Source organism: Phascolarctos cinereus, unplaced genomic scaffold, assembly GCF_003287225.1.
Source record: "Phascolarctos cinereus isolate Bilbo 61053 unplaced genomic scaffold, phaCin_HiC Scaffold_2;HRSCAF=192, whole genome shotgun sequence".
Taxonomy (NCBI): Eukaryota; Metazoa; Chordata; class Mammalia; order Diprotodontia; family Phascolarctidae; genus Phascolarctos; species Phascolarctos cinereus.
The window spans coordinates 259,787,780-259,859,868 of record NW_027555625.1 but is presented as its reverse complement, the minus strand read 5'-3'; positions in this window follow the sequence as shown (position 1 = coordinate 259,859,868).

Below are 72,089 nucleotides of genomic sequence, written 5' to 3'. Positions count from 1 at the left end.
GTTTCAGAAAATGGAAAGGTTATGTTTTGCATGACTTCACATGTATTATGGGTATCATATTGCTTGCCTTCTCAATGGGTGGGGGAGGAGTTGAAGGGAGGGAGAGAATTTAGAATTTGGTTTTTTTTTTTTGGTGAGGCAACTGGGGTTAAGTGACTTGCCCAAAGTCACACAGCTAGTAAGTGTTATGTGTCTGAGGCTGGATTTGAACTCAGGTCCTCCTGACTCCAGGGCCGGTGCTCTATCCACTGAGCCACCTAACTGCCCCAGAATTCATTTTTTTAAAAGAATGTTTGAAAAATGTAATAAAGTAGAGAAGTTTGGCAAACCAACCAGTCACCTAAACCTGAGCATGATTAAAAGATCCCAGGTTGCACCTCACTAGCTAGTGGGTGACCAGAAGGGCTTGTGGGTGACCAGAAGGGCTGTGTTTGCTGGTCGCTCTCACTCTACCATTCATAAAGTTTTGAGAGCACCAGGACTTGGGCATAGGATGAATATTTAAAGAGTGTTCTGGGTGCTGAGATAAGGGAGCAGAAAATGAAAGGGAAAGGGTTAATATCTCTTCCATGCTATTCTCCTCCTCTCAAAACCCTTACAGTACTTAGGAAAGGAAGCTGTCCTAGACCCAACTCTCTGCAGGACAGACCACAACAGACTTGAAAGCAAGCCCTGGTCCTTTGAAAGGAAAGCTACAAAAGGAGGGAGAAGATGAAACGCAGTTCATTAAATAAAGATACATATTTTTTCCTGTCAATCTAGTTTTTAAACAAGCCTCCCAAATAATACTGCACAATTAATTGCTAAGGATTTCATAGGGAACATAAATGATGAAGGTGCACAAACAGAAATGAATTATGAACGAAAATGGATTCTGAATGGAGCAAAGGAGTGAAGCTTCCCAGGTGCAGGCCATGTGGGGTGCTGGTTTGATCATTCAGGTGGGTGTTGAAAGAGAAAGTCCATTTTCAACCCAGAGGTAAGACTACAAATTGTGCCTCCCCCAAGGCATAGCACAGAAATTAATTCACATCTTTGTTTCTATGTTTTCTTTCTGCAAAGAGTATTGAAAGGTTCCATGCCTTCCTTTGCCACAAAAGGCCATATTGTTAACATCAATAGTTTCCAGGTCTACAAATCATAGAACAGTATGATTTCCAAAGATTCAAAATTGCATGTCATTGGATGTCTTCAATAGGTGGACCATTTGTCAAGGAAGTTGAATAAGTTCAGGTACAGGTTGGACTAGAGGATGTCTGAAATTCTGTAAACTGGTTTTAGAAACTGGAAAGGTTATGTTTTGCATGACTTCACATATATTGGAGGTATCATATTGCTTGTCTTCTCAGTGGCTGGGGGAGGAGCTGAAGGGAGGGATGAGTCAACGGAGAATTGCATGGTATTAGTGAAGTTGCCCAAAGACAGAAATTGGTGAATGTTAGAGGGAGTAGCGCAGGAAGACAGGCATGCTAATGCACTGTCAGTAGAGCTGTTAATTGGTACAAGTATTCTAGAAGACAATTTGGAATTATGATTTTTTTTTAAAAAGTGACAACTCTGTATACTCTTTGATCCAGTGATACCATTGCTAAATGTGGTATTGCATATGTCAAAATATTTACAGCAATACTTTTTGTACTAGCAAAGAACTACGAGGAAAAAGACTATTAGTCAATTAGGGAATGTCTGAGCAATTGTGATCTAAGAATGTAATGTGATATTAATGTACTGTAAGCAAGATTAATAGAAAGAATCATGAGAAACTTACAAAGACTTTTAAGAACTGATGAAGTGTGAAGTAAGTAAAATCAAGAAAAATATATGATGGCCATGATAATGTAAAAACTTCAATCGTACTGCTACTTCTCAATCTCCTTTACTGAATCTTTATCCATGTCATACTCACACCCATTAACATTAGGTGTCTCCTAAGACTTTGTCCTGGGTACTCTTCTCTTTTCTCTCTAGTCCATGGGTGGGGAATCTGTGACCTTGAGGCCACATGTAGCCCTCTAGGTCCTCAAGTGTGGCTCTTTGACTGAATCTAAACTTCACAGAACAAATACCCTTAATAAAAGGATTTGTTCTGTAAAACTTGGACTCAGTCAAAAGGCCTCACTTGAGGACCTAGAGGGCCACATGTGGCCTTGAGACAACAAGTTCCCCACCCCTGCTCTAGACCATCTCACTTGGTGATTCATCATCTTCTATGGCTTCACTGATCAACTGCATGCAGATGATTACTGAATCTCCATATTCAGCCATAGTTTCCCTTCTGAGCTCCAGTTTCATATTACCAACTACCTATTTGGTATTTTGTTCTGGATATCCCTTATACATCTCAAGTTCAACATGTCCAAAATCAAAATCATGGTCTCTCCTACAAACTCACCCCTTTCTGAACTCCCCTACTACTTGCTCCTGAAGGCACCATTATCCTTCCAGCCACTAAGGTTCACAATCTTAGCATCAACCTCAACTTTCTACTCTTATTGTGTATATCTAATCAGTTGCCAAGTAATGTCATTTCTCCCTCCACAATAATTCTAATATAAAATTCCCTTGTCTCTACTCACAGGCGCCATTTAAGTTCAAGACCCCATCATTTCTTTCCTGGATTATTGCATTAGCCTTCTGATTGAGCACCCTGACTTAATTTCTCACTCTTCTCCACTCTAATCCATCCATCACACAGATGCCAATGTGATTTTAATAAAGCTGGTATGACTATGTTGACCCCACCCATCTTCCACTTAATAAACTCCGGTTGTTCCCTATTATCTCTAGGGTCAAATCTAAAGACAATTAAAGTTCTTCACAGCTTAGCCCCTTCCTGTATTTCTAGTCTTCTTATACATCATTCTCCTCCATACTGTCTATAGTAGAACCATACTGACCTACTTACTGTTCCTTGCCTTTGACTCTTTCACTTCCATGCATTTGTAAAGTCTGTGCCTCATGCCTATAATGTTCTCACTTCTTACCTCTACCTCTTAGAATCTCTTATTTTCCTTCGAGACTCAGTTCAAATACCAGCTTCTGCAAGAGACATTTCTAAGGAGGCAGATAGGTGGCGTCATGAATAGAACACTGGCCCTATAGTACATTCACTAGCTGTGTGACTTTGGGCAAGTCACTTAACCCCATTGCTTAGCAAAAAACCAAACAAACAAGAGACATTTCTAAGTTTCTCCCACTGCCAGTCCCTGCCCACTGCATTCCCTGTAATTTAAAAAGGAAGCAAAAAAAGGCTTCCTGGACTCTTTGGTTTTGGAGAACCTGTACTCCCTTCCTGGGTATGCTAATGGTTCCTGTTTACTGAATCACTCATGAGGTTGCTTCTTTTAAGTGGGACCCAGAACAGTCTATAGTCCTGGAAGATCTAAAGAGGGTATTCTAGCATTCTCTCCTCCAGGTCCTTTGACTCTATGGGATCCATGTGTTTTTGGAGACCATTGTCCATAAGCACCAATCTAAGTGGAACTTTTGACATGCATGTAGGGGTGGTCAGACCAAACAAGTTTTTAAAGGCTTCTGGAGCTGATAGCTTTGCAAATCTTACTAAATCACTCTTGAAAAGCAATTGCTCACCATCATTGGACCCTAGCTACTACTGACCAGATAATACAAGGTTATACAATCACCCTTCACTCAGAGGTATGAGTTGGGCAATGTTAGATCTCTAATAAGATTGGTAGGCACAGGAGGCAGTAGCACTGACTGGAAATGGTATGCTCAAAAACCTTACTCACTGTCCTTCATAGTCTCAGGTACTACTGCCCTTCTCAAGCATATTGGGACTCTGCCAGAAACTGAAGCCTAAGCCCTGAAACTCTGCTTCCTACATTAACTCAAAAAGTCTCTTCCTTATGAGAATTTCATTCTTGAGACTGCATTTTACCAATCTTGCCAAAAACTCTACCTGCCTTAAGAAAAGCATTTACAACTAGATTTCAGTGGCCATTGATCTAACAATAAGGAATATCTTAAGAAATACAGGTCCTGGTTGGTACTCCCAGTGGACTGAGCAATGAGAATCTTCTGGAAATGTAGGCTAGAAAAGATCTTCATCTACACTCATTTTTAGGTGGTGGTTATGGGTCTCACTGAGCTGTCTGGTTTCTAGAGAAAACAGGATTGAAAAATCAGAGGTTCTCCCCTTTGACATCAGAGTAAATGGAGGAATTTTTTCAGTGAACTCTTAGCTACTTTATTATAGATGACCCTACCTTGTTATAAATAATTACTGACCATGCCAGAGGTGTTCCCTTCTGTACTACTGTGCCAATATTCCTGGTGCTACTCCTGCTCATTGTTATCTCTTTACATAGGGAGACTTGTTGTGATCTTTGGTATTGCACACTATAAGGACCAGATTGTTGAGATTAGGGACTTAGTCCTTCTGAAGCAGGGAAGTAAAAGGATTTCTTGTTTTTATTCTCTTCCATACTTGGTCACTCCTTCAGGAGGCCATTTTCCCCCCCTTATTTATATGGATTTTCTATCTTTTTCTCTTCTTTCCCTCCAATTATGCTTATGCCAGGCTCTTGTATCCCTGAGATTAGGGTTGTCCAGTCATTCCCCTAGAGCCATTTAACTGATAGAAGGTCCTCTAGAACACTAGTGTCAAACTCAAATAGAAACAGGGGCCCCTTAGCTGTACATAAGAATCTCTGAGGGCCACATATTAACTTAGAAAACCATATATTAACATTATGTTCTATTGTATTTTTATTTATTTTGTTAAATATTTTCCAGTAACATTTTAATTTGGTTTAGGCCTCACTTACCAGTGTTGAGTGATGCAACTTACAGACCATATGTTTGATACCTCTGCTCTTGAAGACATTTAGGACCTTGCCCCCAAGGGGTGCAGTGTAATAGGACTGTAGGGTTCCCCCTCCAATCATATAATGTATTATAGTTCTTTCCCTTAAACAGCAAGGAAGGCCTGTATAGCTCAGAGGTCTTAGGGTCAAGTCACATCACATTGTAGATGAAGTAGCTTCCAGAATAAAATTTCCTGGCCACCAAAAGGCATAAAAATCTACCTTTTTTGAGCTGGGGTCCTTCAGACTTGGTAGATGTCCCAAAGCTTTGTACATCACCACATCCTACCCTGGGGGAATTGCTAGGCCACCTTTTTAACTTTTTTTTTTCATTGATTCCCTTTTTATGCTTGACTTTTTGTTCTTCCAGAAGCATATGGAGGTAAGGAGGATAGCATCTACTTGAGCTAAGTACTGTATCTTTGTTGACTATCCTTTCTACAGTATGGCTACATACATCTCCTTTTGTTGTCTGTTATATGTACACCAATTGTCACATTTCATTTCAATTTTGTACCCAAACCATGAAGAAACCAGCCAGAGTCAGGGGTGACCCACAACACACTCTAAGAACACCTCCTCTCTATACTAGATGTATCTTGTATGTCCCTATTCATGTTGTGTCTCTCAGAATATGAGTTCCTTTAGGTCAGAGACTGTTTTTGCTTTTTCTGTGTATCTCCACTGTACAATGCATGTACAGTGCCTGGCACATAGTAACTGCTTAATAAATAGTGCTTATTTGATTGCATTGCTTGATTACATGAATTTCTTACAGGGGAGGATCATGTTTACTAGAAGGATCATTAGGAAGTAATAATGATATAAAAAATGAAAAGAACAGCAATAAAACATTTTTAGAAGAAAAATGCATGGTAAGCATAAGTAGGCTATAGCATCTTACATGCTGCTTGCTGTAGCATCTTATCCATCTGTCATTGGTAACCATAACAATTTATACAGAAGTGATATGAAAGACATATGCCAAGATAAGTAGTCTGTATTTCCTCCCCTTAAATTGTTGCCTGACTGTTCAATCCATGAAGAGTTCCCTACCTTCTTCATCCTATATTGTCTCTGCCATTCATTTGGTTCCCAAATGCATGTTATCTTACTCTGATTAGCCATGTGTGTGTGTGTGTGGTTTCTCCACTTAGATCATAAGCTAATCAAGAGAAGACAATGTGCTATGCATTTGTTTATCTTCCACAGGTCTTGGAATAGTGGCACTTAAGTGAGTAGGCATTCATTTACATGGAAGAAAAGTGTGATGGAAAGAGTGTTGAATTTGAAATCAGAGGGCCCAGATTCAAAATTCTGTCTCTGCTGATTGCTACCTGTGTAATCTTAGACAAGTCACACCATTTTTTCTGAGCCTCAGTTTCCTCATTTTTAAAATAAAGGTATTGACCCAGATGACTTCTTCTGTCTCTTTTGGTTCTAAATTTATGATTTGCATATGACTAGAAACAAAGGTGGGCCATTCAATCAGTGGAAGTCCTAACAGATAAGAGGTCTGGTTGTTTCACTGGCATCCATCAGATATTAAAAGATCAAAAAGTGCTCCTGCATATCAGGCAGATCCTCTTTGAAGAATTTATGAAAAGACTGGAAAAGAATCATGTAGCATGAGAAATACTGATGGCTTACGATTCAACCTGGTAGCACTGGTAGAAGATGAACCCACATGAGTGAGATCACAGATTCATCTAAGTGTGAAAGAGGTCATCTTTCTAAGCTTTGCAATCACAAATTGCCATGTATGGCCATCCCCAAGGAGATGGTCTGGAAGCTATCAATTGCTCTGTTATGTTCCCTTCACCAAAAATCTTTCCATAGGAGTTATATACAAGATGGACATAGTTTGGGGCTTTAGTTTTTTTATTTTATAATTTTGAATTTAAATACCAAAAAATAAATGAGCATTTCTATATACAAAGTAGAACATAAAAACAGAATTATATATTATAAATCTCTCTTACATATAACTCGTTTTAAGATATGTATTTGTGTGTGTGTATATGTGTATATATAAATGTATACATAAGTTCAAATTACTTAAAAATCTGCCCCTTGTCTGTTTCCTTCTATACTTTCTCCTATTTTCTGCACTTAGAAAAATGTTTCAATGGCCTCTTTTTTTGACATCATTATTGCTACCCCAGCATCTCTCTCAAATCCCTCCACCCCAATTAAAAACAGAAGGAAAAAGATAAACCTTGTAAGAAATTAGCGTAATCAAACAAAATAAATCCACACGGTGGCCAAGTCTAAAAATGCATGTTTCTGTGCCTTGAGTCTATTATGTCTCTCTGTTGGCAGGTTTGTAATATGCATCATCATAGGTCCTCTGGAGACATGTTTGCTCACTGCTTTGATCAGAGTTCTTAAGTCTTTCAAAGGTGCCTTTATTTTCAGCCTTATTGCTTTTATAAAAATTGTTCTCCTGGTTTTGCTTACTTCACTTTGCCTTAGTTCATACACATCTTTGCAAGGTTCTCTGAAATCATCTCTTTCATCATTTCTTTTGGCACAGTGGTATTTCATTACTTCCATACATCATAATTATTCAGTCATTCTTTAACTGATAAGCTCCTTCATATTTTCCTACTCTTGCTAGGAGTCTGAGCAAAGGTGTGTGGAGTAGGTATGGTGTAGAGGACAAAACATTGAACTTGACCTTAGGAGGAACTAGGGTGGAGTTCTAGCTCTATCACTGATGGGATGGGTGACCTTAGCCCAGTTCCTTCCCTGGCTTCAGTTTCTAGACCTACAGAATAAGAGGATTGGACTAAATTTTCTCAAGTGACTCTTCTGTCTCCAAAAATTTATGACGGTGTTGACAAGGAAAGAGAATATAAGATGGCCCTAGTCACAGAACCTTTTATTTTTTTCCTGTCATAGGAGTAAAAATTACAAACAGATGTCTAGGTTATTTTCACTCACTTTTCTTTTCTTTTTTTTCTCCTCTATCAAGGACACTATCTTGACTGTGAATAATGGTCACCCAGACCCTAGCCATTGCCTACACCTCCCTGAGTGCGAGTTGGCTGAGTTTCTCTATCCTGACAACCAGATAGTTCAACCTGTGCATTTCAGCAAGACTAATTATGCCTCTCAGCAGACTGAGTGACTGTAGCTTGCACTATCCTAAGTCCACTCAAGGCCCACAATAATAGCTTCTCAAATACCCTGCCTTTGAGGAAAAGCTCTCTAACAAAGTGCTCAGGTGCCTCTTGCATCAGGCACTCAGGAAAAGATGTATTCATTGGAAAGCATTTTATAAGGGGGAGGTCGAACTTTTTGCCACCACACAGATTACTGTTCTGTAAATGCTCTAGTTCCAGACTGAGTTTCTCCATTTAAAAGAATGAGGGACGTGTTGTCCTCACCCCAAGTCTTAAAAGCATAATCATGGAGTTGGTCGAGCTGTATCTTCTCTTTAGTTTCTCTTATTTTTGATTGGCTCGGACTACACACTATTGCACAGATGTGTATAAGAATACATCCCTCTCTTATCTAAAATCTAGCATGGGCTAAGGATAAATAACATTTATACAGTATTTTAAAATTCATATTCATTACCTCACTCAAGCCTCACCCTGAGAGATAGGTATTAAAGCACCCAAACTAAGGATGAGTGACTTGCTCATGGTCATCCAGTTGTATTAGAGGGAAGAATTGAACCCAGGTCTTCCTGATTCTAAATCTAGGACTTTGTCCCTGTGACATGCTGCCTTACATTACAGTTTTTATCCAAGTATTTCACTTTCTCAAGTAGGATCTGAGAAATATCTGAAAAATGAGGGTAATTGTCCTTTCACATCATCATATTCTCATGTATGGAAATAGAGGGAGGGGAATCTGGAAGACAGATGATATTGTCTTAGAAGTAGTTCTCATAGAGTTAGAATAGTATATAGAGTTGAATAGCTGGATTAACAAGATTAAGCGAATTAAAAATAAAAAATCTATCCCCACACTCCACTTCTCCTTAAGATGCACATAGGGAAACACGATTAAAGTCTGGGCAGCTGTAAAGATTAGTATTCTAACCTGCGAAGTCTATAGTTTTAATTAGTAATTAGGTCTTTTCTGCTAAATAGGCAAGGGCACAATGACCTTTTAAAAAATACAAGCTGACAACAATGTGTCTGGTTGCTGACACAGATAATGGCTCAGGTCACAGCTGCTGGAGAATGCCACAAAGATAGCCAGCTGTGGATAAGGTCTCCAACATTTGGTCAGGGTCTTCATCCTTTTGATGGACAAATAGACTTCTGCCCTTTCCCAATTGCCATAGTCCAATGGGTTTCCCTTAATCAGTCATTTGAGGAATAGAGGGGCTTAGGGTCATTCTGGGAAAGTAGTATTTCCAGATAAATCCCCTTGAGGAGAGGCCTAAAATCCCCCAAATGCCTCTGCATCATTTACTGGAGTACAGCAAACAGTGGTGTCATAATCAAAAGCCCACAGAGGAAGAGATAGATCAAACTTTAGTGCCTTCCTGACCTTTTGTTTTGAGAGAAGAGAAGAAATGAAGAGCAAAACAATGGGACCCCTTTGTCTAATTCAAATGATATGTGCTTTTCTCCTTGAAAACCTTCCTGTAGGACTTATTTCCCATTGCATCAACTCTAAACACATTAGTCTGACATTCAAGGCCATTTGTAATCTGGCTCTGCCAATCAAACTGCATTGCCCATTACTCATAGAAAGTCAGATTCAGGAAAGAGAATGCCAGATTGAAGATGGAACCTCAATGGACAGACAATCCCATTCCATTTCTCACATAGAGGACTTGGGATTCCCTCACAATTCAGATGAGGAAAATGAGAGAGGTCATGATCCAAGCAGACAAGATCACACACAGTTCTGGGCTGACAAAGCAGGTCTCCTGATTCATGGCCCAGGGTTTGTTTGGGGGTTTCTATTTGTGTCTCCCTAATATTCTCTCCACTGCAGTTTCTTCCCTAGCCTATAAATACACTGTCCTAATTCCTAATTCTGCTTATGGTGTTATTCTTTTAACCAAAATGTCTTTTTTTTCCTCCTTTTTCTACTTCCTTCAATGCTGAACGTTTTTTGAGGCCCAGCTCAAGTCTGACTCCCTCCTTGAAACTTTCCCTGGTCAATCTAGGTCTTAATTCTCTTCTGTCTTGTATTGCTACAGGTATATGAGTCCTTTACCCTCAGCTGAAGAGTGTGCCCATGTGTAGTTTGGAGCCAACTGTTAAATTTTCAGTGTGAAAATTTACACTTCTGAAAAGCAGCAAACTACAAACCAGGGCTCAATGTACTGTTTTGTTGATTTAGAAAGTGATGGAGAAAATGTTAATAATGAAGATTAAACTTTAAAAGGATGTCAGATGAACAACCTCTTCCCTATCCACACTTGACAGCCAGTAGTTAAATGTTTATCTCCTTGCCCCTGAGTGAGATCCTTCTAAATCAGAAGCATCACATGTTTAAGTCTCAGCTTTGATTTTTACATTTAGGCATTTAACCTTTGTGTGCATGTTTTCTCACTTGGACAAAGTATAAATAATACAAAAAACAAACTATAAAATAATTAATACAGAATATAGTCCAATCATATGAATAGGAAGTGGCAAGAATTTTAATGGGAAAAACATGGGGCTTGAAGTTAGGAAACTAAAAATCTAGTTGCCACACATTTGCTGTATTCCTTGGGAAAGTGACTTAAAAGAAAGACAGAGTCTCTCTGAGCCTTAGTTTCCTAGTCTGTAAAATGTAGGCTTTTGAACACCTGATCCCTGAAGTATCTTTTAGAGCCATAATTATATCAACCTATATAAAATGTGAAAAACATATATATATATATAAACTCATGAAAAAACTGAATGTCAAGAATCTGATTATTTAGAGGAAGCAGAAAAAAAATCCTGGGATAGTTTAGCTCTAAGCCCAAAAATACATAAAAGACGTGCTTTTTTTGCTAATCTTTTTTGATGGCAGAAAAAAAGAGAGTGAAGTTCTTTCAAATCTTTTTTTGTAACAGTAGCTGGTATAGATAGTGCTGAACACAAAGCGATGGGCAATATTTAAATATTGGCATTCAACATGGTCAAAGAATGAAGAGGGAAGTCAAGATTCTGTGATTACTATAATCAGCCCAAGGAACAGGCATTACTTTGGTTTGATAAGGATAACTGGCATCATAGGACGTAATTCTCTCTTTCTCTCTCATATTCTACGATGTAGCCAAACTAACCTTCTCAAAGAAGAGAGGAGAACAAGCATTTATTAAGTGCCTACTATGTGCCAGGCACTGTGCTAAGCATGTTATAAACATTATCTCATTTGATCCTCACAACTACTCTGGGAGACAGGTATTATTATTATCCCCATTTTGCAGATGAAGAAACTGAGGCACAGAGAGGTTAAGTGACTTGCCCAGACTCACACAGCTAGAATCTGAGGCTGGATTTGAACTCAGGTCTTCCTGACCCCAGGTACATCACTCTATCCATTGTGCCATCTCGCTGCCCCTTAGCTTCTTACTTTCCGTGTAACCATACGAAAGAATATTCTGAATCACTAATAATAAGGGAAATGAAAATCAAAACAACTCTGAGGTACACCCAGCAAATTGGCAAAGATGAATTAAAAAACTAGATGGGTGTGACCAGGATCTGGGGCCCTGGGGAGGGCCCAGATAAAATGTCGACTTAATGTATGTTTCACGAAGTTCATGATATACATTCATGTATACATATACTCTATTAGTACACACATATGATTTATGAGTAAATGGCAGACAACCTGGCAGAGCGGATGGAGAGTCAGCCTTAGAGCCAGGATGATCTGTGTTCAAGTTTTGCCTCTGAGACATACTGACTGTGTGACCTTACTCAAATCTTTCAATATCTCAATGCTCTTCTAGGCAACTGTTTAAGACTCTTCCTTTCAGAGAAGGTGCCATCTTGCACTGGTAAAGGAAGTTTCCTCACCTGAGAGCTCTCCATATCAATGCAATCACCGGTCCCATCTCTATCTCTCTATATATTGAGACTGCAGGTGAGAAATATTTTGCTAATAGAGATACACAATCAAAAACATTTGGAGGCTACAGCCCAGCTAAACTGAAAGTTCTTTATTAGTCTTTGATACAAGGAATGGCTGTCCAGGTAAGGGAAGCCATTATAAAAAAGATTTTGGTAAAAATTTTTAGCATGAGAAAGTATCTCCATATGCTTCAAGTTGCATTTGCGGGAGTTCCTCATGTCTGCCCTTAATTTAATAATCCTTCTTACTTGTGTACGTGTAAAATGCCTGTGGAAAAATTAAATCTGTCATTAATTAAGAGCCTGACCCTAGACCATAGTGAATGAGCTTAGATGTAGAAATGAAAGGAACCTCCAGTGTTCCAGAGTTCAACTCTCTCATTTTACAGATAAGGACACAGAGACCTCAAAAGGCGAAGTGATTTTCCAAGGTTGCACAGTGTCTAAGTGGCAGAGCTAGAATTACCTCTCCCTGCTCTCAATCCCTACACCCACCCAGGCCAGGTTACAGTAAAGAGACCTTGAGGATCGAAGGTAAAAAAGGAGAAGGGGATGACAGAGGATGAGGTGGATAGATAGCGTCATGGAAACAATGAACATGAGCTTGGACAGACTTTGGAACATAACGGAATATAGAGAGGGCTCGAACGCTATGGTCCATGGGGTCACAAAGAGTTGGACGTGACTGAACAACATCACAGAAAACATCTTTATTTAGGCCTGGATACAACCTTGTATTGTAGAACAGCAAGGATTTCTTACAGGTTAAAGCAGAGAAAGGGACGGTTCTTTTGTAAAATTCTGCATAAAATATTCTGTATAATTACATTCTGTGTAAAATACACAAATATTTATGGGAATCTGGCCGTTTTGTCTGAAGAGACCCTTGACATCTTTTATTGCTAGCTTTTCTGAGTTTGAGCTATTGAAATTTCAAGATGGAGTAGCCATAGTATGTCAAGCTGAATGAGATATTCAATCATCTAGTTTGACTCTTTCATTTAATTTAATTATTAAATGTTTGATTAAAAACTTAAACTCTGAATAGCATGACAACTGGTCTTACTTGGTAACCATTGACATTTAAGTTAATTTTAATGCACAGAGTGATTTTATTCAGTCCCTCCCCCTAGAAACTTTTCAAGGTTCCAAAGATCTGGATTAGATTTAGAACCAGAAGAACTAGAGTTCTAATTCAGATCTTTCATCCCTAAATCTAAGGCTTTTTCATGGCACCACATTGACTCTCTCATATGAGATTTGTTCATAGAAAGAAGCCATCTTATTGTTGCCTTGGGTTCTTTCGATTGCCTGGCAATTATGGAAAACCAATGGCATATGTATTCTGTGCTTATGTATTCCTGCTATTCACTCATTCATTGTGGATTCTTTCCCCAAGGGTCCTTATCAAATCCCAGGTATGTGGATCAGATCTTTGCCTGGAGGCAGGGGATGGATGAAATCACCTCCAGAGAACTCTTCCAGCCCAATGGTTTTATAATGAAGTAGCAGTTTTACTTTCTCATCTAGCTTCATAAAGTTTAATTGGGCTTTTTAAAGGCCACAAAGACAAATAAATGCCCTTGAATAAACTCTTCTTGTAGCCTTCGCTGAATGCCAATGTGCTCATTAGCATTCCCTTAGACTAAGAGAAAGTTCTGCCAATGGTACGCACACACACACACACACACACACACACACACACACACACACACATACGACCTAGCTTATGACATGATCTTTTTTTTTTACAGTCTATCATGGAGCACATCTCATACTCAAGAAAACTGTATCCTCAAGGTGAATAATTGGCCTTTCAAAATCCAATATTTGTGTCAAAATGAAATATGCTGAAGTTTCAGAAGTGGCAAAATACATGGACTAAAAATGGGACTTGGATCAGCCTAATGAGAGAGATTCAACAGTGTGTGAAACACAAAATATGGATATACAAACGTGGCAATGGTGGCACCTGGTAACACATCGCAGCAGGTTATAAATACTAATAGCACAAGGGTGCCAGCAATCAGAATGGAAGAGAATTCAGATCTCTCCCCGGGTTCACTAAATAAAGGCAGGAGAAACACCAAGCATGCCATACATCTCCAGTTGACAGGTAATTGCTTGTTAAGGAGTGTGAGTGTCTTTTTACAGAATGAACTGCCGATAGGGATCAGTAAGAGAAGGTTAGGATCAGCATTAGGGTTGCTCAGAGGGTGGCCAGGCACTGGCAAGGTGGCTTGTGGCATGACTGAATGGGGGATGGGGAAGGTACTTAGAAGCTTAATCTTGGAATAGCTACGCTTCGAGATGAGCAAAAACTGAGCAAGGATCTGCCACATCCTAAGAAAAGTCTTCTCTGACACCTTGAATCATGGGAATTTGTCAGACCTGCCTTGAGAAGACTGTCCAGGCAAACAGGAATTTGTCCTCCCTTTTTCCCTGCCCCACTTGGGAATAATTTCTGTCTCTCTCTGTCTTTTTGTCTCTGTCTCTCTGTCTGTCTTTCTCTCTGTGTCTCTCTGCCTCTGTCTTTCTGTGTCTCTCTGTTTTTCTCCCTCCCCCAGTCATTCTATTTCACCTCTCCTCTGTATTCATCTATTCTATTCTTATATTCTCATCATATTCTAATTCAAATTATAGTTAATTATTTTATATGTTTTAACTCTTACTAGATTGTAGTGGAAAGAATTTAGGCTGTGAGAATTAGGAGGTTAGGTCTCGAATCCCACCTCTCATACTCACTAGCTACCTGACCATGAGTAAGTTGTTATTTCCCTAAGCCTCAATTGTTTCATTTGTAAAATGGGTATAATAAAATATATACTATGCACCTCACAGGGTTTTCCTGAAGGAGGTGCTTTGTAAACATGAAAGTGCTATGTAAATGTGAATTAACAGCACTATGCGAGGCAGACACTAGGGATATATAGTATATGTTTATTAATTGCTTGATCAACTGAATGGGATCCGAATGAACATGGTCTGGTATAGTAGAAAGAAAACTGAACTTGGAGTCACAGAAGTGGAGTCTGAATGTCAGCTCTGTCACTTACTATCTATGTGACTTTGGATAAGTCACTGGACTTCTCTTGGCCTCAGTCTCAGTCTCCTTGTCTATAGAATAAGGGGGCTGGATTAGTTGACCTGTAAAGGTCCTTTTCATCTCTAAAGTTATGATACTATGACTATTGAAGAAAGCAGGTATGAAGGAAAAAAAGGTCTAACCTGAAGGAGTGTCCTCCAATATTACTGGCCTAAAGAAGATACATATCCTTAAATGGGATTTGGTAGACAAGATCACTCAGCAGAGGTGATTCCCAAGAGTCATAACTAGGACAGAGGTCATCAGAGCTTCACTGGGTGCTGAAATTTAGAGAGGATGCTTAAGAGCACTTTAGGTCTTGAGTAGAATACAAACAACCAAGCTTATTGTCTGATTCATAAGAATAATTGGTTAACATCTCAGTGAAGGGAGGAGGGAGATCATTTGAAACTCAAAGTTTTTAAAAATTAATGTTACAAATTGCTTTACATGAAAATGGGGAAAAAATATTATTTTTAAAAAATGATAATTGGTTAAGACAGGAGGCCACCAGATGGAGGCTTCCTCTATTTCCAGGTGAGCTTCTCCTTGACCTAGCCCTACCTTGAGGGGTGGCCTCCCCAACAGCAGCCTCACAATATCCTGGAGTCTTCACTATCCCCCACTGAATTGAGGGTGTGATTCATGCTACTTGTTCCAGATGGATTATTACAGCTTGGGTTATTTCTAAGCATGCTGTGAAGGTTTAACAGGGCACTTATCCTCTAAAAGCTGCCCTTCTCCTTTCCAATTTCCCCACAACTCACCTGTCTTAGGTTTACAGCATACTTTTTCTTCATAAAGTGAATGCCTTTCATTCTGGGGAGTTTTCATATGTATGGAAATTAGCATTTCCATACTTTGACAGATTTCTCTCTCTCTCTCTCTTCTCTCTCTCTCTCTCTCTCTCTCTCTCTCTCTCTCTCTCTCTCTCTCTCTCTCTCTCTCTCTCTCTCTCTCTCTCAATGTGGACATCCTTTCCACCAGTGCAACAACCCTCCCATTCTATCTTATCTGTGTGATTTTTTCGGCCATGTCTGTCCATAAATCCTCCACTGAACATCCCAAAGAGTGAAGTCCTTGATGTTCCTGCCAGGGGAGTGAGGGGCACTGGCAGAGAGAAGAAATTAGTTTGGATCATAACTTTAGAGCCATAGGGGACCTCAGAGATCATCTAGTCCAATGACCTCATTTTACAGATGAAAAAACAGAGGCTTATGAAGGTCAGGTGACTTGCCCAAGGTCACTTAAGTAGTAAACATCCGAACCCATGTCCCCTGACTCCAGAGTAAGTGCTCTTTCTATGACAGAATAATTGGAATGAGAAAATTTGAATGTGAATTGGTAGTTACATGGATACCAGACTTTTCCCCTTGCCCCTACCAAAAAAAAAAAATGGTTAAAAAAAAGAACAGTTCCCAAGGAAATGGCAGCTTGGTCTACTGAAAAGATCCTAGGGTTGGGAATTGGGATGGTTGTTTAATCATTCCAGCTCTCCTACTAAGCCACCGTATGGCCTTGAACAGGTCACTGGTCCCTCTTTAGGTCTCAGTTTCCTCATTCAAAGACAATAATCCCTGCCCTACCTACCTCATGGAATACTTATGGATCAATTGAAGTAATAACACATAAGATCACAAAATTTAGAGCTTGGAAGAATCTAAAGACAGTATAGTTCAAAATCATTCTTGTTTGTTTAACATTTTTATTGATATATTTTTTATTTTTTAAAAAATAAAACCTTACTTCTGCTTCCAGGAACCAAGATGGCGGAGTAAAAAGGTAGTCGCTCTCACCCTCTGCTATCAGCCTTTGAAAATCCAGAAAATATCACCCCAGAAAAAAACAAAACAAAACAAAACCCTGGAAGAGCTGAACTAGAAGAAAGATGGGGACAGCAGTGCAGCAGCCCAGCAAACGGGTCTCCCAGTGCCTCAGAAAAAATAAGTGAAGCAGCACTACAAAGGGCCCCAGGCGGATAAGCACCCTGCAGCATTCATCTGAAAGGAGCTGAAGAAAGCAACCTAAAGTCTTCCTAAAGACCGAGCCTTGCTGATTCCAGCCCAACACCAGGTAAGAGCTGTCAGAACCTTCATCTGTCAACTAGGAAGAGATTCTGAAGCCCAGGTGGTAGAGCAGGCAAACACCAATACCTGGACCTCCGAGTGCCTGGGTTGGGGGGGAAACTGGAAGAAACCAGCTCAGAAAACCACCAGGTGCTTTGGCACTCCACCACAAAGGAATCTCCCAGTTCATTAGCAAAAATGAGGGAGACAGCACTGCAAGGGGCCCCACGCAGATAAACACCCTGCAGCACCCATTTAAAAGGACCTGAAGAAAGCTAAAGGAAAGGAAAAGCAGGCAACCTAGAATTGCCTGAAAGTTCCAGCCTTGCTGATTCCAGCCCAACATGGAGTAAGCTGCCAGAACTCTACAGCCTCCAATTGCCAACATAAGAGGCCCCAACACACAAAGCCAGTGACCAAGACCTAGGCTCCCAACACAAGAAGCTTGGGTCAGTGTCCTCTGTTCCCCAGCAGGAGAGCTCAATATCTTTAAAGGCCAGGAAATAAAGAAACACCATGAGTAAAAAGAAACCTACTATGGATTCATATTATGAGAAGAATGCAAATCAAGACAGAAATTCTGAAGAGGACAACATCGTCAACCAACCCATGTCTGCAACATTGAAAGGGAATATGAACTGGTCTGAAGCCCAAAAAGCCTTAGAAGAGCTCAAGAAGGATTTCAAAAGTCTAATGAGAGAGGTAGAAGAGTACTTAAAAAACACAATTGGCCAATTGGAAAAAAATACACTGAAGAAAACAAATCCCTAAAAAACACAATTGGCAAACTGGAAAAAAAGTACACTGAAGAAAACAAATCCCTTAAAAATACAATTGGCCAATTGGAGAAGGAAGTACAAAAACTAACAGAAGAAAACAATCTGTTAAAAACTAGAATTGGACTAATGGAAACTAATGACTCTGTAAGAGAGCAAGAATCAGTCAAACAGAAACAAAAAAAATGAAAAAATAGATGAAAACGTAAAATACCTCATCGTTAAAACAACCGACCTGGAAAATCAATCCAGGAGAGACAATTTAAAAATTATTGGGCTACCTGAAAATCATGATGAAAAAAAATAGCTTGGACAGTATCTTTTAGGAAATCATAAAGGAAAACTGCCCTGAAGTCCTAGAACCAGAAGGTAAAATAACCATAGAAAGAATACACCGCTCACTACTTGAAAGAGATCCCAAATTGAAAATGCTGAGGAATATAATAGCAAAATTCCAAAATTACCAGATGAAAGAGAAGATGCTGCAAGCAGCCAGAAAGAAACAATTTAAATGCCATGGAACCACAGCAAGGATTACACAGGACCTTGCAGCTTCTACATTAAAAGACTGCAGGGTGTGGAACATGATATTCGGTAGGGCAAAGGAGCTTGGATTACAGCCAAGGATCAACTACCCTGCAAAAATGAGTATGATTTTTCAAGGGAAGAAATGGATATTCAACGAAATAGGGGACTTCTAAGCCTTCATGATGAAAAGACCAGAGCTCATCAAAAAATTTCATCTTCAAGTACAAGATTCAAGAAAGACATGATAAGGTAAATGGGACAGAAAGATACAATATGTTGTTAATAAGGGTGGACTGTTTACATTCCTACAAGGGAAGGTGACACTTGCATCTCTTGAGAACTGTATTGTTATTACACCATGTTAAAGGAGTATACATAAAGGGGGTGGATATTAGTTGACTTTGATGTAATGATAAAAAAAAACTAATCAAGTGGGTTAAATGGATCCAAGTAAGTGGATTAGTCTGATCTTAGAAAATGTACTGAGAAAGGAGGAGGCAGACAAGGGTAAATTACATTACAGGAAAAGACAGAAAATCCTATTACAGAAGAGGGAAAGAAGGGAGGGGGTGAGCATTGTTTGAACCTTACTCTCATCAGATTTGGCTCAAGAAGGGAATAACATAATCAGTTAGGTATAGAAATCCAACTTACCCTATAGGCAGTAGGAGGGAAAAGGTGAAAGAAAAGTGATGGGGGAATAGAAGGGAGGGAAGAAGCAGTAAGGCTAAAGGGGAAGAAAAGGGAAAGGGAGGGAGGGACTGAGGGAGGCAGTAGTCAAAAGCAAAACACTAGTGAGAATTTGTACTTACAACTTCACTAACGTGAAAATATGTTTAATAGGAATGTAAATGTATAGCATATATCAAATTGTGGGCTATCTTGGGGTGGGTGGTGGGGAGGAAGGGGGAGAAAAATTTTAAACTCAAAAGCATATGGAAGTAATTGTTGATAAATCAAAATAAATTAATAAAATAAATTTAAAAAAATAAAACCTTTATTTTCAAATATATAATCATCCCCTGCCCCTTCATACATCTTATATACTTAAGGAAACAAGGCAAGAGAAGTGAAATGATGAGCCTGAGGTGACGCTGGCAAATAGCAGCAGAAGGATTGGATCCAGCTCCTCTGTCTTTAAAAAGTACCATGGAACAAGACTAGCTTTGGAGTCTCTGGGTTCAAATCCCCTGCCTCTCTCTGTCTTTTACTACCAGTATCACTTACCCTCTCTGGGTTTCAGTTTCATCCTTTATAAAATAAGAGGGTTCAACTAGGTGGTCTCTAATGTCCTTTCCACTGCAAACCTATGATTGTATCATTCTCTGCCTCCAAAATCAGTGATGTTCCCACCATGCCACACTGATCCTCATGTCACAGGGGTAGGTTGCAATCCTATTCTCAGCTCTACCCATAGCAAACTTGCAATGTCAATGGTCTTACTCAGCCTACAGTGATTAGGGCCCATACTCTGTAATACAGCCTTTGAACTAATGTTGTTTTGGGCTGTGGTTGATAATTGCTTTATGTGTTGGAATCTTGATTGCCCAGTGGGGTTACACATGCTCAAGTCTCACCCCTTCCAGGAAGCTTTGATTGGGGACTCTGGCTGCGACAGATTTCTGAATCCATCACAAGTTATTGTCTGCCTACTTCACACAATCTAGCACTGTATTCTCCCAGGATAGCTTGGATGGCTTTCCAATTTTTCCATATGACTGAGCCCTGATTCTCCAAATAGATGGTGTCCTCTCTAAGGATGGGGGTTGGGTCCTTTCCCTTCTGTCCCATAGGACTCACCCCAGCATTAGTCACAGCATAGATATTCAATAAATATCCAGTAACTTAAATAAAGGAAGAAGAGAAGAAAGAAGAAGAGGGAAGCAAAAAAGGACTTCAGGGAGGTATATCAAAATGAATCAACAAGCATTGATTATATGCACGGTATGTGTCAGGGACTGTGAATGCAAAAAGAAAAAAAAAGAAACATTTCTTGCCCTCAAAAAGCATTTATTAAGCTCCTACTATAAGCCAGGCACTCTGCTTAGCACTTTACAAATATTACCTTATTGGAGCTTCACAATTACCTAGGAGGTAGGTGCTATTATTATCCCCGTTTTACAATTGAGGAAACTGAGATAGTGAGTGATGCCAAGGTTCACATAGCTAGTAAGTATCTGAACTCAGGTCTTCCTCAGTCGAGGCCCAAAGCTCTATTCTCTGTGCCAACTAGCTGCCTCTGATGTAGGTGGGGCCAGATTGTGAAGACATCAGAAAACAGGCTGAGGAAGACCGGCTTTATTCTCTATGGGCCATGGACAGCCAATGGAAGTTTTCAGAGGAGAGGGAGAAGGAGAAAGGTGGCAGTGGGGATAGGTAGGCAGTGAAATTCATGGTTCAAGTAGGCTATCTGTGGTTGTTGGTATTTACAAGAGGTTAGAAGACAAAAGAGTCCTGGTGACCCTCATACCCACTACGTCTCATAGTTTTCAAAGAATTATTTTTATCTGATTTATTTTCCCTCTCTCCCCTGCCCCCACTTAATTTTAGAAAACTGTTTGACTCCTCTTCCTTTTCTTAACACATCTGTACTCTGCTGGAAAGTCCCATGCTCAAGGCTGCCAAAAATAAAGTCATCATTTCTCTATTCCCTCCATGTTCCCACCCCTACCCAGATCTCCTCCTAAAATAAAAGAGACAATTCTCTTTCACAGCTTTTGAAAAGCACATTTGAGGACAGAAGTGAGACCTGGTAAAGGCAGCTCCTGTCAACTTTTAGAAAAAGAAGAAAACATAAAGGTCCCCATGTCACCTGCTCCATCCCCCTCAGGCTTCCTCCCCCCTCCTTCCCTTCACTTACCCCTCCTACATTCAATTTAGCTTTTATTCACTTTCTCCTGGCAAAACAGCAACTTCAGCAAAATCTCTTTTTTCCCATTATTTTATCATTTGATTAATCAAGGAAGGAAAGCCCTCAGAGGGGAGAGACAAATCTATTTTTCTATTGCTTCTTTCCCAGCTGGTGTTTTCATTTTCAACGGTGCAAAATTCGGGTCCATGTGGTCTTTGAAGAGATGTACTCGAGACAATCTTTTATGATAACACCCTCTCTGGTGGGTAGTTCTCAAAGGTATTTTATAAAGAACCATTGTTTTCTACTTAATGAACAGAAACCCTCTGATTAAATCCCAAAGAAATATTATAGGAAAACATTGTGTAGACCCATATTTATTCATCATGTCATTCTCAAATGGACCTGTTGTGTAAGGTAAATTATTTTCTTAACTATGGGTGAGACCAACCCTTTTTTGGGCCTGAAAATCATTGTGTAAACCTTCTATTCTCCCCTTCTTCACAGTTAATAAAGATTTTCACAATTGGCATTTTTAAAATATACATTTGCTGATGTTATACAAGATCAAATAGGAGCTGGTTCAGCCTAATGACTTGGAAAGTGTGCCACATACTTAAACATTTCAACTTGTTAATTGTAACAAATCTGATGCTCTACTTACTGTAATGAAATAAAATTAAGAAAAAATCCCACTTAGCCCTCCAGCAGCTACAGTGAGTGAGGAAGGAAAGTCTTCTGGAGTGTCTGGAGAAGACTCAGGCCAGCCACACACTTGATCATTTTTCTAATTGTTTTGTATATTTCTCTTTCTCTAGAAAGGAGAGCAAGGAGGAGGTCCTCTTTCTCTCAGCTTTATGGAGGAAGAGGTTCTACACGAGAAGGCACAATAATTTTGTGGAGGAAAAATGCCAGTAGTGGCTTCTCTACTAACCACTTTTATAGGGTCCTTGGAACTACATGGTCATAGCAAAGGCATCAGTACTGATCTGGCCGCAATATACAGAGGCATAGACCTTAGAAGAGAGAACTTCCAGGGAGCCAGCCTTGCAAACTCTACAGTTAAAGGGATAGCAGGTGCCATAGCACCACCTCCACTTTCCCAGGATCTTTGGGGCTGGATTTACAGAATTCCCCAACCCTATCCCCTCTTGCTGTAAATTTAAAGCCATTTGTTTAATTACATCCTTTGGGGAAGTGAAGAAGAACTATCCAACAATTACCTTTCTCAAACAAATGTTCACATGGGTAAGGATGTGTATTAAATTTCCCTTTTTCCTGCTCTCCACTCCACTCCCCTGTCCCTCTTAACAAGCTTTGTTCAGAAGCCTCACTGTCTTCCTTTCCCCTCTCCACCAGATAACTCAGAACACTGTGGTAAGAAAGCCAAAGTCATAGTGAGTTCTATTATCCTCTGAGTCAACTAGCTTCCAACCCAGCTATAGCCAGCTACTGCATTCTCCTGCCAGCTCCACTCCAGAAATCCTTATGACCCAGGATAAAAGGGCATGGGAAAGCTCTTCAAACACATGACCAAGTAAGTGTCAGAAAGTAGAAGGGATCCTGTTCATACACTATAGACACTATAATCAAACATTTCTTCTGCTGATCTTTGATATTTTCTGCAGGGTTCCATGCTTAATTTTTTTTTTTTTAAGTTGCCTTCCTAGATCCACAGATTCACTGATGTAGAGTAAGTATGGTATGGAAATTCTCTCCTCCAATGTAGATCAGCAACTTGCTTATAACTTAGCATCTTAAGAGAATTGTGTGAGGCACTCCCTCAACAAACCTCCCTCTGACCACTCATATTCTGCTCGTACTCACTTCTCAATGGACACATTACTCCTAACCCTTGCACAGCCAAAGGTAGGTAGGTGGAGCAGTCAAGAGAGTCCTGGACCTGGAATCAGGAAGACCTCAGTTAAAGTCTAGCCTGATGCTTACTAGTTGTGTAACCCTGGACAACTCTACCTCTGTCTCAGTTTTCTCAACCCTAAAATAGGGGTCATAAAAGCACCTACCTCACAAATCCAAACATGGATTTGTTGTGAGGATCAGATGAGATAATATTTTTAAATATTTTAAGCACATTGTAGGTGCTTAATAAATGCTTTTCTCTTCCCTTATACATTCCTTTTTTTTTCAGTAATTCTGAACCCCTACCAAGGTACAAACTATTTTCTTTTTATCTGATCATATTTTATCATTCCATATTTATGTATGCCTTATGATCCCTTATCTTGTTCTTTACCTTCATGGTGATCTCCATCCCCTCTACTTTTCATTTCTTCCTTATTTTATCCCTTCCATTGTCCCTGCTGTGGCTCTATCCTATCCCAACCTTATCTTGAGCCATTAGTAAGCCATTTCAACTCCACACTATCTTCTCTGCCTGAATCCCTTTGTCCCTTGTCAGACCTTGCTAAACACCAACCCTGGATTACTCTTACCATCTGTCTCCTTCACTCCTATTCATATGCTGCTGAACTAGAGGAACCAGAGCTAGAGAAAAATCATAAAATTGTGCTTATTTGGTCCAATAGATATTCGTATTATTTAATCTCAACCAGGACCTCACTACTACAAGGCAATTGTTCTATTTCTCCCTAATTGATTCACTATCCAACTGTCCACATGACTGTTTTTAACCTTCTCACTCCCTCCAACAGCCCTCTTTTCTGCATTTTATTTTATTTTTTAAAATTAATTTATTTTGATTTATCAACAATCACTTTCATATGCTTTTGAGTTTAAAATTTTTCTCCCCCTTCCTTCCTACCTCCCTCCCCAAGACGGCACACAATCTGATGTAGGCTATACATATACATTCCTATTAACATATTTTCACATTAGTGATATTGTAAGTAAGAATTAGAACCAATAGGAGCAAACAGTATGCTTCGATCTGCATTCAAACTCCATATTTTTTTCTTTGCATATGGATAGCATTTTCCATCATGAGGCCTTTGGAGATGTCTTAGATCCTTGCATTTCTGGAAAGAGTTAAGTTTATTAATATCAGTCATTGCACAACGTCACAGCCCTCTTTTCTGAAGACCTCTTCCCCTTTCACTTCAACAAAAAAATCAGGTAATTCACGGAGAGCTACTTCTCCCTTGCTCTTTTCATGTCACTCAGATATCTTTCCACTCTATTTCCTCCTTAGCCCCTTTCTTGCTTGAAGAAGTGGCCCTTCTTCTTGCCAAGGACACCCTATCTGTAGGTATTCTTGATCCCATTCCTTCCCATCTTTTCCATCAATTTGCTTTTGCTATCATTTCCACTTGCCCTTATCTGTCTCTACCTCTCTACTTGTTCCTTCCCTGCTGCCTAAAAATAGGTTCATGTCTTTCCTATCCTAAAAAACATCCTTATTTGATCCCTCCAAACCTGCTGGCCATCTCCTGTTTCTTTCCTACCCTTTTCTTTTCTCTCCCTGCAGTATTTGACACAGTTAATTACCTTGTTCTCCTGGGTACTCTATCCTCTTTTTTTGTGACGCTGCTGTCTCTCTGTTCTCATCTGCCTTTTCTGACCTTTTCAACCTTCTTTGCTGATCCTCCATCTATTTCTTGTCTACTATCCATGGGTATCCTCCAAGGCTCTGTCCTCAGCCTTCTACTTTTTTTTTCCAGCTGCACCATCTCACTTGGCTACCTCAGCAATTCCCATGGATTCAATTACCATGGCTAAGTAGATGATTTTCAGATTAATATGTATCTAACCTTAGTATCTCTCCCATTCCACAGCCCCATATCACCAACTGCCTTTTGGACATGTTGAACTGGACACCCCAATAGGCATCTCAAACTCAACATGCCCAAAACAAAAATAATTCTCATTCCCCCCAAAGCCCTTCCCATTTCCCAGTTACCCTCTTACTGTAGAAAGCACTACCACCTACCTACTCACCCAGCTTACAACCTTAGTGTGATCCTCAACCCCTCCTTCTAGTTCACCCCATGTAGACAATCTGTTGCCAAATTTTTTTCATTTCTCCTTTCAGATCATGTATATATGTGTGTGTGTGTGTGTGTGTGTGTGTGTGTGTGTGTGCGTGTATACATATATCTTTCTCTCTATTAACGCAGCCACCACTATAGTTCTGGCCTTCATTGCTTCACCTGAAATACTTCATTAGCCTCCTGGTCAGTCTCCCTGCCTCATGTCTATCTCTACTCCAATCCATTCTCCCTACAGTTGAAAATGTGATTTTCTCTGAGGCCTGGAGAAGTTAAATAACTTCCTTAAAGACCTCACCTAGTAAGTAATAGAATCTGATTCATATTCAGATAATATGACTCTAAAACCAATATGCTTTTCAGGGTGCCATTTTGCTTTCAGTATGAGGATTTTTTAAAAATTTAGTCTGATTTCTGTTGCTATATCTAGTAGTCTTTTCTGATGGCTTCTTTTTAAAATTTTTATTTTTTATTACCAAACCTGGTGAACTTAGCAAACATTAACAAACATGAACATTTCACTATATAGGAAACAGTTCGAAAAAGGGTCACATATGAAACTGGATTTCTGTTAACATTGTCTTTTAGAAAATGTATATTAAATTTGGCATGATAATAAAAAAAATGTGGTTTTCTCAAAATTTTGGTCTGACTAGGTCACCCAGCTACTCATTCAACTCTAGTTGCACCCCCTTACCTCCAAGATAGAACATAAACTCCTGTTTGGCATTTCAAATTGTTCATAGTCTGTCTACTTTGTAGCTTTCCATTCTTCTTAAACTTTATTCCTTTCCACATTCTACGATCCAGCCATACTGGCCTACTTGCTGTTCCTTGAGCAGAATACCCCATTTCCTGACTATGTGCCTTTGCAATGACTGTCCTTCATGCCTGGAATGCCTTCTTCCCTCACTTTTTCTTAGTTACTCTGGCTTTCTTCAAGTCTAAGCTTAAATCCTATGCTCCATAAGAGGCTGTTTCTGGTCCCACACCTCCCAGCTGGAGTTGTTGGCACCTTTCCATTAAGATTATCCTACATCCTCTCTGCACATGTGTGGTATATACCTAATTATTTATATGATTTCTTCCCTATTGGAATGTAAATTCCTTGAAAGCAAGGTTTATTTTGTCTTAAACTTTTTTTTTTGGCAGCCTAGTACAGTGTCTGTCATTTCCATGGTTATACAAGCTGGTATGTGTTAGAAATAGGGCTTCAATCCAGGTCTCCATTACTCTCTGGCCAGCCCTCTGGCCACTCTGAAATGCTGACACACCTTTAATTTGCCATTAATTATTTACATTTGAATATAATAGCTTCCAAATGAAAGGTGTTCTCCATTTTACACAGTTCACCTGTGACCAAAACCACCTATTATACCTCTTGCCCAAGACACCCCATATTTCTCTAGAAACCTTTCCCACCCCTAACCCAAGCAATACTTCTCTGTGGACTAGGATATCTTTTATCTTTGAGAAATATTGAGGTGAGACTTGTCTCATCTTTTTCATTATTAATTTTATTTTTTTTCAATTAGCAAGCATTTATTTTCTCTCCCATCCATCCAGTCCCATTGAGGGAAATAAAAAGAAAAAGAAAACCTCTATAACAAACACACATAGTCAAGCAAAACAAATTCCCACAGTGGCCATATCCAAAAATGTATGTCTTATTCTGCATCCTGAGGCCATCTACTGGGAGGTGAGTAACTATATACATCATTGGTCTTCTGAAGCCATGGTCACTCATTACTTTGATCAATATTCTTGGGTCTTTCTAAGTTGTTTGTCTTTACAATGTTGTTGTTATTGTATAAATTATATAATTTATTGTATCATACAAATTTTATTTTAATCCTAAAGTAAATCTTAAAGCACTACACCCTTGTTCTGATATTTCAGTCTGTATTTGTTTTTATGCCTTCCCAGATTTCTCTTGAAACTACCCTCTCATCAATTCTAAGGGCATAATAATATCCCATTACATTCCTATACCATCCTATGTTTAGCCATATCCCTTGGAATAGTTATTCCCGAGGCCCACCCTTATTCAGAGCTCTTAGATTCTTTGCCTGACAAAGCAAGCTAGTGGGTAGAACTGCCAAAAGATGGATAAGGCGGCCTTTCTTGGTTCTTTCTGACTCTGATTATAGAGAGAACTATAGTTTGGGAAAAGAAAATAAACAGAAAAGGTCATTATTGATGGTGATAGCTATAATGATAATAATAAGAGTCAAAATCATAAACTCATAAACTTATAAATAACATTGCTCATAGCAACATTGCTCATAAACAATATTGACCCATAAAATTTAAGAATAACATTTTGATATATTTTACCATAAGAAACATTCATAATATCCATGACATTTGAAATGAGAAGTTTTCAAATTATAGAGACTTGAGAGAGAAATCAACATTATGTGGGAGGAGGAGAAGATATATATCACTCCTATTTTCCTATATATCTCTTATTTTTTATTAGCTTGTCTTCTATAAATACTTTTATCAATTACAAATGTAGTTATTTTATTCATCTGCATAATAGTCTACAGAACATTAAATATAAATGTAAAAGAAGAATAGCAGGATAGTTACTTGTCCCAGGATCATTTCCATCTGAAATCTGTTGAAAAAAAAAAGATTATTATTGCTATTTATCATCATCATCTTCATCATCATCACAATGTTTATACAGTGTCTAATCACTTTTACATCTATTACTTCATTTGATCTTCACAAAAGCACTGTGAGGTAGTTAGGCCAGGAATTGCTGTTCTCATTTTAAAATGAAAAAACCTGAGTCCCACAGAGTTCAATTGGTTTTCCCAAGGTCACATGGAACATTAATTACAAAACTGGGATATAGACCTGGGTATTTTGGCTCCTAACCAGGTACTCTTGCCAATGTATTGCACCGTACTACACTGTAATTTGGCACATTGCATAGAGTGCTGGGTCTGGAGGCAGGAAGACTCATCTTCATGAGTTCAAATCTGGCCTTACACACTTACTAGCTGTGTGACCCTGGGTAAGTCACTTAACTCTGCTTCAGTTTCTTCATCTGTAAAATGAGCTGAAGAAAGAAATGGCAAACTGCTCTAGTATTTTTGCCAAGAAAACCTTAATAGGATCATTCCTGAGATCCAGTTCTCCCATTCCCTCTTCCCCATCTTTTTCTCCCAGGCACATTCTTTTGGGAAAATACTTTGTAGATGGAAAAGTCACCAAAGATGTTATTATACCAATTGTTTGGTTCTCCTCCTTCTATCTTGCCCATCTTCTCACGCATCCATTTTTGAGAGGGGAGGGTGCTTTTCTGATAGAAGAGTCACCAAGGAGGAACAGAATTTAGGTTGAATTCCACCAAAGATGACAAATAGAATTATGTCATCCAGAATGTTGAAACCAATCAGCTTCACCCCTATCAAAGTTGTAGACTTGGAATCAGAGAATGAGCTCTAATCCCCTTTCTGCCTCTCACTGCGTTGCCTTGGGAAAGTCATTTCGCACCTCTGATTCCCAATTTCCTTATCTGTAGAGTGTGGATGACAATCCCTGGGATGACTCTCTAACAACCTTGTGAGGAACATCAAAAGAAGTCACTTATGTGACACATTTGACAAAATTTAAAGCGCTACAATCAGTATCAACATCCTCATTATTACTATCACTACTAGGGTTTTTTTCTTTATTAATTTTTTTATTCTTTATTTTTAACATGTGTTTTTAAAACTTTGGGTTACAAATCTTCTTCCTTCCTCCCTCCCCACCCACCCTCATTGAAAAGGCAAGCATCTCGATACAGGTTATAGATGTGTAGTCATGCAAAACTTCCATAGTCGTCATGTTTGAAACACTATTGCCCTTCATCCTATCCTACCCCCATTTATTCTATTCTCTCTTTTGACCCTGCCCCTCCTCAGAAGTGTTTGCTTCTGGTTAACCCCTCCCCTAATCTGCCTTCCCCTCTATCAACCCCCTGCTCTCTTGTTCCCTTTCCCCCTTGTTTTCCTGTAGGGTAAGATAGATTTCCATACCCCATTGTGTATGTTATTCCCTCCTTAAGCCAAATCCTATGAAAATAAGATTCACTCATTCCCTCTCACCTTTCCCCATTTCCCCTTCACTGTAAAAGCCTTTTCTTGTCTGTTTCATGTGAGATAATTTATCCCATTCTACTTCTCCCTTTTTCCTTCACCCAGTATAATCCTCTTTCACCCCTTAATTTTATTTTCCAGACATCACCCCTTCATCCTCAACTCACCCTGTGCCCACTGCCTGCCTATCTATCTATCTATCTATCTATCTATCTATCTATCTATCTATCTATACATACATACATATATTTTTTCCTCCCAGCACCCTAATACTGACAAAGGTCTCATGAGTTATAAATATCATCTTTGCATGCAGGAATGTAAACATTTCAACCTTAATAAGTCTTTTATGATTTCTCTTTCCTGTTTACCTCTTCTGTGTTTCACTTGAGTCTTGTTTTTGAAAGTCAAAGTTTATATTCAGCTCTGGTCTTTTCCTCAGAAATGCTTGAAAGTCTCCTATTTCATTGAATGACCATTTTTTACCCTGACGGATTATACTCAGTTTTGCTGGGTAAGTGATTCTTGGTTGTAATCCTATCTTCTTTGCCCTCCGGAATATCATACTCCAAAAAGCAATGACTTGCTTGAGCTCTCCTCCAAACCATTCCAAATACCTGCAAAAAACGGCTGTACACAAATTCTAAAGCAGCAGAACCCACAAAAAGACAAAGTGAAACAAATTTCCAGCCCAAGACAACCTGGATGGTTGATCAGAAAGGTATATCAGGCCAGGTGGGGATATAGAAGCTGCTAAATCTTGTGTTATCCTGATTGTGTTTCCATAATACTTGAATTGTTTCTTTCTGAATGCCTGCAATATTTTCTCCTTGACCTGGGAATTCTGGAATTTGGCTACAATATTCCTAGGAGTTTTCCTTTGGGGATCTCTTTCAGGAGGTGATCGGTGGATTCTTTCAATTTCTATTTTGCCCTCTGGTTCTAAAATATCAGGGCAATTTTCCTTGATAATTTCTTGAAAGATGATGTCTAGGCTCTTTTTTTGATCATGGCTTTCAGGTAGTCCAATAATTTTTAAGTTCTCTCTCCCACATCTATTCTCCAGGTCAGTTGTTTTTCCAATGAGATATTTCACACTCTCTTCTATTTTTTTCATTCTTTTGGATTAGTTTTACAGTGCCTTGATTTCTCATATAGTCACTAGCTTCCAATTGCTCCATTCTAATTTTTAAGGAAGTATTTTCTTTACTTAGCTTTTGGACTTCCTTTTCCATTTGGCCAATTTTGCTTTTTAGGATATTCTTCTCCTCATTGGCTTTTTGGACCTCTTTTGCCATTTGGGTTAGGCTATTTTTTTTAAAGTGTTATTTTCTTCAGTACTTTTTTGGGTCTCCTTTAGCATCATTATCAGTTTTTCCTCTACTCTTACCTGCTTCTCAAAACCCTTTTTGAGCTCTTCCATGTCCTGGGACCAATTCTTATTTTTCTTTTTTCTTTTTTTCCCCCCTTTTTGTTGAGGCGATCAGGGTTAAGTGACTTGCCCAGGGTCACACAGCTAGTAAGTGTTAAGTGTCTGAGGCTGGATTTGAACTCAGGTCTTCCTGACTCCAAGGCCAGAGCTCTAGTCACTGCACCACCTAGCTGCCCCAATTCATATTTTTCTTGGAGGCTTTGGATGTAGGAGCTTTGGCTTTGTTGTCTTCTGGTTGTGTGTTTTGATCTTCTTTGTCACCAAAGTAAGATAATATAGTCTGACTCTTTTTGCACTGCTTGCTCATGATCCCAGCCAATTACTTAAGTTATAAACTCTTTGTTAAAGTAGGGGTCTGTCTCCAGTGTGGAGAATGTACTGTCCCAAGCTTCAGGGGTTTTGTGCAGCTGTTTTCAGGGATACTTCTAGGGGCCTGTAAATTTTCAGTTCTTCCAAGGTGCTATGATCAAGGGCGAGGTCCTTTCCTATCCTGTGCTCTGCTCTATGAGTTACCACATGCACTCTTTTCTGTCTTAGAACTGTGAAGAGGATTTTATTTTCACAGCCACTACAAGCTCCACCACGCCAGCACTCCTCCTCACCCTAGGACTGCCACCCAGAACTGTGACCCAGATCCAAGCAGGGGCAAAGCAAGAGAATCCTGCACCAGCAGAGAGATCACTGCAATCCCCCTCTGATCAGCCACTCGATTCCACTCAGACTGTGGGCCAGAAGCTCAGGAGGCAGCTGCCTTCCTGGGGCCAAGCTCGGGGAATGGGGCTGGGACCCCGCACTTCTCTCTCACTGCAGAAACAGACTTTTCCCACTGACCTTCTAAGTTGTCTTTGGCATTCTTGGGTTGAGAAGTCTGGAAACCACCACAGCTGCCTGCAATTCAGTCCTCTGAGGCCTGCTCCAGGTTTGCTGCAGCCTGTATACCCAAGCCAAACCACCCTCCTTTCCCTGCCTGGCCTGATATACCTTTCTGATCAACCATCCAGGTTGTCTTGGGCTGGAAATTTGTTTCACTTTGTCTTTTTGTGGGTTCTGCTGCTTTAGAATTTGTGTAGAGCCATTTTTTACAGGTATTTGGAGGGGTTTGGAGGAGAGCTCAGCAAGTCACTGCTTTTACTCCATCATCTTGGCTCTGCTCCCCTCAATACTAGTGTTTTTTTTAAGTGCCTCCTATGTACCCAACACTGTGGTACTGCTTTACCAATATTATCGCATTTAATCCTCACAAAACCCCTGAGAGGCAGGTGATATTATTATCCAAATTTTGCCATTGAGGAAACTGACACAAATAGAAGATGACTTGCCCAAAGATACACAGCTAGTAAATGTCTGAGGCTGGGTTTGAACTCAGGTCTTTCTCACTCCAGGCCCAGTGTTCTATCCACTAAAATACCTATCTGACCCTAATCTTATTCCGCCTATCTCATTGTCATTATCTCCTCTTCCTCCTTCCCTCCTCTTCCTTCTTCTGTAAAATGATGATAAAAATATTTGCCCAATCTATCTCAAATGATTGTTTTGAAAACATCATGACACCTCCATGAATTTCTTATCTTATCCATGTGGATATATATCTTCCTCCAGTGGTGCAAATTATAACTCAATCATGCTACTCTGTAATACAACTGTCAAAGTTTTCCCATGAATTTTCCACAGGTGGTGATTGGAGTTGTGGGGGAGGGGTGGAGATTCTACTCAACATCTTGGAGGCCTTCCCCTGGTCCTTTTGGCATTGTATGAATAGCCATAGAGCACACAGGGATTCCCTGGTTGATCAGTCCTCATTGTTGCCAAAGACCTGCCTCCTTTTGCATCTACTTTTGTGGTGTTTCTCATGTGCACTTCTAGTTTTGCAGTACGATGCAGACAGGTGGCACACTGCATAGAGTGCTGGATCTGGAATGGCCTCACACACTTACTAGCTGTGTGATCCTGGGCAAGTCATTTAACTCTGCCTCAGTTTCCTCATCTGTAAAATAAACTGGAGAAGGAAATGGCAAACTGCTGTAGTATTTTTGCCAAGAAAACCCCAAAATGGGGTCATGAAGAATCAGACATAGTGGCAGCTAGGTGGTGCAGTGGATAGAGCTCCGGCCTTGGAGTCAGGAGGATCAGAGTTCAAATCTGGTCTCAGACCAGACACTTACTATCTATGTGATCCTAGGCAAGTCACTTAACCCCAATTGCCTTGCCAAAAAAAAATGAGTAAAACATAACTTAAATGAGCGAATAACAACAATCCAGCCCACAATGCACTTTTCTATAGTACCTTGGGTGACCTGCAACTTTAATTCTTCAGGGAATTTGATATTCCATCACTTGTAACCATAGAGTATCACCTAAAGTACACCTACACACACACACACACACACACACACACACACACACACATTCATTTTCATACATACAGATAAATGTATGTGCATATAATACATGTATCACACATATATACACACACGATTATATATGTATGTATATATACTTTAGGTTATACTGTATGGTTATAAGTCATGGAATATATACACACATTCTTTTTCATATATACATAGATATATTGTGTAATACGTATGTGTATATAAATCACGTATATGCACATCTTTCTATATATACATACACATACATACATACACACCTATGGACCTTACTTGTAATGAGCTGACATGAAAATGCTTTGGGAATCTTAAAGAGCTCTAGAAAGGTGAAATAAGCTGTTGAGAGCTCCATATTGAATGGAATTGGGCAACAATACTAACCATTTGTGAGACGTGCGTTCACCTCTGGAAAAGTTCTGCCTTGTTTTCCAAAGGGTTAAAATACTACTTAGGCTAACAAAACTGTAATGGTATTATATTCCTTGGTACAGTTGCCTAATGCCTTAAACCTCAATAAATCCACTTTTAATAATCAAGTGACATGAAAGCAACACACAGTATCTGTCTTATTAAATGGAAATTAAGTCTCTTGATGGAAACATTTAAATTGTGTCAGAGCTCCTGGCAATCATGTACGTCACCATCAGGACTTGCACACTTTTCCAGGCCAGGACCCTTTGCCCCAAAGATGGCCTTATTTTGTAGACTGAGAATCGACAGGAAGTCCTTAATATTTTAGGTGACCTTTCAGTGGCTGGAAAAGGCCCACTGCCTTTCTCCAGGCCATGCTTGCATTGACTGGAGGTGACATGGGAAGACTCGTTTATCATTCAATTTACAGCGTCAGTGGGGCCATTATTTAAATGACCGGCCACACGTGTAATCAATCTTTAATGAAATGATAATCGCACTTTCCCAGCAATGAGCTCTCTGGCTCTCCTGGAGCATTTCTTGGGCATTAATAATTAATGGAAATGGTGCTCTACCAGCAAGAAGCCATGTTGTATAGGTCGGGAGATTTTAAAATTGAATCTAAAAATACCAAAAGCACAAAGGAAATATGGAGTTGGTTTTTCCTTCCTTCCTTCCTTCCTTCCTTCCTTCCTTCCTTCCTTCCTTCCTTCCTTCCCTCCTTCCTTCCCTCCTTCCTTCCTTCCTTCCTTCCTTTCTTTCTTTCTTTCTTTCTTCCTTCTTTCTTTCTTTCTTTCTTTCTTTCTTTCTTTCTTTCTTTCTTTCTTTCTTTCTTTCTTTCTTTCTTTCTTTCTTCCTTCCTTTCTTTCTTCCTTTCTTTCTTTCTTTCTCTCTTTCTTCTCTCTCTTTCTTTCTTTCTTTTTTTTGTGCTAGTGACAACATGAGGGTGCAAGAGAGATGCCCAATTATCAGCCAGCAGAGGGGCTCCCTGCAACATGGTGGGAGCTGCCAAGCTGCCTATTAGTTTATAGTCAAATTTATAGTCAACTATACTCTCATCTATGATTGTGTTTAGCAAGAGGAAGCATAATTATAACCTGAGCTGATGGATGAGGCCCATTTTCTCTGGCACAGTCAAGGAAGAAATGGCCCATGGCCTGTTGAATAGCAAAAGGTGATTATAAAAGGCATCATAGCAGAAAGTACTGAGTGTGTTGAGGCTGATTCCCCATGGGGCTGTCACGGGAATAATTAGGTGAAAGACAAGGCTAGGGAGAAAGACCCTGGTTCCTTTTTTTTTTTTTAACTTCCTCTCCCTTACTCCCTTGGTCTCCCTGATTCTCTTTCTCTAAATAGGTAAATACCAGCTCTTATTCCAATGCATCATTGTGGTGTGGAGACCCTTAATGCACAGAGGCTGTCAGTAAAGTACAAGGTACAAAGTACTACCAAGATGAAATGTCCTTGGAGTAGCCCAGATCCCTGTAGAGAAGCCACCTCTTGATGAATATTTTGTTCAAATCAACTCTTGAAATTGTCTACTGAAGTGTGAGCTGCCTCAGTGTGTGTAGCAGGGAGGAGGAGAAGGGGAGAGGGAGGGATCAAGGAGAGAGTGGAATACTTCACTGTTGGAATCATAGAATTTTTAGAGTATTAAATTCAGCAGATATTAATTATTATTGAAGAAAACACCACTTAAGCTCAGTAGCTCACAACTGGTAGATGAACAAATGAAAGTACTTTCCTGCTCTGCAGGGAGACTGAAGTTCCCGATTCTAACACTATGTAACTATAGCAAGTCACTAAACCTCTCTGAGCATCAGTTTCCTTATCTGTAAAATGGGAATTATGATATTTGTACCACTATCCCCTAGAGTAACAGTGTGTGTGTGGGGGGGAGTGGTTTATACATGTATAACTGTTTATATAGACAAGCCTTTATTAGCATTCTTTGATCTTCTAATTAACCATCAGGAAGGGAGGAACCCTCTGCAAAATTTGATCTAGATCCTTAATTTCTGGCTACAAGACCATTTTCAGCTCTGAAATTCTCTAACGATCCAAAAAGTACAGGACCTAAAGCTTTAAAGCAACAGAAAAATCAAGGATGTGAGACCAAGAGGGAATAGGCCCATTAAGGCTGAATGATATTTGAGCTTTCTGAGAGCTTCTCTGAGGCCAAAAGCTTCATCTCATTATTGTGAAAGAAGAAAAGATCCCATGATGGGCCTGCCCTTCAAAAGAGGTGAGTAGGTCTGTACGGTGGAGGAGCCAGACCAGCAAAGGGATCTGGAACGCCCCTGGGGAATATTCTGTGCAATATTCTTAGATGGCACACTTCAAAATGTGGCCCATGGTAAAGGAGGCAAGTTGCACAATGAGTGATTACCTACTGGAGAGCTGCTCGCTCATTAGGTATCAGCTAACAGGTATCCTGGAGTTAACCTGCCCCCAATGAGCATGATCCTCCTGCTGGGACCCAAGAGAGAGAGGTTTGCAGTAATTGCCAGAAACCGGTCCACTAGGCAGAACAGATCCCACTGGTGACAGCTTACATCATTGGCCCTGGATGCCTGATGCACAGAGGAATGGTGGGCCCAGGTTTTCAATGTGCCTCTCTGTGACTGTTACCCATTCATTCCAAAGTTACTGACAACTGACTTATGAAACTCAAACTTGGAAAATTCTTCCATTTGGGAAAATGTAGGCATTCTAATCACTCAATTTTTTATCTATGAATTAATTACTTAATTTATTACTCTCCTCATAGTTCTGTGATGAACATGGAGGAGACTACAAAATAAATATGTTACACATTATATATATATATATATATATATATATATATATATGTATATGTATTTATATGTGTATATATATATGTATATGTGTGTGTATGTGTGTGTATATACATATATATATATATATATATATATATATATATTATATATATAGAGAGAGAGAGAGAGAGAGAGAGAGAGAGAGAGAGAGAGAGAGAGAGAGAGTTGTTAAGTTGTTTCAGGCATCCCTGACTCTTCATGATGCCATTTGGAGTTTACCTGGCAAGGGTACTAAAGTAGTTTGCCATTTCCCTCTTTAGTTCATTTTATAGATGAGGAAACTGAGGCAAACAGGGTTAAGTGACTTGCCCAGGGTCACACAGCTAGTAAATGTCTGAAGCCAGATTTGAACTCATGGAGATGAGTCTTCCTGATTCTAAGCTGGGTTCTCCATACACTGCACCACCTAGCTGCTGATATAGATATAGATACAGATGCAGATGCAGATGCAGATGCAGATATAGATATAGATATAGATATAGATATAGATATAGATATAGATATAGATATAGATATAGATATAGATATAGATATAGATATAGATATAGATATAGATAGATATAGATATAGATATATCTCCCTGCCCTTAAAGACATTATAATCTAGGAAGATGAGAATAAGACACTATAAATATTTAAATAGTAATGTAAGGCAGCAGCTATTGAAGTGATTAAAAAAATGAATGATATAGACAAGTTCAGATAAAAGGGGATTGACAAGGGCTAGAGGAGTCAAGGAAGATGTCATAGAGGTGGGAGCTGAGCAGGTCCTACTGAAAGATGAGCATGATTTAGAGAGACTTGATAAAGGCAGTCTGAGTGAGGGGGAAGAACAAGCCTTGGAGTGGGAAATAACCATAGTTCCCATGGGGGAAGAAGGAGAAGGCAGAGATAAATTTGGACAAGTTGGTTGGGGGCAGAGTGTAAAGGGCCTTGAGTACCAGATTGAGATATCCAGGTTTTGTCTTCTTCTTCTTCTCACTAGAATCTGCTTCTCCCCTTTGACTTGAAAGGTTTGGTATGTGTGCTTTGTCTTTTCATTTCTCCTTTAGCCCAATTAACTGAACTGAGAATTATGTTCCAAAATAAACCTAAATAGACAAGGTGCTTAGTGCTGAGTTGTTAACACCAAAGGTTATCTTAACACCAGGAATTTGAGCACAGGGAGGGGAAAAAGGAGGATCAATGAATGAGAGAAAAGTAGAATTTCTGCTTAAAAATGACAAAGGAAAAATAAAAACTTGAAAAAATGGTTCAGCTTGTAACCCAAATTTAACAAATACCTTGAGGCTGTTAAGCTATTTGTGGTGAGGAAGCTTAACCATGTACCTTGATAGGTCATAGGGTCAGGATAAGAAATTAAAGTCACCTTGCACTACTAAAATGTAGCCCTATTTGACTTTCAAGCTTACAGATATGATGGCAAACCATTTTCCCAAACATGGCCAATGTGGACATATTTGAGTAGGCTACCTTATAATGGTAGTGAGCTCCCAGTCATTGGGTGTGTTCCACTGACTAAAGGTTTGGTAATCATCTGTCAGGAGTGCTGTAGTGAAGATTCCCTCACAGAGGATCAGATGCTCAACTCAAGTGACTTCTAGGTTTCCTTCCAGCTCTGAGATTCTAGGACTAAAGTAGGTTAAGGTCAGGGATGTGCTGATAAATGCTTAATGACTGTTTGGGGTGGGGTGGGGGAGTCAGGGGGGAGGGGTGCAGCAAAGTCATCATGATCTACACTCTCGACATTTCCTTTATAACTTTCTTAAGTCCAATCAACAAAACAATAAATCTCTGATTTGTAGTATTTGCCCATTTCCAAGATGCAAATGCTCACAATCGGCATTCCAGCACCTGGCTCCAGCACAGCCCTAGAATGATTTAGTTGTTCAGACCCTCTCTATGTCCTAGGCATCGTGACTTGCTAGAACGACCACTACAAGTTATTGCTGGTGTTAATCCTCTAACTCAACATCCGCTTCCTTGGTACCTAGTCAGCTGTCATTTAGTATCCTTTTGTTTGATGACTCCTCTGAGCCATCCCAGCTCATGACTGCACGACTCCAGTGCTGGAAGCTTCATTTCAGTGATGACTCCATCTTTTAAGGACATAGCTAAGATCAGTCTTTAATGAAGATTTTTCTAAGCTCATGAATTTGTATAGTCTGCATTTTCCCCAGATGGCTATTTTTCTGCATTCGTTTTTAGCCAAGACTTCATCATTTCCTTGATCCCTCGATTTATTTACTTCTTTTCTCTGATCTTTTGAATAAATTTCAAAATGAGGCATTCATGCAAAGCTCCTCCATCCCAGCTCCATGTTCTGCCTAATGTGTTCCTACTCTCTTCATCTCTAATAAGGCTAGACTGAGATTTTTTCTATTATTTGGTTATATATTTCACTACTTAACTATGCACTCTACATACATGTACGAGGACTATGTCTTATCATTTTTTCTACCCCAGTGCCCAAGACAATGCTCAACACATAGTAGATATTTCATAAGTATTTGTTGAATTAAACACGAGTACTTCTTATGTTCAATAACCATCAGTAGCTTTCTATTGCTAGTAATTCCCATGCATGTTGATCCACTCAGTTTTGAATTTTTTCTCTGATACTCAGCTATCCTGATTGGTGAGTGAGCACAAACTTGCCTAGTCCGCTATATGTAGTTAGCCCTAGATTATGCTTCATATTCCATATGGCTTCAGAAATCAATGCTTTCTAGGGCATCTTAACACCTGCCCTTCTGCTGCTCAGATGCTCTCCCACCTACATCCTCCTCCACTTTTGACCTATTGCTTTGAGAACAGTAATCATATTGGTGCTACTATTGCTATCATTGCAGCTAGGTGTCACAGTGGATAGAGCACCAGTCCTGGAATCAGGAAAACCTAAGTTCAAATCCAGTCTCAGACACTTACTAGCTGTGTGATCCTGGGAAAATCACTTAATCCTGTTTGCCTCAGTTTCTTCATCTCTAAAATGAGCTAAAGAAGGAAACGGCAAGTGACTCTATTATCTTTGCCAAGAAAACCCCAAACAGGGGCACAGAGAATTGGACACAACTGAAACAACTGAACAATAAACAGCAACCACGAAATTCCTACTAAAAAGATCCTGAGGTGTCCCGGCTGTATCAGATTTAAAACCATATTACAAAGCAGCAATCATCAAAACTACTTGGTACTAGCTAAGAAAAAGAGTAATGGATTGGTGAAATAGGTTAGGTACACAAGACACAGTAATCAGTGACTATAGTAATCTACTGTTTGATAAACCCAAGACTCCAGTTTCTGGAATAAGAATTCAGTATTTAACAAAAACTGTTGTGGAAACTGGAAAATAGTATGGCAAAAGCTAGACATAGACCAACATTTTATACCATATACCAAGATAAGGTCAAAATGGGTACATGATTTAGACATAAACAGTGAGACTACACAAGCAAATTAGGAGAGCAGGAAATAGTTTACCTGTCAGATCTGTGGAGAATGGAAACATTTATGACCAAATGAGATAGAGAACATTATAAAATGCAAAATGGATAATTTTGAATACATTAAATTAAAAAGTTTTTGTACAAACAAAGCCAATGCAACCAAGATTAGAAGGGAAGCAGAAAGCTGGGAAACAATTTTTATAGCCAGTGTCTCTGATAAAGGCCTCATTTAAAAAATATGTAGAGAACTGAGTCAAATTTATAAGAATATGAGTTATTCCCCAATTGATAAATGGTCAAAGGATATGAACAGACAGTTCTCAGATGAAGAAATTATAGCCATCTATAGTCATATGAAAAAATGCTCTAAATCAGTATTGATTAGAGGAGTGCAAATCAAAACAACTCTGAGGTACCACATCACACATATCAGATTGGCTAACATAACAAAACAGGAAAATGATAAATGCTAGAAAAGATGTGGGAAAATTGGAACACTAATGCATTATTCATGGAGTTGTGAACTGATCCAACCATTCTGGAGAGCAATTTGGAACTATGCCCAAAGGGCTATACAACTGTGCATACCCTTTGATCTAGCAATACCACTACTAGGTCTATATCCCAAAGAGATCATAAAAATGAGAAAAGGATCCATATGTATAAAAATATTTATAGCAGCTCTTTTTGTGGTGGCAAAGAATTGAAATTGAAGGAATATCCATCAGTTGGGGAATGGCTGAACAAGTTGTGGTATATGAATGTAATGGAATACTATTGTTCCATAAAATGATGAACAGGTGGACTTTAGAAAACCTGGAAAGACTTACATGAATTGATGCTGAGTGAAGTAAGCAGAACCAGGAGAATATTGTACACAGTAATAGCAACAGTGTGTGATGACTAACTTTGATAGACTTAACTCTTCTCAGCAGTGCAAGGATCTAAGACAATTTCAAAACACATGATGGAAAATGCTATCCACATCCAGAGAAAGAACTATGGAGTCTGAATGCAGATCAAAGCATACTATTTTCTCTCTCTTTTTTTGTTTATTATTTCTTGTGGTTTTTCCCTTCGGTTCTAATTCTTCTTTACAACGTGACTAATGTGGAAATATGTTTAATATGATTGTAATATATAGCCTGTATCAGATTGCATGCCATCTTGGGGAGGGGGGATTGGAGGAAGGGGGAGAAAATTTAGAACTCAAAATCTTATAGAAGCAGATGTTGGAAACTAAAAACAAAAAAATTAATTAATTTTTAAAAAAGATCCTGGCAACCCATACCTCTGTGACTCCACTCACAAACCTTGTGATTCTTCTGACCTGACCAAAACTCCTTTCCCTGGCTGCTAGTCTTTTCTATGTATTATATTATTCATTAGAAAGTTGCTACTTGAGACCAGGTACTGTATCATTTTGGGTTTGTATGCCTTACACATAGTTGATGTGTGCTTAGTACTTAATAGATGCTATTTCATTCATTTATTTGTTCCCCATATGATAAAATCCAAATATGTTTGCCTGGCTTTCAATGTCCACTACAATCTGGTCCCATATAACCTTCTCTTCTGCTGTTCTCCAACATGAATCTTCAACTCTATTCAGGTTACTCATCTCACTCTTTCTTCCCCCCCACAAACTCCCATACATATTCATACCTCAAAATCTTTCTTCATCCGATTTTCCCCATCCCCTTCCCAAATGACTTGTCCCTTCTGTCTATGCCCAAATCCTACCCATCCTTCAAAGCCCAAGTCAACTGTCACCTCCAGGAGGAAGAGTTCCTTAATTACTCTAATGAACCTTCTCTGAATCAATCAACATTTATTAAGCATATACTAGTACCAGGCACTGTGCTAAGCCCTGGGGATACAAAAAGAGGCAAAAGACAATCCTTACCCTGAAGAATCTTATAATCTAATGGAGCAAGACAGCATGCAAACAAAAATGCAAAAGTAAGCTACATAGAGGATAGATAGGAAATTATTAGAAGAGGGGAAAGCACTGGACTTAAGAAGAATTAGGGAAGGCTTTCTGTAGAAGGTGGGCTTTTAGTTGGACCTTAGGAGCCAGGGAGGTTGGAGCAGAGGAGAGGTATCATTCCAAGCATGGGGAACGACCAGAGAAAATGTCCAGAGCCAAGAGATGGAGTGTTTTGTTCATGGAATAGCTAGGAGGCCAGTGTTAATGAATTTAAGAATATGTGTCAGAGTGTGAAGTATTAAGATGCCTAGAAGGGTAGGAGGGGGCTAGGGTATGAAGGGCTTTGAATGTCAAACAGAGCATTTTATATTTGCTCCTAGAGGCAATAGGAAGCCACTGGAATTTATTGATTGGGAGGGGTGACATGACTGCAACTGTGGTTTAGGAAAATCCTTTTAGTGGCTGAATGGATAAAGATTTAGTTATATTAAATTGCATAGCAGTAAAGGTCTTGTCTGTGTTGTCTTCCCAGCAACCATGTTAACAGCTTGAAGTCAGGGACCACGCAATTAAATTCAATTAAACAAAAATTTATGAAGCCACAATTACGGAATGTGCCAAGCACTGTGCTAGGTACTGGAGATACAAAGAGAGAAAGGAAATATTTCTAGCCCTCAAGAAGTTTATAGGATACCATGGGTGTATAGATAAGTCAATTCAAGGCAACTGGAGCAGGGAAACTGCACCAGCAAAAGGGGGAATTGGGAGGCTTTATGGAGGAGGTTGCCCCTGAGCTGAGCCTTGCAGGATGATAAAGATTCTGAGAGGCAGCAGCAAGAAGGCCGTGTACTCCAGGAGTGGATGAGGCAGCCTGTTAAAGGGCACCAAGATAGGAGATGTACTGTCAAGTCTAAGAAACAGTAAATAGGTGGTTGACCAGAACATCGAGTACATGAAGGTGAACGATAGGAAAGGCAGGATGGAGTCAGATGGTGGGGAATTGAAGTGACAAACTGACCCATTTATCTTATCCTAGAGCAGACCTGCACAACTCGTAAACTTCTTCAGGCTACAGATAGGTTAGACTTGAAACAGACTGACAATGGTTGGTTGTCATGGGTCACATGACACTCACCCACAATCCTTAGGCTCAGGGCAGTCTGTTGTACCTAGAGGCAAAAGGCAGCCACTGGGAATTTTTGAGCAGGGGGTGGTGAGGTCATATCTCTGCCCTATGAAGGTTATTTTGCTAACTCAGTGTCTAGCCCAGTGAGCTCACAGTCCACATTCAGTAAGTGCATGCTTGCTTTTTACCAAGCCCTTCATTATACATTAAGGTAACTCAAAGATACAAAGCTAACCACTGAGAGAATCAACTGCATGTTTAAAAACAAAAAACAAAACAGAAATGAAGGATGATTAGTTTTCCTGTGAGTTTGCATTCAAATTCCTGCCAAGATATGCCAGGGGTTATTTTCCTTTGGGACCATTGATCTGGACTATTCTTAGATTTTGCTTATAAAATGGCATTTAAACTTCCAATCAAAGGAAACATCAGGATTTTGGGTGGAGGAGACCCCTTGCTGGCAGAACTATTGTCAAATGGCAGGAGAAAGCTGACAGAGTACATGTGTTCCTCATTTTCTCTCTCAGCCTGAAGTCTACATTCAGAAAAGTGGAAGTAACTCCCCTACAGTGCTCTCTGAATTGAGAAAGAATGCTGAATTTTCCAGGGATCACAGTGTTCTCTTTGGAGCACAGTCTCTACCCTTCCCAATTTTGAGGCAGCAGCAGAAGCAACCCTCTGCTCTTGTCTTTCAAAGAAAGAAGAGGAAGGAAGAAAGGAAGGAAGGAAGGAGGGAATGAAGGAAGGAAGGAATGAGGGTGGGAGGATTTTTTTCAGAGGGTAGAGTTTTAGCTATTTAAAAAAAATTTTTTTTAAACTTTGTATTAATAGAAGCAGAATGCCCTAAACAGTGAAGATCTCCCATATACATACATACTTACATGCATACATACATATGTGTATATATGTGTGTATACATATGTGTGTATATACATTTGTGTATTTATATGTATATATACAACATCCCAGAGCCAGGTAACATAGAGATTGTTACCACATCCATTAAAGGGGTCGGAGGTGTGTGTGTGTGTGTGTGTGTGTGTGTGTGTGTGTGTGTGTGTGTGTATGTGAAGGAATTACTTGTCTGAGGTCACATACCAAGTCAAGTCTTGGATCTATGGTATCACCTGATGCCTTGTTAGTACTGTCCTCACTACTTGAGGTTTCCTCAGATGTTTTAAAAACATCACTGGCTGTTGTACTGGAAGTAGAAGCAGCAGCAGTCAGTAGAGTTTTGAGTTTGCATTGATAATTGTTTGAACTGCACTGTATAAAGGAGATAGAAGATATAAGAGATGCCTAGTATAATCCCAGTGACCCAGGATCTTTTTTAATTAAGTTCACATGAAAGGGGATTTATGGTGTCTATTGTAATTTAATTTTTAAAATTTATCGCTTAATTGAATGGATTTATTAAAATTCTCCACCAGCGCATTTTTATGATTAATAGGGAATTCAACTGCTGAATGTCAGGGAAAATTTTCTCACTGACTTTAGTAATAGATTTCTTCCCTCCTCTTTTAACCCCTCTCAAAGTACCTGAGTTTTGTCTAAAATGTTTATGGAGGCAAGTTAAAGGCAATCAATCAATTAACAAACATTTATTCAGTTCTTTCTAAGCACTGTGCTAGGCACTAGGGATATGCAAACAAGCTAAATGATCCTTGCCCTCAAAAAGCTGGAATTTTAGCCAAGGTAGGAAACACATAATGAAGGGCAAGGGGGCAAGTCTTCCTGCTTCCAAGTCCAACATTATCCTCTGCACCATCTAGATGCCTCAGACAAAAGAGGTAATGAAGGGCAAGAGGAGAAAGCACCAGCAGCTGGCAAGTGGAAGAAATCAGAGAAGGCTTGATTTGAAAGGTAGTGCTTGAGCTGAGAAAATATTCTATCACTAACCAAAAGGATGAGATATTGGCTAGAAGTCTCTAGATTGGTTATTTATGTTCATTATTTAACTATCAAACAAATGAATGTGACCATTTTTATTATGTGTTCTCTACAAAGTACTACTCTGAATCTCTATCAAGGCATAGAGGTAACCCTGGGTGCCTGAAGCCCATGCCATCTGAGGGCAGACCCTGGATGTTCTATCATGCTGGAAACCTTTCACGTAGTCTGTCACAGAATAGAACTGTTTTTTGAGAAACAGCCCAGCTGAACAGAAAGGCTCACCACTATCACATAAGTTCTTTGGCCATGGAAACCCACAAAGCCATGAAAAATTTTTAAATGGCCTTCCATCCTGTGTAACCCCTTCTGCAGTTACGATGGCACAGAGGACAGAAGGAATTAAGAAACATGGTATTTCAATGATATCTTCAACCTAAACCTCTCTGCTGGTAATCTGGTGGCAGATTCTTTTCCAATGTCTAGTAGGCTGAAATGCTATTTGAAGAACTAGATCATATCAGTACTGATGCTCTCATAATAAGTCGAACCAAAAGACAAAGGGAAGTTGTAACTAAACAGAAGGGTGGCTCATAGTCTCTCTTTGGGAAGCCAATGAAAGGCTTTGGTTTTACCATGCCTCTAAAGGCAAGAAAAAGCATTGTTCTCCGAAAACTTGATTATCATCTTATAGTGTAGTACTCATGATGACCTTGAGTTGCCATGAACATCATGGCCACTTCTGCCCCAATACCTGTTTCAGACAATGAAGTGATAGAGGAATTCTACCAAGAACTATACTCTCACCCCACACCCCCATTAAATCAACAGATTTTAGGATTTTTTTAATATTTTATTTATATAATATTTTTAACTTTCTGTTTTGCATAGTTTGTATAATTTTTATAGTTGTTTATTTTTATAATAATATTTTGTTTCCCCCCAATTATATGTTAAAAAATTTTTTAACATTTTTTTTAAGGTTTGAGCTCCAAATTCTATTTTTCCCTTCCTCCCAATACAGGTTATACAGTATGCAATCATGTAAAACATTTCCATATTAGTCATTTTGCACAAGAAGACAATGAGTATACTTTAAAAGAAAAAGTTTGGTGTAGTACATAAAAATATCTTCAGTGTCAGGAAAACACTGGGTTCAAATCTCACCTCTGATTAACATATACTGACACGTGTAACCCTGGGTGAGTCACCAACTTCTCAGGAACATAGAAAACTCTCTAAATCTATAAATTAAGTTATACATGCACAGGTAGAGGGACTTCATCAGGAGCTCTCTATTCCAATGAAATCACAAGTCAACTGAAAAATTAGTACTCAGTGATTTCAATGTGAAGATGGAAGAATGTTGAAAAAATATATTGAAGAATATGGCTTAGAATCAAGAAACAAAAGAAGATAGATAAAGTCTTATAGACTACAAAGATGTCTTGTGCCTATATTTAGCATGAATATGTTGTAACTCAAGTTGCATTCAAGTTCTTAGAATCTGTTTGGGTCCATCATCTATTCAGAGCCACTGCTGATGAGCCTACATATTCTTCCAAACCTTCTGATTTGGAAGAATTGGTCTTGCAGTACAGCGGTATAATGTGAAAGGACATTTACTTAAAACAGATTACAAGGTAAATGACAACACTGAAATTAGGCATCAGGCATGCCGCCCATTTCTTAAGTCTGCATCTGCAGAGATAACTCCAGAGATAACTCATTTTCATTTCCTGTGTCTTCCACACAATGAAAGACACAAATGGCTTCTTGACCTTCCCATTAACTTTTCTCTTTCTCCAACATAATGGGAGGATGATGCCTACGAGAACTTGGAAATCCTGGGTTTCTAAGCACCTATTTCAGAGAATCTCAGTCACATTAACTTGTCTTGGATGCTCCTTCCATCTAATTCTCACTCCTTTATCTTCTCCCATACTCTTCAGCCCCACTGACCTCAAATTGTTTTACCTTTTTGTTGCTGCCTGGTTATGTCCCTTCTGCCCTCCATATCTCTTTCTATGTGTGTCTCTCTGTCATTATCTCTCTGTCTTTCTGTGTCTCTGTCTGTCTGTCTCTCTCCTATATCTGACATTCAAAATAATTTACATCTTGGCTCTCCATTCAGCTTCTTCTTAAGTGTAAGAGGTTTATGGAAAGTAGGATAAGGTTGATCTCTCCTCCCCTACAACAGGTACTTTCTTCAAGAGAATTGGAAGACATTGGACTTGACAAGCATGAAATCATATAATGAAAAATGAAGCTGCTTAAATCTTCATGCCTAGGACATAACTGATTAGTGTTTCATTTCTGAATTAGTTGCCTGTAAATAGCCTTACCGTCAGCTTATAAGAGAAAAAATCAAAATCAATACAAAATTTGAAGAAAGTCTAAAAATGCAAAGATGTGGTGTATAATTAAAATAAATCCAACATGACATCAGGCTATTTGTGAGCTATTAATTGAAAAATGGGAATTGGATGAAGGAACAGATATAAATATAGTCTTTCATCCTTTCATAAAGAACTTACCTTATGCAAAGAAATCGCCACATTGTGGAGGTCAAGAGAACCTAGAAACCATCTGAGTCCATCAAGAAATACAAAAATAGTAGTTTTAAATATAAACTTATTTGTGACATCTTATTGAGGAGGATGGTGAAAGATTATCACTTTATTTTACTTTATAAAACATTGAGAAGTAGTGAAGAAAAAGCAAGATTACTAAAAGCTTAGCATGAGACCCAACCAAGTTCAAGGACATGAATAAATTGAATAATTTGGAAGAACAACAAATCAACCAAAATGTAAAAAAAAAAAGGAGTCAGGATTTCTGTAAGAAATTATTTTCTCTCCCAATAACAATGAAACCACACATTGAAACACTAACATCACATTCCCCAGTGTACTGCCTGAGGAAGGAGAAATTAACAAAACCAGACTAATCTATCTGCTTTTCTGGCCAGCATCTCTTTGATGACATATTTTAGGATTTTTTTCATGAGCAGAATTCATTGTTTGCAATATGCTATATGGTTTTAGAAACAAAGAAAATAAAGGTGGAACAAGCCACTGGACCAAAACAAATATACTTAGAAGAGGCCTCAGTATGAAGTGACACAAATTTGAGTGCATCAACAGATTTACTTTTAAGGTATCTGGAAGAGGAGAGGAATCCAAATGATTAGATAAATTCACAGAAATTATTACTACAAAAGAGAGGGCTCAAAAAGATATCAATAACCACCAGACTATGTATCTAATTTCTCAACCCTCTGAAATCTTTATGGGAATAATTTACATACATTATCAATGCTCTCCTTGATGAAAATTTGAGAAGGTCATGAGCAAGCTTTGGTAAACGATATTTCACAACAGACACACTTTTATAGTCACACTGGTGAGTGAAAGGTGCAGAGAATTTAAGATAATGCTATATTTATTGTTTGTTGACTATTTTAAAAACATTTGATTTGATAGAGCAAAACATAGTCATAAGTACTCTCCTTAAATTTAGTGTCTTCAAAGCATATAAGATCATTCAGAATTCCTTGATAGATGTAACAGTAAAAGTAACTTTGTAAGAGAAGGGAAATATAAAATACAGAGATAGTTACTCACTGAAGGTGTTCACCATTATCATGTAGGATAACCACTGCAGAGCCTAAATGAAAAATTCCTATAACTCCCTTTAAGTCTTCCAGATGCTCTTATATACAAATGATGTTATCTTGCCTATTTCAAGCCTAGGAACATTGCAGAACCTTCTGAAAAATGAGATCTAAAATAACTCAAAAACAGTTCAGTCTTGTGATCCATATGGGAAGAAGCATGAAGTTGGAGAATGCCTATTGTCCAGATGATGACACGAAATTGTATGGAATTTGAGCCACGCCATCAGTATCTATCTCTTGGATAGGTTCTATAGATAAACAATGAACTGGACAGAGAATTGAATTAAGATAAATTTGGTAAATTGCACAAAACCTTCAATGACCCCAAGCTTTTTTTTTCTGAAAGAACATCCCCTCTTTCTGACATCAATGTCCTTTAGGAAATATTTTATGTCTATGATGAATCATGAATATGACAGTCTCCAAATAAATAAAAATTGTAGGTTACCCAAAGAGCAATAGAAAGATACAGAGTTAGCATAAATAGTCTGCAGCATGTTATACACAATCCCATCCACCAATTCACCCTTGCATATTCCTCCTCTTCCCCTCAACTGGAACTGCACCCTTAGCAGGAGAACTTTCCAGACCATGCCCCCATTCCTTTGGAAAGTTAATCCACTCAGTGTTGGAATTCCATCCTGATCTGAACTGTCCTGATTGGTGAGTAAACCCACTACTCTACTGCCTTCTACACAAACCTTTCCTATTATCCCTTACCCCTAAATGCTGATACCTCCTTAAACCACCTTGCATTTGTATCATAGTTATATTTATACTTTTATATGTTCATGTTGATTTTCCCAATAGAATTGAAACTCCTAGAAAAGGGGCTTTCATTCTATCTTTGTATTCCCAATACCTAGCGCAGAGTTTGGCCTACAATGGGTACATTATAAATGTTTGTGGTTTGATATAACTTTGATATATGGCCCCAGACCATGTTTCACATGCTATCCACCCATCCACTCCAGATAATTTGCTATTTATCTCATTAATTTGTATAAATACCACTTCCCTGCACCTCATTTTCCATCTCTTGCTCTGGAAACAGTAATCAGATCAAACCTATCATTGCTTCTGGAAGGGAAATGACAATCTACTACCCTAAAGCTCCACTGACCACCCCTGTGAATCCTTAGACCAAAATTCTCTATCCTGCTTGCCATTCTCTAATACATGTTACCTTTACTAGGTGGCACAGTAGATTGAGTACTGGTCTTGGAGTCAGGAAGACCTGAGTTCAAATCCAGCTTTGGACACTTACTATGTGATTCTGGGCAAGTCACTTAACTCCTGTTTGCCTCAATTTCTTCAACTGCAAAGTAGTTATAATAATAATAATACCTACCTCCTAGGGTTGTTGTGACAATCAAATGAGATAATACTTATAAAGCACTTAGCACAGTGCCTAGGGCATGCTAAGCTTGTTCCTTCCTCTTTCCTGCCCTCTCCCCTACCCTAACTGGAATGTCAGTTCTTTGAGGACAAGAACTATCTACCATTTTTATTCATAGCCTCAGAACCTTCCACAATGCTTGACACATAGTAGGCATTTAATATCTTTTCAACAATTGAAACAAGGAATTCTCTGCATGAAGAAGCACAGAAGAGGCCATAATAGTGAGAGGTGACCAGAAAAGGAGATGAGTTGGTTGTGAGACAAGAGTGAAAGATAAGAGATGGGCAGCCTGTGTGCTGCTCTAGTGCTGGTGTAATTTCAAAAGATCACAAGGAAGGTCCCTAATACATTGGCTGAACCCTAGATGAGAATTAAATGTCACACAAGATGAGAAGGCCTGGATGGTTTGCAGTCTGACCCAAAGCAGAAAGTACCCACATCACTGAGATCACAAATTCACTGAAGCATTGACGCAACCCGAGAAGAAACTATCAAACCACATTCATAGGTCTCGGAAGCGGAGACCCATTCCACTTTGAGTTCCTTTTTCTCACCCCAGGGAGACTTTAGTGAAATTATATTTACAGAGATCACTCATTCAGTCAAGTTAGAGCCCACTGGCAGAAATCTGCCAAAGGGCAGATTTCGGACTATTACAAACCATTAGACCACCTCCCTTCTGACAGAGAGGTAATGGGCTCTGTGCTGAATGAGACCTATATGATTCGGACATGAACAATGCAAGAATTTGTTTTGTTTAACAATGCATATTTGTTACAAGGGTTTTTTCTCCTCCCTCCTCCGTAGGAGGGAGGTGGGAGGAAGAAAAAAAGAGGTTTTTGTTAACTTTTAAAAGTAAATATAGATCTATTAGCTCTGACTTGAACTTAGCAAAAAGTATACACTCAATGGGCATGCCCAAGAAGGAATTAGCTATTATTTTTCTCTCCCTTTCAGAATATCATGGATAGTTATTACAAAATTTTATCTTGGATTTTTTTTTTGTACTTTTCTACTTAGCCCAAGTCAGAGAGAACTTGGTATTTATTTACAAGGCTAACAACCTCTGGAGCATGTTGACATTTCAGTTTTGAAGATGTGACTTTTCAAATTTGGGCAAAGCCCATCTGGCCATTCTAAGATGTCCAAAGGGCAAGCTTCAACATGCAAGCTTCATTTCACTTGTTACTCTCTAGGAAGAGAAACACATGACCTTGGCAGAACTAGACGTTTCCACCTTTGCAACATCTCTTGAATATGCCACCTTCTCACCATTGACACTGCCATCACTCTAGTGCAGACCCTCATTACTGGACTATTGCAATAGCTTGCTGGTCTGCCTCAACTCTTTCCCCACTTCAATTCATCCTCCATTCAACCACCAAAGTGAATTTTTTAAAGCACAGGTCTGATCACAATCACACCTACGCACACTCAATGAACTCCAGTGATTCCCTATTGTGTCTAGGAGCAAATACAAAATGCTCTGTTTGTCATTCAAAGTCCTTCATAACCTATCCCCCTCGTACCTTTCCAGTCTTCTTATAACTTACTCCTTGCCACATACTCTTCCATCTAGTGATATGGGCCTCTTTGTTGTTCCATGAACAAGATAGTCCATCTCTCAATTCTAGACATTTTCTCTGGCTGTCCCCCATGCCTGGAATGCTCTTCCTCCTCATCTCTGCCTCCCAACTTCCCTAGCTTCATTTAAGTCCCAACTAAAATCCCACATTCTACAGAAAGTCTCTAATCCTTCTTAATTCTAATGCCTTCCCTTTGTCAATTATTTGCTATTTATTGTGTATATAACTTGCTTAGAATATAGATGTTTGCATGTTGTCATATGCCCCCCCCCTTACATTGTAAGTTCCTTGAGGACAAGGATTGTCTTTGCCTCTTTTTGTATCCTCAGTACTTAGTACAGTGCCTGGCACTAGTATGCGCTTAATAAATGTCTATTGATTGATTGAATGAATAAATGATTCCCTAGGAATCAGACTTTGGTGGAATTTGCTAGGGTTCCATGACTTCATTAAAATTTCATGTCTTTTTTTGAAAACAAACAAACAAAAAATAAGTTGGAAGTTGCTTGCCCTAGCCCATAAAGCAGGCAATGAATTTCCCAAAGCAGCTTAATCAAGCAGGGGGAACTCTACAGACTGAAGAGTGCAGATTCAGCAGAAAAGATCATAGAAACTTGACCACTCCCAAAAAAGAAATGAGCTAAGCTTTCCAAACTAATACATAGATAATAGCAGAATGAATTAGGTTTGAGCTTGAACCAGAGCAGCCAAATTTCTGTTTGTTTTCATGTTCATGCCCCCTGGGCCCAATGATGTTAGATACAAATAGATTTAGAAGCATGAGAAAACCATGAGAAGGATCATTCTTCTCTAGGGGTTGTTGAGCTGACCAGAATCAACAATCTACCAAAATAGTCTGTGCTCCTCAGATGCCAGTTTGTCAGGTTGAATCAGTCAATCAAAAAGCATTTATTAAGTGCATACTATTGGAGCAGGCACTTTACTAAGTGTTGGGCACACAAAGAAAGGGGGAAAACCAGTTTCTGTCCCCAAGGAGCTTACATTCTAAGAGGAGAAGACAATTTCAGTTGAACTAAATCCAGTCTCTCAGTCAAAAGAGAACTGCTTAATATTTGGGAGAGGTGGGACCTGTGGAAATTCTTCTTTGTGAGAAATCAACCCTATATCAAGCACACTACACTTATTGGGTCTACATGTAAACTTTCAGTTCATGTACAAGAACCTGATCACTCCCAAAAGGACAGGGTCATTCTTCAAGTCCCTTGCCTACATTGCTAAGCACTCAAGGTCCTTTACATTCTTGCCCTAGTTGACCACACCTAAGTCATCTCTCAGTTGTGTCCTATGAACCCTCCTTTCTAGTCAGGAAAGTCTCCTCCTCATCCCCTTGTTCTCTCCTGATTCCTTATTTTGGGCTCCCATTATGAATGTCCTTTTTGACTTAAGTACATTGATCAACGCAATGACAAGTCACTATTCCAGGTGACAATGATGAAGAGTGCTACTCCTTTCCTGACAAAGAGGAGATGCACTCAGAGTAAAGAATTAGATGTATGGTGTTTGATAGGTTACAGAATTAAATGTATGTTGTTTAAATATGCTTATTACTTACAAGGGTTTTGTGTTTCCTTTTTTTTTTTTTCAGACAAGGAGAGAAAGAAAAAAGGTTGAGAAAATAAATACTGGTTAATTGAAAAAATGAATAAGAATATACTTTCTACTTTCCTTCTGCTTAGCTTTTAACCCCTCTGAGGTTAAAATCTCAGAGATTAAACCTTCTGTAAATGAAGGAGTTGGACCAGATTTCTCAGGCCCATTCTGCCTCTAAATTTTATAATCTCAAATCTGCCCATGTTGCCCATGCCAGCTCACAGATCACAGAAGAGGCCTTCTCTAAACATCTGTCTTCTGAGCTCTTGTAGCATTTATCTTCTGTGCCACATGTTTATTGCTTACACATTTGGACATGTTAAGTAAGACCACAAGGTCACATGTAATAAGTCTTATCTCCAAAGAACCCAGAGCACCATTCTTATTTCTTCAGTATTCACCTCATTATCTAACTATGCACACAGTTGGTGCTTTATTAAACTAAAGGCTAGATGGATAGGTGGCCTATTCTTTAGAAATGTTCATAATTAATTTCATTCAAGTCATTGACTCAATCAAATAATAAGTATTTATTAAGCACTTACTTTGTGCTAGGCACTATGGTAGATGCTGAAAATACTATATTTTTCTGTTCCTAGTTACCTTTTTGGTGGTAGTTAGCAATCCTAAATATGACAGCCAGTCTTGCTCATGAATTTTGAAATAATGGTGGCAGGAAGAGGATCTTCTGAATTATCGTGTTTGATTCTTCTATCTCTCTGAAAGCAGTCCTGTCCAAATTCACATTTTTGACAGATATCAACAGAATACCTTAAGCCAAATCCCCTCCAGACTACAGATTTAGGTAGTATCCCCCACTGACCCCAATAACCTATTAAGGTGCTCCAAGATGGCTTCACATTCCCCTGGTGATATTGAACCCATAGTGGCCTTTTGAGGTTTCTCCTTTGATTTTGCCACCATCAGCTTTGTGCTCAGCATTCTGGCCCTGACAAATATATCTTTCAGAATGCAAAAGAATCCTTCAGGGCCTCCTTGGGTTCATCATGGCATCTCTAATGGCAACAATTTCAATCCTTCCCATTACAGCTGATCAACAGGGTGTATAATAAGTGAAATAAATGCAGTCAGTCTCTGGGTAGAGCTGCCTATTATTCCAGGTATTTGAGCTGGAAGAACCTTACCTGAAGGTGTGTATTTTCTTTCCTTTGTGTTATAGAAATGTAGGCAAAGGGTGCTTTAAAGGAGAATACAAAGCACATAGCCTATGGGATTCATTTTACAGATTTAACAAAGGAGATATAGAAATGATAACAGGATCCAGCTATTGATAGATGGGAGCCACGCTGCCCATCAAGGTCCTGCCCTTTACCTAAAACTATGGCATTCTCCACCTCCAGGAGGGGCCTGATTTGACCTCGGTGCAGGGGGTGTGCTGGAGCCATTTCAAAATGGCTTGAGAACCAATTGTTAAATGTTCAAGTTGAACACTACAGCTTGGAAATCAGCAAATGCTACAGATCAGGGCTTGATTTATTGTTTGTTGCTGTTTCACACTTAAAAAAAGTAATGACAGGAGGAAAAACAAAAAAGGGAGGAGGGAGAAGTAGACGGAGAGTAGATTAAGAGAGGAACTCATTTTAAAAAGAACAAATTCTGGGGGCTGAGTCAAGATGGCGAAGTGAAAGCAGTGACTTGTTTGAGCTCTCCCTCAAACCCCTCCAAACACCTATAAAAAATGTCTCTAAACAAATTTTAAAGCAGCAGAACCCACAATAAAACAGAGTGAAACAAATTTCCAGCCCAAGAAAACCTGGAAGATTGATTGGAAAAGTATATCACGCCAGGCTGGTAGAGGAGCACAGTTTTGCCTGGGCACGCAGGCCACAGCAAACCCAGGCTGCAGAGGACTGAATCTCGGGCAGCTGTGGCAGTTTCCAGACCTCTCAACCCACAAACACCAAAGACAACTTAGAAGGTCAGTGGGAAAAGTCTGTTTCTGTGGTGAGAGAGAAGCTAGTCCTCAGCCCCAATTCCCACAAGTGGCCCCGGGGCAGCGACTGCTTCCTGAGCTTCCGGCCCATAGATTGAGGGGGAATTGGTGGCTGATCAGAGGGGGATTGCAGGGATCTCTTTGCCAGTGCTGAGGCAGGAATCTCTTGCTTTGCCCTGCTTATCTGGGTCACAGATCTGAGGGGCGGTCCTGGGGCAAGGAAGAGCGCTGGCGTGGTGGAGCTTGTCGTGGCTGTGAAGAGGGACTCCTCCTCAAAGTTACTGGACAGAATGGAATACTTGTGGTCATAGGCCAGAAAAGGAGTAAACACCTCTTCCCTTATCATACCACCTTGGAAGAACTGAAAATTTACAGGGCCCTAGAAGTATCTCTGAAAACAGCTACACAAACCCCTGAAGCTTGGGACAGTACACTCTCCACATTGGAAGCAGACTCTTACCTTAACAAAGAGTTTAAAACTCAAGTAATTGGCTGGGATCATGAGCAAGCAGCGCAAAAAGAGCCAGACTATATTATCTTACTTTGGTGACAAAGAAGATCAAAACATACAACCAGAAGAAGACAACAAAGTCAAAGCTCCTACATCCAAAGCCTCCAAGAAAAATATGAATCAGTCCCAGGCTTTGGAAAAGCTCAAAAAGGATTTTGAGAAGCAAGTAAGAGAAGTAGAGGAAAAACTGGGAAGAGAAATGAGAGTGATGCAAGAAAATCATGAAAAACAAGTCAACAGCTTGCTAAAGGAGACCCAAAAAAATACTGAAGAAAATAACACCTTAAAAAATAGCCTAATCCAAATGGCAAAAGAGGTCCAAAAAGCCAATGAGGAGGAGAAGAATGCCCTAAAAAGAAAAATTGGCCAAATGAAAAAGGAAGTCCAAAAAATTACTGAAGAAAATACTTCCTTAAAAATTAGAATAGAGCAATTGGAAGCTAGTGACTTTATGAGAAATCAAGACACTGTAAAACAAATCCAAAAGAATGAAAAATTAGAAAACAATGTGAAATATCTCATTGGAAAAACAACTGACCTGGAGAGTAGATCAAGGAGAGATAATTGAAAATTTAAAAAATCCATGATCAAAAAAAGAGCCTAGACATCATCTTTCAAGAAATCATCAAGGAAAACTGCCCTGATATTTTAGAACCAGAGGGCAAAATAGAAATTGAAAGAATCCACAGATCTCCTCCTGAAAGAGATCCCCAAAGGAAAACTCCTAGGAATATTGTAGCCAAATTCCAGAGTTCCCAGGTCAAGGAGAAAATATTACAAGCAGCCAGAAAGAAACAATTCAAGTATTGTTGAAACACAATCAGGATAACACAAGATTTAGCAGCTTCTACATTAAGGGACCAGAGGACATGGAATATAATATTCCGGAGGGTAAAGGAGATAGGGTTACAACCAAGAATCACCTACCCAGCAAAACTGAGTACAATCTTTCAAGGGAAAAAATGATCATTCAGTGAAATAGAGGATTTTCAAGCATTCTTGATGAAAAGACCAGAGCTGAATAGAAAATTTGACTTTCAAATACAAGACTCAAGTGAACATGAAGAGGTAAACAGGAAAGAAAAAACATAAGAGACTTATTAAAAGTAGATGTTTACATTCCTGCATGGAAAGATGATATTTATAACTCATGAGACCTTTGTCAGTATTAGGTAGTTGGAGGAAAAATTATATGTATGTATGTATAGATAGATAGATAGATAGATAGATAGGTAGATAGATAGATAGATAGATAGATAGATAGATAGATAGATAGATAGATAGATAGATAGATAGAGGGCACAGGATGAGTTGAAGATGAAGGGGTCACATCTGGAGAATAAAATTAAGGGGTGAGAGAGGATTATACTGGGAGAAAGAGAAAGGGAGAGGTAGAACAGGTTAAATTATCTCACAAAAATCAGGAAAGAAAAGGCTGTTATAGTGGAGGGGAAACAGGGGAGGGTGAGAGGGAATGAGTGAATCTTATTCTCATAGGATTTGACTTAAGGAGGGAATAACATACACACACAATTGGGTATGGAAATCTTTCTTACCCTACAGAAAAATAGGGGGAGAAGGGGACAAGAGACCAGGAGGATGATAGAGAGGAGGGCAGATTGGGAAAGGGGGTAATCAGAAGCAAACATTTCTGAGGAGGTACAAAGTCAAAAGAAAGAATTGAATAAATAGGGGGAGCGAGATAGGGTTAAGGGAAATAGAGTTAGTTTTTCACAACATGACTACTATGGAAGTGCTTTGCATAACTGCACATGTACAAGCTATATTGAGTTGCTTGCCTTTTCAATGAGGGTGGGTGGGGAGGGAGGAAAGGAGAAAATTTGGAACCCAATGTTTTAAAAACACATGTTTAAAAAAAATGTTTTCACATGTAACTGAGAAATAAGAAATACAGGAAATGGGGTACAGAAATCTATCCTGCCCTACAGGAAAGTAGAAGGGGAAGGGGGTAAGAGAAGTGGGAGAGAAATAGAAGGGAGGACAGACTAAGGGAAGGGATATTCAGAATGCATGCCACCTTGGGGTGGGGGGAGGGGCAAGATGGGGTGAAAATTTGGAACCTGAAATCTTGTGGAAGTAAATGTTGAAAACTAAAATTAAATAAATTTTTTAAAAATGTAAAAAATTTAGATTTAATTTAATTTAAAAAAAGAAAGCAGTCTGTGGGGAAAAAACAAGAAGAACAAATTGTAAAGATGTATAAAAATATTTGTAACACTTTTTGATGTGGCAGAGGACAATCTGTTGGGGTGACCATAAATTGGAGAGTAGATGAACAAGTCATGGAATACAAATGTATTGGGATACTATTGTGCTGAACTCTTAATAGCATAATAGCCAACCTGCTACCCAGGTGATGGACTCAGAATGAAGAGTAAGACAACTTTTTTTTTATACATGGTCAATGTGGAAAGTTATTTTGATTGACTATACATGTTTGTAGTGGGTTTTGTTTGTCTTATGTTCTCAGTTGGGGTTGGGGTGGGGGTTGAAGGATAAAAAGGAAGATTTTGGCTGATTAAAACAAATATTTTATAGTAATAAAATCAATGTAAACTGATTAAAAAGTGATGGAGAAAATGTTAATAGATTAAACTTTTAAAGTGAGTTCAAGATAACATTTTTTTTTGAGAGCCAATCATTAAGTATTTACCAGCACGCTCCCATCTTGGGGTTTTATCACAAGTAATCCAGGGGTGAAAAGCCATTCTCATCCACAGACCTTTCCTCAGGTTACTAGTTTAGATGTAAAAACAGCATGTCTAAAAAAGCCAAAGTGGTAGGAACTGCTTCCAGAGATGATGGCTCCCCTTTCACTGGAGGTCTCCCCAAAGCAGCTTGATGACTCCTCAATTGTCAGGCACATTGTAGAGAGCATTGCTGTCTGGGTATTGATCAGACTGTGTCATTTGTAGTCCGTTCCAACTTTCAGAAGCTGAAATTCTGCTACCCAAAAGTCTTTTGTCCAGATATGGCCCATGACACACATTTCCCCTGAGGTTGGAGTTTCTTAACCTTTTCTTTGTTTGTTTCATGGACCCTTTTGTCAGTCTCATGAATAGACTTTTCAGAACAATATTTTTAAATGTATAAAGAAAACCAATTATCAAATAAAGATGTGGTTTTTTTTTCCATATAAGTTCCCAAACCCCTTGAACTCTATGCAAGGCTCTCTAGGCCCCAGATTAAGAAACCCTAACCTAGGGAATTGTGTGCTAGACCATGGCAGAAGTCACTGGAGGTTTGGGTTAGTTTGGGGAGGTACCAGCAGGCCAATTTATCTTCTGAGCATTTATATTCGGTAAGTGAGTGAGTCTACCTCCAGTATGTGGCCTTGTTTATCGTGTGTGAAACAGTGGAAAGGGTTGATATCCTGGGTGAATATTAACTCACAGGGATATCCTGTCTTATGGAGAAAATAGGCAGCTTCCTATGGATAATAAAGACCTTTTTATTGACAAAGAAGTCTGCCGGATTCCTTCTCTTAGCCCCTCATTAGTGACTGTGTTACAGTAAGTCCTCACTAACCCTATTTATTTGGTATTGGTAATCATTCAGACATGTGTTGGCTTAGAGTTTATATTTGGAATATTTATGAGATGGTTTTTACTGAGCAAACTAATCTAATGAACAAGAGGGGAAAAAGGAACCAGAGGAGAGATCGTGTAACTATGTGAAAACTGGGTACTGCTAAGGAGATTTTAAATTGGTTTGACCATAGTTGAGAAAGTAAGTCCATATAGCAATAAGTGATTCTTATGTAATTTTTAAAATAGGTTTTTGGTAGACAAGATCTTATAAGCCAAACCTCAGATATCAATTCTTTCCCCATGAGGCAAGTATCACAAAAAGTACCCTCAAGACAAATTCATTTGGAGGAGAAAGGGCACCTTTGGGGAGAGACTTCATACCTTCTTGAAACATAAGTCAATAGGTATAATCATAGTTTTAGAGTTAGAAGAGAGCTAAGAGGTCACCTAACCCAAGTCTCTAATTTCAAAGATGCAGAAACTAACCTTAGAACTTAAGAGGCTGCTTTAGTTTCTCTGTTCAAAAACCAGAGGTGATGGTTGGGGTAACAAAAGTTAAGGGTCAGTTCTTACTCCAAGAAAATAAAGTCTAAATACCTGACACATGACACAAATACCCTGATCCCAGTATCTGAGAAGTAGATAAAGAAATCCAAGATTTTCACTGTCATACATACCCTTACTCCAACTCTACCCAATTCTGGCAGGCTGGACTGGTTGGTACTGAGGAGGAGAAAGAAGTGAGACATGCAATCCCCATGTATAGGAGCGGTACCTCAGAAGTGGGGCTGGTGTTCTAACTACATGGCCTATGAAGAAAAAGCCACCACCTAGGGAAGGAACAGGGTAGGGCTGGAGTGATTAGGAATTCATCAGGTTGTATCCAATGAAAGGAGGAAGTAGCCATCTACAAGTGCCATTGATGGGGTGCTTGGGTGCTTGGTTTGGGTGCTTGTGTTTGGACCCTAATTTCTCCCTAGCCTCAGAAACACTATCCCTGACAGTTTCTCCCCAGCCCAAGGATACTGTGCCTAGCAATTACTCAAGAGTGGGCCCCAGCAAGACCCTTATCTCTCTCCTTGGTGCAGTTACAAACAGCACTTGAAGGAATGATTAGTTTGAACTGGCTTTGCACTGGGTCATAAAGATATTTTTACTCACTGGACCATCTATACTACCATCCTACCTCATTACCTATATCCTGTACTTCTCATTATCTGTATTCTAGACTTAAGACATATATATATATACTCCCTACATCTATCTGTCAAACAAGAAATTGACTAGTGGCAGATTGGACAACTTCCAGTTACCCCTGAACTCTAGTTAACTTAATGACATAGCAGGCCTAAGACCATACCTCCATGTGGCCCCCCTTGTGGGCTTTTCCTAGCCAACTCTGGGGAAAACACCTGCATAGTAGGCATAAGAAGTGCAAGTTCCTTTAAGAACTGACCACTCCTTAACCACTCCCTAATCCCACCCTGAATCACCTAGTTAGCATATTTGGCACATGTTTTCTTATATTTTATCCTATATAAACTCTAACTATACCCCTCTAAGATCGCAGGTTCCTTAAGAATCCTTGCCCATTGAGAAGTGTAACAATAAACTTTTTACCAACTTGACTTAAAGAATGCTTGAGTCTGTGAATTCATTCCAGACAAACCCATCATGTACTTCAGTCTTTGAGGGGTCACAACCTCTCAGACCTCAACACCATCATATCCCCTCCAAATTTTAGCACATTGAGACAAAGGACTGATCATGCAGCCCTAGTTATAGCTCTGCTTATTAGCATATAGCTTGCTATTTTATGTAACAGAAAATAATAAAAGCACATCTCCTCTAAAATATTCCCAATTAATGAAATTTGAGTGTAGATAGATAGATAGAGATAATATATGTATATGTGTATGTCCATATATATTCATTTCATAAAACCCTATATTAAGAGAAATAAAATTTCATTTTGGATCCATATGTATGTATATACACACATACATAAAACTGAATATATACATATATGTAAAACCCCGTTTCAGTACATATATATACACATACACACACACACACACACACACACACATATATACACACACATACACACACACATTTTTATATATATACACATACCCACAACTAAAATTTTATTCTTATTCTCTCTCTCATATATACACATATATACATATAAACGCATACACATATACACATACACACACATACCCACAACTAAAATTTTATTCTTATTCTCTCTCCATACATATACATATATACATATAAACACATACACATATACACATACACACACATACCCACAACTAAAATTTTATTCTTATTCTCTCTCTCCATATATACACATATATACATATAAACGCATACGCATATACACATACACACACATACCCACAACTAAAATTTTATCCTTATTCTCTCTCTCCATATATACACATATATACATATAAACGCATATGCATATACACATACACACACATACCCACAACTAAAATTTTATTCTTATTCTCCCTCTTCATGTATATATATACATATAAATGCATACAGATACACATATACATGAGCAAGGTTCAAACTGAGGCATTCCTGAGTCCAAGCTCAGCACTTTATCCACTGAGCCAACTAGCTAATTTTATTTCGTCTTAGTCCCTTTCACATACTTTCTATTCCAGTCAAACTGGCCTATTAATTGTCCCCCATATACAACATTCCATTTCTTGTCTCTGTGACTTTGTACTGTTGACACCTCACCCAACCCATACCCCTCAATTCTAGAATTAATTCTCTCCTCACCTCCAACTCACAGAATCCTTAGCTTTTTCCTTTGTTCAGCTCAGGAGCTACTTCCTATATGGGCTTTTCTCGATCCCCTCTCATGAAATTACTCAGTATATAGTATTAATTAATTTTCCTCTGGACATTCCAAATGAAATTTCTCAAATTACCAATGAATATCAAATGTTCTTTGTGTGGTACCGAGATGAAATGTTATGAGGAGTTCTGGTATTTGGTGTGTATCTCTTTCTTGCCCTCCCCTCCCTTCAAGCAAGATGAATTAAAAATTGAAAAAAAAAATTTGGAGCTTGCAACAGGTGGTGGTGAGAAGGCCTGTCTACTTCTTAAATGAAGATATTTCCCCCATCTCTTCTTATCTGCTTGATTCAGAAAAATCTAAATCTTAAATGTTCACTAGGGGGTTATCTTAATAAATAAAACTCTTCCTGCAAGTTCTGTTTGTTCAGTTGCCTTTGTTCAAATTGCCGCTGACAGGCCTTATCAATTATTTGGATCCACATACCCAGATCAGAAAACATGACAGTGGTTACTGTAGCTGAGGAGAACGCTAGCTGGCAGTCGGACCTGTGGATGCTCTCAATTATTGGAAGTGCAGGGCTGATTAGCCAGAGGTATGGCTTGAGTACTATCAGCCAAGAGCCTTCTCAAATACGTCTCCCGTTTGACAAAAGCAGGAGGACAAATTGCCAGCTGAGTTTTCTGTCTCAAATATTGTGCTCAGAACCATTCATCTCATCTCCCAGGGAGATTGGTTCAACCACCCTGAGTCATTTATTTTAAACCTGTAGTTTGCCAAACGCTTTGGGCAGTGCCAAAAAGACGGAATGCATAGTGTCAGCCTGCCCTCAGCTGACAAAACTCTTAGGGAAACAGGACATATTTTTGTCTTTGGATTTAAAGCTGGAAGGAAACTTAGATCTATCAATGAACCAACAAGCATTCATTAAATACCTACCATATTGTAGCAGTTGGAAGGGACCTCAGAGATCATCTGGTCTGTCCTCCTCATTTAAAATTTATTTATTTTTTTACTCTGAGCGTAACAAACACCAAATGAAAGAACATTCGCATATACACAGTAGAACAGACAAAGAAGATTGTCCATGAAATTGCAGGTCCCTAATATGTATAGCTTACTTTTCTTATATAATAAGGTTAATCTTAAGCTTTCAATGTGGTCCTCCTTGCCTGGTCTTCTTTCTGCTCTTTTTTTCTCCATTAAAAAACAATGACCCCCTTTTCTTTCTTTTCTTTTTTGCTACTCTATCTCTATCCCCTCATACCTCAACATGTCTTATATTGAACTCACTATTAACCAATTGAAATTCCCCCTCCTCCAAACTTCCCTGTCTGCTGTGGGCAGTAGCATTCTTTATTCATAGCCTCAACATTGACCTTGAATCACTTGCCAAGACTTGTCAATTCCCCCTTCATAACTTTTTTTTTTTCAAAATCCTTCTCCTTCCCTCAACCCTCAGGACAGCCACCACCCTCATTGAGACCATTGTTATGTCCTTCTGGTCATCTCCTAAGTGAATTCTGCTTACAGCATCTCCCCTCTCCAATCCATTCTCAAAATAGCTTCCAAAATAATCTTCCTAAAGCACAAGTCAGACCATGTTACTTCCCTGCTCAAATACTTTCAGTAACTATCCTTGCCTCTAGAATAAAAATGTTAAACTTCCCAGCTTGGTATTTAAACACTTCAGTCTTTCCAAGCTTTGTGCATTCTTCCCCTTCATACACTGCATTTCAGCTGAACTGATCTACTTGCAGGTCCTTGAACACGGCTTTCCATATCCTACCTCCTATCCCTGGAATGCACTGTGGAATGACCTCTGTCTCTTAAAATGCTTAGCTTCCTTCAAGGCTCAATTCATATGCCATCTCCTCTGGGAAGTCTTTCTTAATCTTGCTTGTTATTAACACTCTCCCTTTCCTCATATTAGTTTATATATTTACCTTTTTTGATGTCATAGCCTTCAATAAGTAAACTCTTTGAGGACAGGAACTGATTTGGTTTTGCGTTTTCTTACCCAGACATATTACATTGACTTGCATGTAATAGGTACTTAATAAATGCTTGTCAGGTTGGATCAGATTGAATTATCATTATTGTAGTTATTATTAAGGAACAACTGAACTATGAACAAAATTCAATGAAATAAAATATTGTGCAGATATTTACAAGAAGTACTTTAGGGGTTCAGGGAAGGGGAGATCTGGGATTAGTCAAGGAAGCTTCATGGAGCTGTAGCTCTTAAGTGATGTAAGTGTGTCATGCAGTATCCTTCAGATCCATTTGGGGACAACCACATCAACATCTATCCCTCTCTGCTACTGGCTCATTTCCTTATTAATTTTCTCCCTCTCTCTGGATTCAAAGGCAATCTACTAGGTAAATTCTGGAGTATTTTCAGTAAGTTACCACCATTTCAGAAATTCTCTTTTTAATCCATTTACCCCCAACCCTGGAACAAAGCTGGGGAAATCTCTCTTTCCGTGGGCTAACTTCCTCTCTTGGAATTTCAAACCACAAAGTTATAAGCCTAGACAAAATCATCATTAGTGATCATACAGTTTGTTAGCAGTATGAGGTAACATGTAATACAGAAAGACATTCAAACAATTCTCTGTTTTTGCTAAATGGGACTCTTCTAATCCACTAAGACACATGCTTAATGTTGTTCTGTTGATAGTGAGGTCATGAGCTTTAGCTAAGCTATTTATATTTTTACCTTGTCTTCCTCATGTTCAAGGGCTGCCAGAATTAGGAGTGAGGTCCATGTACAAGACAGATGTATGTATTATATAGAGAATATACTACATGAACATAGTGCAACCTGGATATTGGAACCTATATATACTTAAAACACATATAATGAAACCCAAATCTGTGGTTTCATTAGAACACTGTGTTCCATCCACTGAATTAACTGGCCCAAACTCATTGTAGGTCATTGACATTGACATCAATTGATGGAATTGTCTAGGGTTAGAGTCAAGGTTAGAACGAGAGCAGTCATGGGAAGGCGATTTGACATCAAGAACCCAATTTAATATTTCACAAAAGAAGGTGCCAAGGTGTTATCCTTGGCTTTCCTGATTCAGTTGCTGCCTAAAAGGTAGTTATGAGGGTTGCCATCAAACCCAATAGCAACATGTGCTTCCTAATGGGAAAAGAAGTCCAAACAGCTCTTCCAACTTTAGAGGCTTCCAACAGGGAAAATGTTGGGAATATTCATCATAAATTTGGAATTGGAAAGTCATCTAGTCCAACTACCCCCTACTACAGATAAAACTGAAAGTCCAGAGAACTGAAAGGGACATGCCTGAGGTCATAGCAGGAATAAGTGACAGATCCAGGATTAAAGCCCAGGGTATCTGATTTCAAATCTGGCCCTCTGGACACTTGTTTGCTCACATCACACTTTACAGGGGGCCCACCCAAAGTGCTGAGGGCCTTCCTCTCATTTTTTTGACAATGAGCATTCTGGTGGAACATATAGGCAGTCTATACTGTCTCCCACCTTGTGGTCTATCCTTATACCTGAAATACAATCCTTCCTGTAGTACATCAGTTGTCCCTTTTCTCTTTATATAACTGGTCAGTTGCAGCAAGAGATATGAGTATATATCCAGAGCTGTATCTTGATATAAATGAAAGCTATATCTGTCTGTCTGTCTGTCTGTCTGTCTGTCTGTCTCTCTCTCTCTCTCTCTCTACATATATATATATATATATATATATGCTACAAATTGTGTATATATGTATGTAGATGTATATAGATATATACACACACAGTATGTATACATATATGACTGTATGAAGATTATATGAAGAGAGACTATATTACAGGCAGGAGAAAGGGCCCTTGTGGATGCACAAGGTAGGAAATGGCATGGACTGCCCATGTACCCACTGAATACACATATATACTCAATAAGTTTCAGTGGCTCCCTACCACCCCTAGGATCAAATATAAGGTCCTCTGTTTGGCATTCGATGCACCTCATCACACACACACACACACACACACACACACACACACACACACACATCTCTAGTCTTCTTCTTCTTCTTCTTCTTCTTCTTCTTCTTCTTCTTCTTCTTCTTCTTCTTCTTCTTCTTCTTCTTCTTTTTGGCTAGGCAATGGGGTTAAGTGACTCGCCCAGGATCACACAGCTAGTAAGTGTTATGTGTTTGAGGCCAAATTTGAACTCAGGTCTTCCTGACCCGAGGGCCAATGTTCTATCCACTGTGCCCCCTTGCTGCCCTGCCTCTGGTCTTCTTACACCTTTTCCCATACTCTATGTTCCAGTAACAATTGCCTCCTTGTTGCTCTGTATACAAGATACTCCATCTCCGGGCTCTGGGCACTTTCGTTGGCCTGGAATCTTCTCCCTCCTCAGTTTTCACCTCCTGCCTTCCTTGGCTTCTTTCAAGTCCCAGCTAAAACCCAACCTTGTACATGAAGCCTTTCCTGATACCCTTTAATGCCAGTGCCTTCCCTCTGTTGATTGTCTTCAGTTTATCCCGCATGTACTGTGTTTATATATAGTATTTTATAAGTTGTCTCCTCTATTAGCCTGTGAGCTCCTCAAGGGTAGGGGTTTTATTTTACCTTCTTTGTATCCCTAGTACTTAGCAAAGGGCCTGGCTCGTGATAGATGCTTAACAATTGTTTATTGACTGATTGGATGAATATACACATACACATATACATTTACAATGTGAATTTGTAACTTACACTGAAAAGGACAAGGAGCTGGGGACCAGAACTGAATAACTAAGCAGAAGGAAAAGAAAGGTCAGGATCGTATTGGAAAATAGCAAAGTTCTACTGATAATCTCCAAGTATCAACTTCACACCAAGGCTCATCTTCTTAGGGTCATTATTCTTCCTGTGATTTTCCAGGACTACAAGTCAGAAGTCACTATAGTTTGTAAAGAACTGAAATTGAGGATCACCCAAAGGACATCAGAGAGGCACATGGTGGTCCCAGAGCAGGGTGGGCATGTGCTGGCTATAACATACTACAAACAAGGAAGTATGCAAGATGAATGGTGTAAAGGATATCAAAGAAATATATAAATAAAAAAGCAGGGTCAATTAAGTAGGCAGTTAGGTGGTAGGCAGTAGATACAGCACTGGGCCTGGACTCAGGAAGCTCTGAGTTCAAATCTGGCCTCAGACACTTACCAGCTGTGTGACCCTGAGCAAGTCACGTAGCCTGTTTGCCTCAGTTTCCAAATCTGTAAAATGGGGATCATAATAACACTTACCTGCCAGAGTTGTTGTGGGGATCAAATGAGATAATAATTACAAAGCTCTTGTCACAGTGCATGGCACACAGTAAGCACTATACAAAGTTTAGCTATGATTTTTATTATTGGGCAGTTAGATAACACAGTAGATAGAGTGCCCAGTCTGAGGAAGACATTTTCCTGAGTTCAAATCCAGACTTAGACATTTACTCTGTGACCCTGGGCAAGTCACTTAACCCTGTTTGCCTCAGTTTCCTCATCTGTGAAGTGAGCTGAAGAAGGAAATGGCAAACCACTCCAATATCTTTGCCAAGAAAACCCCTAAAAAGGGGTCACGAAGAGTCAGACATGACTGAAACGACTAAACAAATTATTGTTGTTGTTATTATTAGAATACAAATGCTGCCTCATACCGCTCTAATTTTGTGACTTTAGGTAGATCATTTAACCTTTCTGAGCCTCAGTTGTAAAACGCAAGAGTCAGGCTTCATGGCTTCTAAGGTTGCTCCCAGCCCTATGATCCTGGGCAAGAGATAATCAGCGGGTGGTTCATCTAGAACCTTCGTTATCCTCTCGATAGCAAGAGAATTTGAAGAAGGCTCCCAGAACATTGGACCCTTCTGTGATAAATTTATGGGAAGACATTGAAGAGCTGCAAGGCGGACAGGGGTGTGTGTGTGGTAAAGTTGTTCTTTTCATTAATTACAGAAATATTCATAGACATGAGAGCCTAGATCAGTTGGAATACTGGGGCACAGTGCACATATTACATGCTTAATAAATATTTCTTTAATGAGTGAACTTAGAAAGCAATGCTTTTGACCGGCAATCAGTAGGGCCCAAACTTGCTAGGAGGATTTGCTGAGTTTTAAAAGGAATGTTATAATTACAAAATTTGCCCCACTCCTCACCCCAAAATAGAAATAAAAACACAAATCCTGCCATTTTCCCTTGCCATTTGCTATACAGCAGAGTTATGATAGCAACGAATGACCCAGATCTTTACTAAGAGATGTCTCCCCCGCCCCAAAACAGCCCATAAAATGTCTTTGCAGCATGCTTGGGCTACATTAAACAACGTAGCTAACAATTCGCTTTACTGCTGTTAAATCAACTTTAATCGTTTTGCCTCGGCCTTCTCTTTTAACTTTATTGCGGTAAAGTCGAAAGAGAAAAAAATGGAGCTGCTGACATTTGCAAAATGCATCTCAAACAGTATTAGATGGTGTTAATTAAAATGACTCCTAGTGCAGTGAACTAAGAGGAATCAATCACTGTTTCAGCAAATTAAACTCCCTTACTTTCCTTAGTGGCCTCATATTTTGTATTTTTTTTGTAGTGAGGTAATTGGGGTTAAGTGACTAGCCCAAGGTCACACAGCTAGTACATGTCAAGTGTTTGGTCTGAGTCTGGATTTGAACTCAGGTCCTCCTGACTTCAGGGTCAGTGCTCTATCCACTGCACCACCTAGCTGCCTCCATATTTTGTATTTTTAGAATAAAGTTTGCACAGGTTTCAAAGTCTCCTTCCAGAGTCCCATCTGTGGCTATTTGGGGTATCTGACTGACTTGATTCGAAAGCTGACATTCAGAGTAATCATTATTGGTGATAGCCCTCCAACTGAAAGGAAGGAAGTGTGATTCTTGCTCACAGGCACTTCCTTCTGGGTGAATGAATTGTCTGCTAACTGCTTTACAGATGTTCCCTGAAGCTATGTACCCCTAGGTGAAGTGATGCTTCTTGGATTCAGAGCCAACTTCTGTACTTTGGGTAATTAGGGTAAGTGGGTGCGGTTGGGGGGGCAGTTAGGTGGCAGAGTGGATAGAGTACTGGGCCTAAAGTCTTCCTAAGTTCAAATCTGGCCTCAGACACTTACTAGTTATGTGACCCTGGGCAAGTCACTTAACCCTGTTTGCCTCAGTTTCCTCGTCCATTAAAATGAGCTGGAGAAGGAAATGGCAAACTATTCTAGTGTCTTCACCAAGAAAACCCCAAATGGGGTCACAGAGAGTCTGACATGACTGAAATGACTCAACAAGAAGAATGGAGGAAGGGGTAGGAAGTGGGGTGTAAACTCAGCTGAAGTGTAGCCCTGGGGCAAAGAAATATAGTCCAGGATACCATAAGGTTCTAGGATGCTAGAAAAGAGGACATTGACCCTGAAGTGAGGCCACCATCACTGTAACTACTGCCGAAAGGACAAGGCAGGTGAAGGAAAGAATGCCTCGATACGGTGCATCCTTTCACAGTTCTTTAGATTTAACATGCTGGGATAACACCCATGTGGCACCACTCTAGTTATGGCTCTGTTTGGGTTCGGCTCTAATTCACACTCCACGTCATATGTGCCTTCAGTAGTTCTATGGTTTTGTTTTTTCCACCTAAACTGAATATAAGGCAGAGACTTCTCGTTCTCTTAAATACATTTAACAACCCTTAATGCAGACTTCCACACATGATGGCTCGCACTAGCACTTTGGAGATCATTTGTTTCACTTTCAATTCAATTTTTAAAAGGTTAATTAAGTGCTTACTGTGTGCAAACCACTGTGCTAAGCCTGGGATGAAAAGATTAAAATGACAGCACCTGGCCTCAAGGTATTTCCATTCTACTGTGGGTATGTGATAGAGTGGAATACCTCCAGCACAGCAGATAAGGAAAACACAAGGCAAAGGGCTGTATGAGACTAAACACTCTGGGGATATTTGGGAAAGGAGAGAATACTTTCAGCTGGGAAAGAGGTGGAGACAGCAGAAAGCTTCAGGAACTTGAGCTCATCCTTGAAGAAGGAGAAGGATGTGAGAGGGAGAGATGAAGAGGAATTGTGTTCTAGGCATGGGGAGGGGTCCTCATGGATGAAGAAGGCAGGAGACAGAACATTAAGATGGGAGGGAGGTAGTTCTACAATTTGGCTGGAGTAGCACAATTTGGAAGGGAATAGTGAGAAATGAGATTGGAAAGGCAAGGATGTTGGAAAAGTTGGGAGCCAGACTGTTAGACTAAGCAGGGGTGGGGAACCTGTGGCCTCAAGACCTCCTTTAGTCTTGTAGGTCCTCAAGTGTGGCCCGGCCACATTTCAGGTTCCCTATCCCTGGGATAAGGTATTCATATTCTGTTCTGTAGGCAATAGAGAGTCACTGAAGGTCTTTGAGCAGTAAACTGGCAGTCAGACCTGTTCATTAGGAAGAGTATGTTGGCAACTGTGTGAAACATAAATTGAAAAAACTAAAAATTTGGCAGGGAAATCAATTAGTAGGCTACTGAGAAGTGATAAGGGCCTGAACTAGGATGATGGCCTATTGATTAGAAAGAGGACTTTTGCTTCCTGTTTTATGTTGTAGTTATTTATGTAACAGGTGACTGACCAATAGGGTCCCAGGCCATGGAGCATGCCCACTATGGCCTACCCGGTATCAATCTATGGGAAGGGTAGGAGCCACCCCTCCATCACATACTTTTTAGAAACAGGTTCATTACTCTTCCCTGTGGGCTGATACCAGGTGGAATATATTGCACATGCTCTAAAAACTTGTTGTAATTCTTGGTTTGGGTCTAAGAGGTCCTGGGTTCAAATCCTGGATGAGTCTCCACATATAGCACATGTAGGGCTTGGAAGTACTCACCCAACAGCTCCCTGCTCTGAACCACAAAATTCACTTTGGATTGTGACATAGCCAATAGATGAGTCACTCCCTTACTTAAGGATACAGTGTCATGGCTGCTAGATTGATTCATTGCTGGACTGGGTGAAGCAGATTGTTCTTCAGGATTAGATTCTCACTGACCTTGGCAACTATAACTATTGGCAAATGCTGGATCTTCGGTGCTTATTCTAATCTTTTAAAAGTTCACAAGTCATAATCTGTTGTTGTTCATTCACTCATTCATGTCCAACTCTTCATGACCCCATGGACCTTAGCGTGCCAGGCCCTTGTAGCCACCACATATCTCCTGCAGTCTGTCCAAGCTCATATTCTTTGCTTCCATGACACTATCGATCTAAGTCATCCTTTGCCATCCCCTTCTCCTTTTGCCTTTCCCAATATCAGAGTCTTTTTCAATGAATCCTGTCTTCTCATTATGTGGCCAAAATATTTCAACTTCAGCTTCAGTATTTGTCCTTCCAATGAGTAGTCTGAATTAATTTTTTTAAAGTATTGACTGATTTAATCTCCTTGCTCCTAACAGACTTTCAAAAGTCTTCTCCAACACTGCAATTCAAAAGTGTCAGTTCTGAGGCACTCAGCTCTTCTTATAGTCCAACTCTCACAGCCACATACTCCTCCTGGAAAAACCATAATTTTGACCATGTGGACCTTTGTCAGCAAGATGATGTCTCTCTTTTTTTAATATGTTGTCCAGATTTGCCATAGCTTTGCTTCCAAGGAGAAAACGTCTTTTAATTTCACGGCTGCATTCACTATCTGCAGTCTTTGAGTCCAAGAATGTAAAATTTGACACCATTTCCATTTCTTATCCCTATTTGCCAGACACAGTGATAGGACCAGTTACCATGATCTTAGTTTTTGTTTTTGTTTTTAATGTCAAACTTCAAACCAGCTTTTACAATCTCCTCTTTTACTCTCATCAAGAGGCTTAATTCTTTTTCACTTTCTTCCATTAGAGTAGTATCATCTGCATATCTGAGATTGTTGCTATTTCTCCTGGCAACTTTAGTACTGGCTTTTGATTTGTCCAGGCATTTATACATGGCATTTTGCATGATGTACTCTATGTATAAGTTAAATAAATGAGGTAACAATATATAGTTTTGTCTTACTCCTTTCCCAATCTTAAACCAATCAGTTGTTTCATGTTCAGTTCTAGCTGTTGCTTCTTAGTCCACAGATGGGTTCCTCAGGAGACAAGTAAGAGGACTTGGTACTCCCATCTCTTTGAGGACTTGCCACATTTTGTTGTGATCCACACAAAGGCTTTAGTGTAGTCAATGAAACAGAAGTTGAAGTTTTTCTGGAACTCTCCTGCTTTCTCCATAATCATGCAAATGTTGCCAACTTGGTCTCTAGT